This window comes from Lynx canadensis, chromosome D4 (genome assembly GCF_007474595.2).
Source record: "Lynx canadensis isolate LIC74 chromosome D4, mLynCan4.pri.v2, whole genome shotgun sequence".
In the NCBI taxonomy this organism is placed as follows: Eukaryota; Metazoa; Chordata; class Mammalia; order Carnivora; family Felidae; genus Lynx; species Lynx canadensis.
This window is the reverse complement of record NC_044315.2, coordinates 93,081,747-93,147,336: the sequence shown is the minus strand read 5'-3', so window position 1 is coordinate 93,147,336 and position 65,590 is coordinate 93,081,747. Positions and strand designations below refer to the sequence as shown.

The 65,590-nt window shown below is 63.1% G+C and overlaps 6 protein-coding genes and 1 long non-coding RNA gene across 11 annotated transcripts in view; 2 read left to right on the top strand and 5 right to left on the bottom strand.

The window, feature by feature from the left end:
• Window positions 1-978: 978 nt before the first annotated feature.
• LCN12 (lipocalin 12) lies at window positions 979-4,403 on the bottom strand. Its single transcript, XM_030294024.1, has 5 exons — window positions 3,873-4,403; window positions 3,186-3,322; window positions 1,487-1,566; window positions 1,297-1,413; window positions 979-1,170 (listed from the first exon to the last, which is right to left on the bottom strand). Exons 1-5 carry the CDS (start codon window positions 4,185-4,187, stop codon window positions 1,025-1,027), a joined length of 795 nt encoding a protein of 264 aa, XP_030149884.1. The 5' UTR covers window positions 4,188-4,403; the 3' UTR covers window positions 979-1,024.
• Window positions 4,404-9,228: 4,825 nt separating this feature from the next.
• C8G (complement C8 gamma chain) lies at window positions 9,229-11,538 on the bottom strand. The gene is made up of 8 exons (XM_030292731.1): window positions 10,998-11,538; window positions 10,633-10,858; window positions 10,414-10,550; window positions 10,210-10,280; window positions 10,029-10,136; window positions 9,646-9,747; window positions 9,516-9,554; window positions 9,229-9,426 (listed from the first exon to the last, which is right to left on the bottom strand). Exons 1-8 carry the CDS (start codon window positions 11,519-11,521, stop codon window positions 9,413-9,415), a joined length of 1,221 nt encoding a protein of 406 aa, XP_030148591.1. The 5' UTR covers window positions 11,522-11,538; the 3' UTR covers window positions 9,229-9,412.
• Window positions 11,306-15,813, top strand: FBXW5 (F-box and WD repeat domain containing 5). 3 transcript variants are annotated; one of them, XM_030292725.1, is made up of 8 exons: window positions 11,306-11,389; window positions 12,363-12,578; window positions 12,948-13,105; window positions 13,383-13,557; window positions 13,676-14,311; window positions 14,549-14,696; window positions 14,773-14,985; window positions 15,059-15,813. In XM_030292725.1, exons 2-8 carry the CDS (start codon window positions 12,386-12,388, stop codon window positions 15,300-15,302), a joined length of 1,767 nt encoding a protein of 588 aa, XP_030148585.1. In that variant the 5' UTR covers window positions 11,306-11,389; window positions 12,363-12,385; the 3' UTR covers window positions 15,303-15,813. The 3 variants fall into 3 exon arrangements, with proteins under 3 accessions (XP_030148585.1, XP_030148586.1, XP_030148587.1); XM_030292726.1 differs by lacking the exon at window positions 11,306-11,389 and having other exon boundaries at window positions 12,369-12,578; window positions 13,676-13,824; window positions 13,897-14,311; XM_030292727.1 differs by lacking the exons at window positions 11,306-11,389; window positions 12,363-12,578 and having other exon boundaries at window positions 13,015-13,105; window positions 13,421-13,557.
• Window positions 15,814-21,761: 5,948 nt separating this feature from the next.
• Window positions 21,762-23,850, bottom strand: LOC115499029. The gene is made up of 2 exons (XR_003964053.1): window positions 22,905-23,850; window positions 21,762-22,375 (listed from the first exon to the last, which is right to left on the bottom strand). It is a non-coding gene; the product is annotated as an uncharacterized LOC115499029 (long non-coding RNA).
• A 316-nt stretch (window positions 23,851-24,166) lies between these two features.
• TRAF2 (TNF receptor associated factor 2) lies at window positions 24,167-46,532 on the bottom strand. Of its 3 annotated transcripts, none has more exons than XM_030292729.1 (11): window positions 46,492-46,532; window positions 38,207-38,416; window positions 37,296-37,374; window positions 36,963-37,061; window positions 32,073-32,234; window positions 30,993-31,067; window positions 29,450-29,524; window positions 27,693-28,040; window positions 27,040-27,217; window positions 25,468-25,616; window positions 24,167-24,875 (listed from the first exon to the last, which is right to left on the bottom strand). In XM_030292729.1, the coding sequence occupies exons 2-11, from the start codon at window positions 38,392-38,394 to the stop codon at window positions 24,657-24,659; spliced, it is 1,572 nt and encodes a 523-aa protein (XP_030148589.1). In that variant the 5' UTR covers window positions 38,395-38,416; window positions 46,492-46,532; the 3' UTR covers window positions 24,167-24,656. The 3 variants fall into 3 exon arrangements, with proteins under 3 accessions (XP_030148589.1, XP_030148588.1, XP_032451428.1); XM_030292728.1 differs by lacking the exon at window positions 46,492-46,532 and adding an exon at window positions 45,322-46,341; XM_032595537.1 differs by having other exon boundaries at window positions 24,760-24,875; window positions 25,468-25,746.
• Window positions 46,533-57,505: 10,973 nt separating this feature from the next.
• EDF1 (endothelial differentiation related factor 1) lies at window positions 57,506-61,219 on the top strand. The gene is made up of 5 exons (XM_030293778.1): window positions 57,506-57,667; window positions 59,224-59,275; window positions 59,624-59,784; window positions 60,083-60,176; window positions 60,808-61,219. Exons 1-5 carry the CDS (start codon window positions 57,590-57,592, stop codon window positions 60,867-60,869), a joined length of 447 nt encoding a protein of 148 aa, XP_030149638.1. The 5' UTR covers window positions 57,506-57,589; the 3' UTR covers window positions 60,870-61,219.
• Window positions 61,220-62,663: 1,444 nt separating this feature from the next.
• The window catches only part of MAMDC4 (MAM domain containing 4), a gene marked incomplete at its 5' end in the record, with an annotated part of 4,439 nt that continues 1,512 nt past the window's right edge, over window positions 62,664-65,590 (bottom strand). Inside the window, 10 exons of the mRNA XM_032595532.1 lie at window positions 62,664-62,920; window positions 63,055-63,230; window positions 63,714-63,822; window positions 63,934-64,061; window positions 64,173-64,307; window positions 64,478-64,624; window positions 64,835-64,925; window positions 65,009-65,127; window positions 65,224-65,361; window positions 65,432-65,590. The exon at window positions 65,432-65,590 is cut by the window's right edge and continues 61 nt beyond it. Of these exons, the coding sequence (XP_032451423.1) occupies window positions 62,879-62,920; window positions 63,055-63,230; window positions 63,714-63,822; window positions 63,934-64,061; window positions 64,173-64,307; window positions 64,478-64,624; window positions 64,835-64,925; window positions 65,009-65,127; window positions 65,224-65,361; window positions 65,432-65,590 (1,244 nt within the window). The remainder of the gene's footprint in view (window positions 62,921-63,054; window positions 63,231-63,713; window positions 63,823-63,933; window positions 64,062-64,172; window positions 64,308-64,477; window positions 64,625-64,834; window positions 64,926-65,008; window positions 65,128-65,223; window positions 65,362-65,431) is intronic.

Genomic DNA, 65,590 nt, shown 5'->3' with positions numbered 1-65,590 from the left:
GTGGAGGTGGGGTCTGTGAATTGCCCAGTGGGGGGCTGAGTGGGGAAGATGTAGGGGCCTTGTCCCGGGACCAACTTGTGCAATCCACGAGGGCCTGCAAAGCCACACGCGCGTGCACACACACACACACACACACCCCAGGAAGCCTGGAGGGCAAGGACAGGCCTGGTGGGCTGGGGTGGGTGAGTGTGCTCAGAGGCCCCTACTTCGGGCTCCCCCTACCCACCCGAGGTCACAGTGGGTCGCACGCCTGGATCCCAACACGGGGCATTTATTTCATGCCGAGAGCAGAAGAGGGCAGTGCGGGGCAGTGACACAGGCCTTGGCCGAGGAGGAGCTGCGTCCACCTTCAACGGCTGCCCGGATGGGGGGACCAGTGTGATGGGGGAGACAGAGCCTCGGATGAAGGATGGGAGAGAGACTGGGGGCAGAGCTCGGAGGAGCAAGACGCACAAGAGAGAGCTGGCAGCTTCTGGGGAGGGGAGAGGAATTGGGGCTGAGGGAGAAACGGGCTGGGGTGGGGGAGGCCGGCCAGGGACCGAGGGACGTGCCCTCCAGGGCGCCACCCTGCCCCCGCCTGGGCCCCCAGACTCCCCAAAGACACGCAAGGGGGCGCTCAAGCGCTCATGCTTGTGAGCACGGTGTCCAGTGTGCGTGCACCTCTGTGCACACGTGTGCGTGCGTGGGTGTCTAAGTGGTTACATGTGCACGTGTGTGTGGAGGTCCGCGCGTGTTTTATGCACACGTCTGCCAGTACATGTTCACGTAGCCCCACACCTGTAAAGGGCCAGAGGTGGGAGGGGCGGGGGTGTGGCGAGAAATGTTCCCGGAAGGGGGAAGGGGTGGCCCAGGGTGGAGGGGTGGGGGTGGGACAGGGATCAAATATGGACCCCCCCCCCCCCCGCCGCACTCTGGGCTCAGGCTGAACCCTCTGGGGCCGCCAGGGCCCCACAGGTCGACCCTGAACACAGTCCACACTCACCCGCCGGGCTCCCCAGGGCTTTTGAGGCCCATGGGCAGCTACCTACGCTGGGTCCGGGCTCCCGCCCCAGCCTGAGAGCCCGGGACCGGCCAAGTCCGGGAAGACGACGTTGTTATCCGAGAGGCCCTGAGCTCTGACCAGGTGGACGAACCTCTCCAGCACCCGGGTCCGTATCACCCACGTCCTGCCTGGGGCCCGATGAGCGCAGCACGGCCCTCAGCGACCGGGGCGAGTGGGGGCGCCCTGCCCCCCCCCCCCCCCCCCCCCCCCCCCCGTCCCTCCGGCTCTACTGCGGCCGCCGGCCAGGCACTCACACAGCAGGCTGACCGTGAGGACGCTCTGACCGCCCGACCGTCTCCTGGACAGCATCAGAGCAAACACGCTGTAGTCAGTGTCGTGCACCTGGACCTCCTCGGGGCCTTTCCCGGGCGCTGAGGGGTGACGGCGCAGCGTCAGGGGCACGACCACCAGCGCCTCCCCGCCTCTCCCCTGTCGCCCCCTCACCCGCTGTGTTGTCCACTGAGAAGCCCCCAGGCTGGGCCGCTGCGATCAGCACATAAGACCAGGTGATACAGCGGTGGCCCCTGTGAGAGCAGGGATGGACAGAGGAGGAAGGTTCCAGAAGCTGGCCGGACCGCTGGTTTCCTTCTGCCTTTCTCAGGGGCGGGCCCCGAAGTGGGCCCCTGAGAGAATACAGCTGTCTGTCTGGAGGAGACTTCTGTGTGAAGCCACGGGCACGGCCCAGCACACTGCTCTCCCCAGGGAGGCCTGTGTCCACTCCGTGGGCCCCGGGGCTGCCCTGTGTCCCTCCTGGAGGAGCAGCCAGGTGTGGGCGGTGACCTTGAAGCCTCTGCCCAGCCCACCCGCGGACAGCTCCTCCTCAGCCTGGAACAGGACCTGAAACGTGCACGCGTGTGCCGTCGTGAGGGGTTTTCTAGGCCACGGCGGCCCCTCTGGGAATACGGAGTGGGCCCAGTGGGCACTGCCCGGCGCCCCCGGCCTCAGCCGTGGACTTCGCGGAGCCGGGCGGGGCGGGGAGGGGTGGGGGCTGCGGGCGGCTGTTGTTGTGCGGGGCCTGGCTCCCCCCCCCACCCCCCCACCCCCCCGCCCGGGCTCAGTCCTCGGGGAAACGGCCAGCAGTGCGGGGGCCAGCATGCGGGTGCATGCGCCTGTTTAAGCAGCAACCAGGTGCAGCCTGGCCTGCAGGCCGGGGAGAGGCCGCATCCGCACTGGGCTCTCTGTCCCCCACGGTCCCCCCAGTAATCGACCTCTGGCAGGAACCAGGCCAGGCAGATGCCCCCGAGAGTCTGAGCCGCTCCGGTGGGGGATTCTGGGGTGGCTGGTGGTGCAGGTGGCTTCAACGATGGTCGCCGGCAGGCGAGGGCGGGGGCCGAGTGGAGCCCCTCAGAGGCTCTCGGCTTCTAGCGTTAACCCTGGTCTACGTGACAACCCCCCCTCGTTTCGGGCTCCTCATTTATCTAACGTGGGGCCAAAGAGCCCTAGCCAGAGAGGTTTCTGGGCCCTCTGCTCCCCCATAGCCAGGCAGGTGGGCAAGGAGGGGGCAGGGGCAGGACTGCAGGAGATCTGGGGAGGGGAAGGAAGCCCTCGTGGCATCGGTGTCCCCCGAAGGGCGGGCTGCGCCCCCCTCCACCTCATTTCAGGCAGCTGTCTTGGAAGACACCCCACTTCTTCCCAGCCAGGGAGCAGGCACTTTACCCAGGCACACCGACCAGACCACCAGAGGAGCACCTGACTCCAGGAGAAGCAGTCAGAGGCCGTTGCCAGGCCGACCGGGATGATCTCTTTTCTGGAATTGAAACCCTGAAAAGCACATCAGCCTAGGCTGATGTTTTATCCCTGTGAGGTGAGAACTTCCCTGAACAACAGAAGTCCAGGGCAAGCAGAGCTGAGAGAGAGAGAGAGAGAGAGAGAGAGAGAGAGGAGGTGATGGGGACTGATCACACTGTGTGAGCTCCTGGATCCAGCTGTACCTGAAATCCATCAGCGCCCAAGGCCCTTCAGAGTCTGTGATCCGGTGAATGCCCCCCACTCTCGTGTGTGTCCCCACAGCTGGCTTAGGTCACTAGCAGCCTGGCTGAACTTTTGGAAGAGGGTCTTGGGAGAACATGGCACGGGGGCCCATGCTGGACCTGAGTCATGAAGCCGTGGCTTCTGGAGGTACAGGTCAGGGATCCTCACTCACCGGGTCATGACATATGACACTTTAAGGCTGCCGTTTTCATTCTTCTCGAACGTCGCAGTGAACGGGCTCAGCAAGGAACTGTCTGTCTTCCTGTGGGTGCTGCCCGCCAGGCCGACAACAAACCATTCCCCCTGGAACTGTGGGGACCCGGAGTCGGCAGAGCCCAGGGCAGCCCTGACACCCTCGCCAGGCAGCCTGTGCCTGCGCCAAGCCGGGGGCTGCCCTGGGTCTGGCAGGGACAGAGTGACCTGGCCCAGTGGCTGGTCTCGTCCAGCCTGTTTCCCCATCTGTGCGGAGGGACTGAGACGTCCCCACCTCACGGGGACTGGCAGGGGCTACAGGAGGGAGCAGCCGCCCAGAAGGTCTGTTCGGGGCCCTTTTCTGCTGGATGTCAGGAATCTCTGGGGAGGACACTGAGACCAGCCTGGCCACGCTGGGTTCCCCGGGTGGTGCCTTCCCCGGCCACCATGGCCCTCCTTTCTCCCTGCACTTGGACCCTGGCTTTCTCCCCCTCCAACCCGGCCCCCACACCTGGTCTTCCCGGAAACTCTGTAAGACGGAGATCATGCCTGGCTGGGTGTTTGAGGTCTGGCCTTTAAGCAGGATGAGCATCACCCACAGGGCAGGCCAAGGCCCCATGTCAGCGGGGACGGAGTACTCATTGTCGCTGTGGTCTCAGACACTCACCTCTTTATGGGCCCACCTGGCAGGTGCCCCTCCCCAGGGCTGTGCTCCCCGCACCTTCCTGCTCAGGACTGGCAGAAGAGGTGGGTGCGGAGGGCTTGGGGGTGGGCTGGGCAGGGGCGGGCCCTCTTCAGATCCCGCCCACCAAAGATGGAGGGCATCTGGGTCCCAGCCCAGGAAGGGAGGTGGACGGAAAATGGAGGTGCTGGGGGTGCTTGCTGGGCCCACTAGCTCCCAGGGATGTCCCTGGACCTTGCTTTCTGATTCCTGAGACCCCCCAGCTCCACACCTCCTTGGGACCCCTTCCCAGTGTCCCATGCCAGTGAGGGGGTCAGAGGCCCCAGGCGCCTCCCTAGCCTAGCCCTACCCTAGCGGCATTCCTGCTACCAGGTGGAGGGCAGAATGTTCCATCCCACACAAGGAGCTTGACCTTTTTAGTCCCAAAGGTCAGGGGCACAGTGTTCTGCTGCAGGAACACAGTGTAGAGTCTGGCCTGCCGCCCCCACACCGTTCCACAGTCCCTGAAATCACAGTGTGGGGCAAGAACAGGGCCAAGTGGCCCTACAGTCACGGGGGGCAGGGGTAGCGGCGGGTCAGAGTGAGGCCAGAGGTGGTGGGGTGGCGGGGCAGGCAGCCAGAATACCCAGATAAGAGGTGACTGAGGGGCGGATCACAGGGGCCCCTCTGCCAGAGGGAGGGCAGGGGGCAGGAAGCCCCCGCACACCGGGCCTGGGCGCAAGAGGGCCCAGGCTCTGGGCATGTAGCCCACCTGGCCACCCCTGGAGCAAGGGCCTGGGAAGCAAACAGACATTCCCACATAGGCAGTCAAGTGCGTCCCCTGTCCTGGGCCACCTCCCCCCCACCCCCCACCCCCCCCCCAGGGCCTCCAGCAGCCTGTCCTGAGGAGGAGGGCCCCAGCCAGGACACTTGGAAAGCACCCGTCCCCCGAGGCGAGGAGCCTCATGGCTCTGCTCTGTCCTGGCCCTCACTCTGCATGGAAGGGCATAGGCCGCCTGGTCCTTCCTCCTCCAGGAGCGACTCCCATTGCCAGGTGGAGGTCAAGACCTCTCTGGGCCAGCTGCAGGCCCCAGGACAAGGGGAGGGTCAGGGGTCGGGAGGGCTGCGGCCACCACCGGCATCTCCTCCAGAACCGAGCCTGCAGGGCAGCACCGCATTCCTTGGGCTCGCTCTGCCCGCTGCTCGGTGTGGCTCTACTACTTGGGGAGACGGCCCACAAGGAGACAAGGTGCAAGTGACCCGTTTTTGCCCGCAACTTCCCAAAGCGATCACCGTCCCACAGAAGCTGGCGTAGCAGCTCCTACGCCTGACTCCCTGAACGCCTCCCTCCTTGCAGGCGCCGACCTTGCCCTGGGGATCCCGACCCGAGTCTCAGCCCGCCCGACACCCGAAAGCAGCCCCCTTGGCGCCCGAGCTCCGGGGAGCCCGGGGGCGGGGCGGCGGCGGTCCGAACGGGGACCCCAGCCCGGCCTTCTCTGGCCACGACGTGCCGGCCGCAGCGGAGGCCGGGCGGGCCGCTCGGGCCAGCTCTCCCGGACCCCGCCCGCTCCTCCCGGCCTAGGGACCCACGCGGCGCCCCCGCCACCCGTGCGGCGCGTCCCAGGCTGCGCGGAGAACGCCGGGAGCCGCCCCGGCGAGGCTCCTCCCGCCCCCAATGCGATTGGTCGAGGGTGCGCACGTGACGCCGCCCGCCCACCCTTTGGGGGGCTGGGAGTGGCTGCTCGCCCCCGCATGGGACCCGAGGGCCGGGGAGCCGACCGCAGTCCCCGCAGCCGGCCCCGAGAGGCGGCAGGGTCCGCGGGTCCCCCTCGCGGCAGCCCCCCTCCCCGCCGGCCTCCCCAGGAGCCCTCCTGCCGCCCCCCGTCCCCGTCCCGTCCTCTCTTCCACAGCAGGAGCGCCCCCAGCTGCTCCCATCTTCTTTCCTCTCTCCCCGAAACCTCGGACGTGGTGCTCTGGGCTCGCTCTTCCCGAGGACGCGGTCCCGGGCGACAGGGACACCGGGGAGGGATGCTGGAATCCGGGGATCCCCGAGGTCCTCACCCCGGCCGCGGGCTGGGGTGGGAGCAGTGCTGGGCAGGAGCAGGACGCGCGGAACGACCCCGTGTGACGCCCCTGCCGTGAGCTGGAGGGAGGTGGACGGTCCCCTCCGCAGCGAGCCATGTCCAGCCGTGTCCCCACAGGCAGGGACCTGGCCCATCTGCGCCCCCCCCCCCCCCGGAGCTGCCTTGTGAGGCCCGGCGAGCGGAGCCCAGCACAGAGCGTCAACAGTCCCCTCCACAGGGCCAACGGTGTACCTGCCTGTGGGACCGCGGGCGCTGGGGGCCTGGGACACAGCACGCCCCAGTCCCGGCAAGGCCGGTGGGCTCCCAGGACAGTGCTCCTCCTCGAGGCCCCCAACCGCGGCTGCCAATTTAGTTTATATACGTCTTTTAAAGGTATTTTTTTTTCTTCTAAGTTATTAAAAATCCTCTTTTAGAATCAAAAGGCAAAATACAAATTATAATTAACGTTATTTTACATAAAAACAATTCACTCAGAACTACAATTATTTCCCGTGCTTTGTGACAATTAGGGTGCATTAAACTTTTTTTTTTTTTTTTGGAAATAAAATTCATGACAACTGAAACCACCGCTCCCCAAACCCCCGCTCCCGCCCCCGCAGACCTGCTGTCGGAGACCCGGAGGGACAGCCCGGGCTCTGTGGGACCTCAGCCCTGGGGTCACTCGGGAGGGTCTCTGGCGCCGCCCTCTGGACGTGCAGCCCTCCCAGAAACCCTGGAGGGAGATCTGTTTGAACCCTCCCACACCCCAGAGCAGAGCCCCTCATTTTCTGTCCGGGGGACGTGGGGTGAGGCATGCAGGGTACTCTCTGGGGTAACGCCAGCTCCGAGCTACGGCCCATGTGATACAGGTGCACTGTATCCAGCTCTTTGCTGTGGGTCTCTGGGATGTGGGGCATGTGGGGAGGCTACAGTTTCCTTTGCCCTTCTCCCTCAAAATCCTGGGGGCCAGGGCTCCCCGCTTCCCCCTCTTCTCCCAGCCCTATCTATCTGTCTTCCTGGGAGTCTGGCATCAAGACACATTGGGTGGGCAACCCCCAGTCTGCGGAGTCGGGCATGGTCCCCACCCACTGCAGACATGGAGCCCCCAGAGGGCTGCGGCTGGCTCCTCCCAGTAACTGCCCACCCTCCTGGTCTGGACTGGGCCAGTGGACCGAGTGGGCATGTAGAGATGGGACCAGACAGTGGTCCTCCTGCTCTGTGGCCTACAGCTCACCTGGGATGGCCTGGTCCCCAGCCCCAGTTCCCGGCAGCCCGGGGAAGGAGGCCACTGGGGGCGAAGGGAGGAAAGGGGGGCTAGGGTGGGGGGCCCAGCTCCCAGGTGCCCCCTCAGCCTCACCATCAGCCAGTGGCAAGCTCTAGACAGGGCGCCGCCCTGCCTCTGTGCCCGGGGCCGGGCGGGTACTTCAGAAGCACTCATCAGGTGGACGCCTCGAGGGTCCCAAGACGGGGGGCTTGGCACTGGTTCCAGGCCCAGCTTTGGCCAAGTTAATGCCCGTTTTCCTGACTTTCCAGCCCCAGCCTGGCTCCAGCCTGGGGCTGCCATTTGCCCTCAGACCCCCCCCCCCAAGTACTGGAGGGGTGCCCCCTCCCACGCTGTCCTTGTTCCCAGGGGACTGTGGGGGGCAGAGGGGTGAGGGGGGCACGTTTCTCCGGGATGGGAAATGTTCAGCCGGAAGCACCCCAGGGTGCTGACTCACAGACACGGGGGCCTGGATCTCGCCCAGTGAAGCTTAGGGAGGCCGCCCACCGAGGGGAGTAGAAGGAGAAAGCCGGCCTCCCACGGAGGAGGTGTCCTCAGAGCCCAGAGACACCATCCCGGAGCAGGACGCCCACAGACCCCTCAGGCACAGGGTAGGCATGTGTGAGGCCACAGCACCCTCCCCCAAGTCATTTGAGCTGCTGAAATTGGCCAGTGTCCTCCAGCAAAAGGAGAAGACGGTTTAGCAACATGGGGGGAGGGGGGTGCTGAATGCGGCTGTAATAATCCGGACACTGTTCTCACCAGCAGGGGCAGAGCAGAGTCTAGGCCCAGCCCCATAGGCCCCTGGCACCGGGTGGTATCCACAGCTCCCTCCCTTAGCCGCAGGGCACCTGTCCCCCAGCCCCGTGGGACCTACGCCCCCACCCCCGGGGTCCTGGCCTGGGGGGAGAGCTGCATGTGGGGTGACTCAACACTTCGTTTTCTTTCGAGTGCCCTGTGGCTTCCTGAACTGACCTCGAGGGTCAGTTTTCCCAGTCCCGATTCTTCTCTTTCAGGGATGTCCTCACTTCTGAGAACCCGCAGTGAGAGACGCCCCGGTGTGTGGAAAGGATGCGCAGTCTACCCTGGGGGGCAGTGAGGAGGCAGACCCTCCTCAGGGCTCGACGTCCCCCCTGACAGTCTGGCATCGCTCGGAAGGGCCCCTGCAGGCAGCCATTGTGTGGGGGACACATCGTTACCCCATTTTCAGCCCCTCCCTCCCCCTGCCTAAATCTCCCACTGGCCTTGGAGTTCCCACATTCCGGAAAGATCTTCCCTACAGAGCAAAGCCCACCCATCCTCCTGGTTCCTGGTGACCGTGCTCAGACCCTGGGTGTGGGCTCCCTCCCTTGTACGCCAAGCTCCCGGGCTCACCCCAATCCTAGCACACGAATCAGGCTGGCCTGCTTTCTCCGTTTCCCACTCCTCATTCTCCCTGCCCGGCCACCCTCGTGATCTCCGCCCCCCCCACCCCCACCCCGGGCGCCTAGCTGCCCGATGCCAGGACTCGGCCCCAGGTGGTCCGTGCTGTGCCCCATCTACGCTTGCCAGCCCTCAGGGGGCAGCCACGGGGACAGCCCCGCCTCCCGGCTAAGACGGATACCAGCTCATCCCAGACCCAGGCACCACATCCAGGAACCCGGAGGGGGTCTGCCTGCGCCTCTGCGGTGGCTGTCCTGTCCCAGGAGGGAGCTCCGGGTCAGCACGAGTAGGAGAACCTGTGGACAGAGCTCCTCAGCCCTCTAGAAAAGGCTCCCCAACATCTGAGCAGGGGGCAGGCTCAGGACCTGGGCCCACCCGGGGCAGCCCAGTAAGACCAGCAGGGCACGAGCGCTTAGACACAGGGACCAGGGAAGGGGAGCTGGGACGGCGATGCAGGGGGCCCAACGAAGCAGAGGAGACCAGGGCACAGGGACAGCAGGGCACGGCGCTCTCCTCTCCAGCCCACCCCGGGGGAGCAGTGCCACTTGCCCACGAGATGACGGGCAGAGGGAGGCCCGGGTCCAGGTCCGACACGGAAAGGAAGGAAAGGAAGGAATCAGGGGCCAGGACAGACAGCGTTTAATGAAAGCAGCGCCCCTGCGCTCCCGTGGGCGGTGCGCAGCTCCAGTCCCCCCTGGGTGGCCCTGCCCCGCGGGGTGCCGGGGCTCAGTGAACGGGGCAGCGGGGGCCGTCACCTTCAGGGTCTTCACTCCCTTCGAGTTCAGGGCTGCCCCCTGGACTCACCTCCTCCCTTCTGGGGCACAGAGACGAGACTCAGCCAGAGAGGGAGGGGCGGGTGCCCTCGTGCCCTCCCCTCACCACCCGCCAGCACTGCCCACTCACCATCCAGGACGTGGAACTGGTCTGCGGCCTCGCAGAAACCTGAGGGCCCAGGCAGGGGTCAGGAGCGGCTGGGGCAGGGCACAGGGCGGGAGGGCGAGGCAGGCCACTGGGGGCCCGGAGGGAGGCTTACCATACTTGGGAAAGAACAAGATCTGGTCCTCGGTCAGGTTGACCCTCTGGATCCGCTGCTCGAATGCACTCAGGGCCGCGTCACTCGGGGGGAGTGAGCGGGCTGTGGGGCACACGGGGCTCCTGGGCACGTGGTGAGGGAGCAGGCAGGGCACGCCGGGCCGAGGGTCTGTGTGCTTGGGGCGGGGCGCACCCACCCACCCCTCCTCCCGGTCCCCTCTGTCCCCACACGCGGGCCTATGTGCGGGGGCTCCTCCCTCGACCCCTGCTCAGCTGGAGGGAATCAGAATACAGGGAGGCAGGGAGGGTCCGTGTGTCCATCTGGGCCGCCCCACACGGACGGCCCCGAGCGTGCGCAAAGCTCGGGCTCCCGCGTGGACGCACCGTACAGCTTCACCGACAGCTGCCGCGCCCGCTCCAGGTACAGGATGGCGAAGCCTCGGTAGTCTGTCTCCCCGACGACCACGTCTGCCGGCCCACGGGCACCTCGGGCTGGGCAACGCTGAGTCAGCTGAGGCAGCTTCCGACGCCCAGCCCTGCACCCCCTCCCGTGCCCTCCCCTCACCTTGGAGCAGGAAATGCCCCGCGACTCCTGTGTCTCTGTAGAGCTGCCGTACCTGCCAGCACATCCCATCCCTGGGGGGGGGGGGGAGGGGGGCCGTTAGCAGGGCAGGATTAAGGACCCCAACCCGGGCAGCGCCTCACAGGACTCTGGTCCAGGCCAGAGAAAAGCTGGGATCAGGGTCAGCGGTCTGTCCCGGGGACTCACAGCTTCCGGAAGGTGCTGACGGCCATGGCTGCGCCCTGGGGAGCCACACGCAGTGCGGTGGCCTCAGCCCGGTGGCCCTGCTCCTGCAGGAAGCGGCACGAGGAGGCCACCGCCACAAGGAGCCACGTCCCTGCGAACTAGGGGCAGGTCACGTGAGAACACCAGGCGATGACCCCTGAAAAGCGAGGGGAGTTCCCGCCCACCCACCTGTCCCTCTACCTGCTGAACATCAAAGTTGGCCTCCGGCTGGATAGTACCGATGGGAGACGCGGGTCGAGGGGGTCTCCGAGCCCTCCTGCTCAGGGAGCCCCCAGCCAGGAGCAGAGTCAAGAGGAGAGCAGTCCTGGGGGTCAGCATGGCAGTGGCAGTGACCAGAGTGGGGGAGGCCCAGGGCAGGACGGCCAAGCCCTGGGTCAGAGTCCACTGACCAGTGTCGCCCGGAAGCCTGGCACAGGAAGTCCGCGTCGGCCCACCTCCAGCCGTACCAAGCACCCTGCCCTCCCCCTGGCCCCCAGCAAGAGTCCACCCCTAGCCTCCTCGACTCTGCACTTGCTGGGAGGGCCCTGGCTCCACGTCCTGCTTACAGAGTCCTAGTTGGCCTCTGGTTCTTCGTCCGTGACCCCCCTAACCCAGGGCCCCAGCCGCTGCCAGCGGCAGCGCCAGGTCTCGAACCCGCCGTTCTACAGCGAGCGTAGGTCTCGGCCCCGCCCACTGGCTGCCGTGCAAGGCCGCCGCCCCTCCCGGCCGCCTGGGGCGCTGTTTCGAGCGAGCTCGGTGCGCGCAGGCGCAGCAACTGCCGATGCAGGCTGCCGCGTGCTCGGCGTTCGGCGGCTATCGATGCCTCAGGGCTCGAGGCGTCAGCCTGGCGGGCTCCATCATAGAGACGCGGCGGCAGGAGCGGCGGGGCGGAAGCGGGTCCGCCGGCCGAGGCCGGGCGCCGGGCCGGGGGCTGCACAGCCGGGCAGAGGCGGCCGCGGTGAGTGCGCCCGGCCCCGGGGAGCGTCAGCATCCGGCCCCGGCCCCCGAACCCCGTCTCCCCGGCCCCGAGGAGCGTCGCAAACCGGCCGCGTCCGGTCTCCGGCTCCTTGCCCTCCCCCGCCCCCCCCATCCCCCAGTCTCCGGCCCCTCGGCCTCGGCCGCGCCCTCTGCCGATGAATGTGTCGCAGAAGCTGCCGCGCCGGGACCGGGGGCCGAGCCGAGGCCCCGCCCCCGGCAGCCCCTCGGAAGGAGGGTGGGAGGGGACGTTGGCAGCCCCCGCCCCGCCCACAGCTCTCCGGGCAGTGGCCGCGCTGGCCCGCTGACCGCCTGGCAGGGCTCCCTTAGACCACAGGGCACAGGCCAAGGGCCGGCTGGTGCCCCTGGCGGCGTCTGGGGCGGGCTGTCTGGTCCTCGTCCCACCGGCCCCAGCTGCTTCTCGGAAGGATCTCTGTCCCAAGCTGACAGCTCTGAAGCCTTGGGTCTACAAGGTCAGAGTGACTGGAGTGCGTGCGGGTCACCGGTTCTTCGTTTCTTGGCCTCTGAACAGTCACCGGCCTAGGCGTCCACATGTCTCTTCTGGGCCCATGAGCGGGAGGTCGTCAGAAGGCCCCACCCAGAAGGCCAGTGCCCCAGACCAGGACCCTTCTGGGGTTGAGATCAGATCTGGGGCCCAGAGGGGCCGCCCCATACTCCCACTTCAGGCTGGACCAGGCCAGGAGGTGCTGGGAGGGGTGTGCTGCCCTCCCAGAAGCCGCCTGTTCCAGAGGATCACTAGGACTTGCGGGGGGCCCGTCACGAGTGTGGGGTCAGGGGGCTTGGGGAAGCTGTCGGATCCTTAGCCAGGTGGGCAGTGTCAGCTGGCCCCCTGGCACACTGTCAGTGCCGTGGGATTCCCAGCAGGGCAGTCGCCCCAGCCCGGGTCCCTTCCCACAGTGCGACTGGCAACTAAGGGGACCGCGTGTGGGTTTCAGGGCTGCCCGGGCAGAATGTCACAATGGACGAGGGGGGTGCGCCCCTGCTCCCTGACAGCCTCGTCTACCAGATCTTCCTGAGCTTGGGTCCGGCCGACGTGCTTGCTGCTGGGCTGGTGTGCCGCCAGTGGCATGCCGTGTCCCGGGATGAGTTCCTGTGGAGGGAGCAGTTCTACCGCTACTACCAGGTGGCCCGCGACGTGCCCCGGCACCCAGGTCAGGGCCTGCACGTGGCCCCATGGTCCACCAGGCTGGCTGGGCGGGAGACAGGGCCATTCACATGCTGCCATCTGGACCACATGCTGCCATGTGGACCATCTGAAGCCACCACGCTGGCCCCCCACCGCCCAGATCTGCACAGCGGTCACCAAGGCACCGTGTGGCCCGCACGCGGACGGGGGACAGCCAGTCCATGCCTGAGCACAGGGCCTGGTGGGGGGCGGTGCGGGGGGGACAGCCCTGCAGCTGAGGTGACTAGCGTCCTCCAGGAGCAGGGCTGGCCCCCATGCTGTCTGGGTGGCTGGCCTCTGTGGGAAAGGAGGCTCAGGGCCCCAGCAGTGACTGCCCCCTCCCCCCCGCCCCCAGCGGCCACATCCTGGTATGAAGAGTTTCGGCGGCTCTACGACACGGTGCCCTGCGTGGAAGTGCAGACGCTCAAGGAGCACACGGACCAGGTCCTGCACCTCAGCTTCTCGCACTCGGGCTACCAGTTTGCTTCCTGCTCCAAGGACTGCACGGTGAAGGTGAGCCCAGCCCGCCAGGGAGCAGCATCTCCGCTAGGACCTGGGGCTCACAGGACCGAGGCCGGGTGGGGGGCCCTCACTGCTAATGGAGAGCGAGGAGCCCGACCCTGTGGACCCACACACCTCGGGTCTGCTGGCAGCCTGGGGCAAGGAGCAACACATCCCAGTGGTGGTTTCTGGGCACGAGCTCAGCTGGGAGAGGGGCCTGCAGCATGGGCCCCCGTGTCACGTGCAGGGTGGGCACAAGAGGCCCCTAGATGACTGAGCCCCCACGCAGATCTGGAACAACGACCTGACCGTCTCGCTGCTGCACAGCGCGGACATGCGGCCCTATAACTGGAGCTACACCCAGTTCTCCCAGTTCAACCAGGACGACTCGCTGCTGCTGGCGTCCGGGGTGTTCCTGGGGCCCCACAACTCCTCGTCTGGTGAGATCGCAGTCATCAGCCTAGGTGAGAGCCGGCCTGCGGTGGGCGGGCTGTCTCGGCCAACCCCGCCCCGCCCCCACGAGGCCCCGCCCCCGCGAGGCCCCGCGCCTCACAGCCCCGTCCCCGCTTCCGCCCCTCCCAGACAACTTCGCCCTGCTGTCCCGAGTGCGCAACAAGCCATACGACGTGTTTGGCTGCTGGCTCACGGAGACCAGCCTGATCTCGGGGAACCTGCACCGCATCGGAGACATTACCTCCTGCTCAGTGCTCTGGCTCAACAACGCCTTCCAGGTGCGGGCGCGTGTGCCCCCTGCGGCTGTCGCCTCCTCGGCCTGCTGCCCACCTGCTGTCTCCCACCCCCAGGACGTGGAGTCCGAGAACGTCAACGTGGTAAAGCGGCTCTTCAAGATCCAGAACCTTAACGCCAGCACCATCCGCACAGTGATGGTGGCCGACTGCAGCCGCTTCGACAGCCCGGACCTCCTGCTGGATGACGGTGCCACCCCCGGCCGCGTCTTCGACCTGGGCGGCGACAGTGAGGACGAGGCGGTGGGCCCGGGGCCGGCTCCGGCCCGCACCAAGGAGGGCTTGCGGCGCTTCCTGGACGGGCTCCTGGACGGGCGGGCGCAGCCCCAGCTGTCAGAGCACGCGCTGGAGACACAGGTGGCCGAGCTGCTGGCCCAGGGCCGCACCAAGCCCCCCGAGCACAGCACAGCCGCTGCCCGCAAGCTCCTCGTCTTCACCACGGGCTGCCTCACCTACTCGCCGCACCAGATCGGTAGTGGGGGCAGGCCCTCCCCAGTCGCTGGAGCCGGGGCGGGGGGAGGGACGGCGAGGCTTCCCTGCAGACTGGGGGGGAGGGGGGAGGCCGGGGTCCCGTGGCCACGCAGGGAGCGAGACTGGGGGGCCCAGCCGCGCTTCAGCCTCCCGGACGGTGTGTTCCGTGGGGGCCTCTGATTCAGATGTGCTCCCGGTGCCGAGGTGACGCTGCTCCCCTCACCCGGCGCCCCCGCAGGCATTAAGCAGATCCTGCCACACCAGATGACCACAGCCGGGCCTGTGCTGGGTGAGGGGCGGGGCTCAGATGCCTTCTTTGATGCCCTGGACCACGTCATCGACGTGCACGGACACATCATCGGCATGGGCTTGTCCCCGGACAACAGGTGGGCCCCCGAGAGTGTCCTGGGGCGAGGGGTGCTCTGCAGGCCCCTGGTACCAAGCAGGGTGCCCCTTGCCCAGGTATCTGTACGTGAACAGCCGAGCCTGGCCGAGCGGTTCTGTGGTGGCCGACCCCATGCAGCCACCGCCCATCGCAGAGGAGATCGACCTGCTGGTGTTTGACCTCAAGACCATGCGGGAGGTGAAGCGGGCTCTGCGGGCCCACCGCGCCTACACACCCAACGACCAGTGCTTCTTCATCTTCCTGGATGTCAGCAGGGACTTCGTGGCCAGGTAGTGGCGCGGGCCGGGGCCGGGGCCGAGCCGGGTGTGGCGGGCAGGGGGCTCACGCCAGGCTCTCCCGCAGCGGGGCCGAAGACCGGCACGGCTACATCTGGGACCGGCACTACAACATCTGCCTGGCAAAGCTGCGGCACCAGGACGTGGTCAACTCTGTGGTCTTCAGCCCCCAGGAGCAGGAGCTGCTGCTGACGGCCAGCGACGACGCCACCATCAAAGCCTGGCGTTCGCCGCGCACCGTGCGCATCCACCAGGCCCCGCGTCCTCGTCCCCACCCGTTTTTCTCCTGGTTTGCCAGCCAGAGGCGCTGAGGGGGGCGCTGGCCGACCGGAGCGTCCCGGGTGTCCTTGGGCCGCCGGGACCCGCCGAAGACGCCAGAGGCCTACAGCCCCTTCCCAAGGGTCCGGACGCCGCCCAGACCGTGTGGTGGGCAGAGAAGCCGGGAACAGAACTGCCTCAGGGAGGGGGTTCGGCGGGGCTGCAGACCGGGCAGCCTGACCCCCGCCCGCCACGCTCACGCCCCACGCCACCTCCCACGGCCATGACCTCCAGCACCGGGGCAGCCTCCTGGCTGGCGTGGCATGCACCGGACGCTGGGGGCCCCACCCTTCACCCACTCTTTTTCCCCAGGGCCTGGGTCCTGGGGCCGTCAGCACCACACATGACCCGTGGCTCGCCCCATGCGCCCGGAGCGGTGTTTCCTCAGGGAGTCGGTCTGTGCGGCAGCGGGGCCGACAGCACGGGTCAGTCCGCCGTGGGCCCAGGCAAACTGCATGTCACCGATCACCCGTTTGGGGCCCAAATAAACAGCTGGCAACAGCACACCGCCGTCCGACCTCTGTGTGCAGGGAGGGGCCCGGTGGTGTCTACGTGACTCTCGTGCCTGCCTGACGGCCAGCAGGACACTCGAGGCTTTGGTGGAGGCAGTGTGGCTCAAGGCTGCCTCCTCGGCGGCCGTGCCCCACAACCTCTGAGCAGACGAGGTCACCGGCGTGCAGAAAACGCCAGAGCGCGCCCACCACGTGCGCGTGCCCCCCGCAGGGAGACGTACAGGGGGCGCCCGCCCTGTAGGCTGGGAGAAGCGCTGGGGAAGCCCAGGCAGGGCAGGGATGGGGGCGAGTTCTGCGGGCACAGCACGCGGGATGGGGACATGGGGCAGAGCTGGCCCGACCTGGGGGTTCACCAGCGGATGTCCTGGGTGACGGGTGGCAGACGGGTGGGGGCGCCGATGCGGCAGGGGCCTGATTTCTGCGCCTGGCTGCACCTGGAGCTCGTGTGGAGCTGTCGGCCGCTCGGCGCACGGCCACCTCTGCCACCGTTGAGAAGACAAAGCCGGCAGATGTGGACAGGCCCTTGGGAACTGATGTCCCTCCGGGCCAGAGGTGGTGCCGGCCAGAGGTTGCCGGGGCTGGAGCCACACCGGCCACAGGGAGAGAGCTGGGCAGCGCCCGTGAGGGGCTCGGCCAGGGAGGCGGAGGGCCCAGCGTCCGCCGGCGCGGGCCGCACAGCCAAAGTGGGCGCTCCGGCCCGTGGAAACAACAGGGACCCGTCTCAGAACCACCGGACACAGTACAGGGAGGGAGGCCGGAGGCAAGGGCGGAAGAACAGAACCCGGAACTGCCCACGCGCGCGTGCCCGAGACCGAGCAGCCAGAGCCACGAGGCTTCTGCCACGAAGAGTCGCCAGTGAGCCCCACAAGTGCACGGGTGCTCCCGATAAGCCATACACGCGGGCGGTTTTCTGAAGAGGACTTAAGATACATCCAAGTTAAACTCCTCACGGAAACAGTAAAATCTGTACAACAAAAACACAGGGGTAAGAAAAGCACACGGACCGTAAAGGAGCCGGACGGAGAAAAGTGGGCGTGAGCCTGAAACGAGGCTCAGTCCGCGGGCGGGTGCAGAAGGCTGGGCAGGCAGCAGGGTCGTGGGGCGGGCGCGCAGGGAGACAGAAGGTGGCCTGAGAGCGTCCTCGCGCACGTCCTCGGGACACGCGTGCCGAAGTCTGGCCGGAGGCAGCAGCGGACACACGGGATGCGGGCCGGCGAGGGTCCTGAGACCCTACAGCTCTGTGGGGGAGGTCGTGGGTCCCGGTGAGAGGGTACAGGCACGCAGACCCCGGCCCTCCTGTGGCACGGCGACAGCAGCGGCGGGCAAGGGGAAGTGAGAGCAGAACACGCGCTCAGTGTCCGTGCCGGCCCGGACTCCTAGTGGCCTCAGCCCCTGGTGCTCACGGAGCGGAAATGCCCGGGCCTCTTCTCTTCTCTTCACGCCCCGGGTGACCCCCGGTGGCACCAAGCAGTGGCACCAAGCCTGGCAGCTGCGGGAGCCCCCAGTGTTGAGCGCGGAGCACAGCCGTGGCTCTGAGAGAACCCCCGTTGCTGTGCCCTTTCTGGCTGCCGCTGGGGGGACCCCGACGTGGACTGACCCAGGAGGGGCGCGACAGAGCGGGGTAGCAAGAGCCCCGAGTCTCTGGCTGGAGCAGTGGGCGGTGCTGGCACCCAGGCGAGAGGGAGGTCACGGCCGCCGAGTGGAGGCGGAGGTGGCCGTGACCGCTAAGGCTGACCACCCAGCCGCACACCCACACACAAGAGCTTGCGGGCCCGCCCAATCCCGGCCGAAGGGCAGGTCCAGAGAGCCGGGGCCTGGAAGCTGGGCCGACACCGGCCGGGCCACAGACCGCTGTGGGTGAGGGCCCAAACCTGACGAGAGCCAGTGCCCGTGGAGCAGACGCCCCAGCCGCCCAGGATCCAGACGACACCCAGACCCGCTCAAGCGACGTTCGAAATGCCCACGACGTAGCCCACAATTACTTGGTCTGCGAGGAGCCATCGAGATGCCAAGTCAGAGGAAAAGACCGTCAGCGGGCGCCAAGGGTGAAAAAACATAGGTGTTGAAATTCTCTAAAGTAAAGGTCAGAAAAACACTCGAAGAAGCAACCGCAGACATTTTGCAATAAATGTAAAGATATTCACAGTCTCAGCAAAGAAACAAGACACAAGAGGAGTCGTCTGGAAATGTCAGGCCTGAAAGTCAAAATCACCAAACCGTTAAAACTCACTAGACAGACTAGCAGAATGGAGACGACAGAAGAGTCTGCGAACTTGACTGACGACAGGTCAACAGAAGTTAGGCAACCTGAACAAAGAAAGAAAATCCGTCAGGAGGAGATTCAGGCCCCAGGGACCTGGGGGACAGAACTAAAGGTCTTGCACTCGTACCGCTGGGGGCCCAAAAGGAAAAGAGCACGGGGGTCCGAAGAAGTAAGGGCTGCAAACTTGTCCCATGTGGCGGAAGGCCCACACCCACAGATTTGAGAAGCTGAGTGAGCCCAAAACAGGATAAAGCCAAAGACGTCCCCGCCAGGCACATCTCACCGAGCTTCTGAAAACCGAGGACAGACTAACCCTGACCGGTGGGGAAGGACCGTGCTTGCCCTACAGGCCCCTCACCGGCAGCCCCGGAGGCCTCGAGGAGCCGCGACACAGTTAAAGACGGAAAGGCTGGCAGCCCAGAGTGCCGTGTCCGGTGAAACATCCTTCACGAACACAGGCGAAAAAAGTTCTCAAATGAAAGAAGATGGAGAGACTCCACAGCCAGCGACGGAAGCTTCTCCGACAAGAGGTAAGTGCCATCAGAACGAGGCTGGGCCGCCAGCAATGAGGGCACAGACACAGACTGACCCCTGTCCTCCTGGGTTCTTCAAGACACGTCTGACAGCTGAAAGGAAGGCGGTAGTGTTGCCTGATGGGGGTTTTCAGTCTAGACAGGTGCCCCGTGGGGGATGATAAAGGACCTCTGGGGGTAAGGTGCCTACACCCCAGTCACAGTACAAACTATCGAGTCCGTGAGTAAACCGTTAGGAGTTGAGCGTGTTGCGGGGCGCCTGGGGGGCTCAGCTGGTTGAGCGTCTGACTCTTGTGTCTCGGCTCAGGTCACGGTCTCACGGTTTGTGGGACAGAGCCCCACATCGGGCCGTGCGCCGACAGCACGGCACGGAGCCTGCTTGGGATTCTCTCTGCTCCTCCCCTGAGCTCGCTCGCTCCCTCTCTCAAAAATAAACATGGAAAAAAAAAGAGTGGTGTGCTCCTTAGAACCACCACTAAAACAGCACTAAAAAATGTTCAAATCCTGTCCTTCCAGGCAGGAGAGAGGAAACGGAGGGACAGACGGAGGACCGACGTAAAGGACCCCCCCCCCCCCACCTCGCTCAGCACCGGGGAAACCCACACACACGAGCCCCCGGCCCCACCCGCCGCTCACCAAGCACGTCAAACACGCTGTCAGGGGGTGGGACGCAAGAGGACGGGGGAGACAAGCCATAAAACCCTCCGCGAAGGAAACCCGACCGGCTGCACTGGCCTCCACGGAGAGGGAGCCTCCCGGGGAAGCCGGACGCCGCCCATGGATGAAAGACATTCCCCCAACGTGTGCGTGGCTCGCAAAAGAGCCTCAGCACAGCCGGAGCGACGCGGCGGGACAGAGAGCAGAGGCCGCCGGCAGCGGGAGCCGGCGTCCTGCCTCGGGGCCGAACCGAACGGCCACCGTACGCACCTGCGGGGCTGCTGTGACCGGGAACCCCGCGCCGGGGGGGGTGAGGGGGGGGGGACAGCCTGTTGGTTCTGGAGGCCACGAGTCCGCGTGCTCACTGCAGGGAGACCCCCCTCACCTCTTCCAGCTGCCGGGGGGCCGGCCGTCCTCGGGTGTCCTCGTCTGTTGACTCTGCGGTCCGACCTTCCGTCCTCACTTGGCCTCCCCCTGGGTCCCTTCCCACCACCGTCCCTCTGTGTGTGCCTGTGTCCAAATCTCCCCACCCCTTTTTTTATTAAAGAACTTTTTTTTAACGTGTGAGAGACAGAGAGAGGGTGGGGGAGGGCAGAGAGGGGGAGAGAGAATCCCAAGCAGGTTCCGCGCTGACAGCAGAGAGCCCAACGTGGGGCCGGGACCCACAAACCGTGAGATCACGATCTGAGCCGAAGCTGGGCGCCTGCCCGACTGAGCCACCCAGGTGCCCCTGGGCCTCCCCTTTATATACGGCTACCCAATCACACTGCACTGGGCCCACCCTATGCCTCCTTTTAAGCTGTTTATCACTATAAAGACCCTGTTTCCAATTAAGATCACATTCTGTTACTGGGGATTCAACGTGTCTTTTTGGGGGAGATGGAAGTGGGCCTGTAAGAACCACCAACTAACTCGATTTACCCGAGCTGCGGAGAACCTTCCACTCAGCAAGAGCAGGACACACATTCTTGGTGGACACGGACGACCCACCAAGACAGACCACAGCCCGAGTCACGAAACAAACCTCAACGTCAATGCTTCCAGACGCCTTCTCCCTAAGACCACCGTCGCCCCGACATGGAAACCACAGACTACAAGCAAGACAATTATAGCTCAACATCCTTGGCGAGTGGCCTTGCAAAATCAAGAGATTATGAAACCAAATCCAGAAACATAAAACGAAGAGTATGCCACAACCCAGTGGGATTTAATCCCGAAACGCAAGGCTGCTTCCACACTCAGACCAGTCAACGTCGGCTCCTACAGCAGCAAAACAGAGGAAAACACTTGGGCGGAACACCTGCCATAGAGCATTTCACAAAGCACCCAAGTCATGACAAAGTTCTCTGCGAAGCAGGAACAGCGGACGGGAGCTGCGGCAGCCTGACGGAGGCATCGCTCCAGGCCGCAGGTCACATCGTACCTGGTGGTGAAAGAGGGAACCTTCCCGAGAGCGGGAACGAGGCCCAGGCAGCCCCTTCTGGTACCCAGGCTCCGTCTCCCAGCGGGGGACTCTGCAGGTGGGCCACGGTGGGCAAGAGGCGTGAAGGACATACCGACTGGAGGACAACACAACTGTCCTTGTTCACAGGTGCCACGACCGTTTATGTGAAAAATCCCCCAAAGCTACAAAAACACACACTTGAACAACCTCCTGGACCAGTAAGTGCGTTTATCGAGCTTATGGGACGTAAAGACAACACCCGAAAATCGACTGTGTCTAAACGCTGGGGACATACGATCGGGAACTTCCCAAGTATCTTTTACGAACAGCCAGGCCGGCCCTCTGGGAAAACGGAAGCGGGCTCCCCGGCAGCCTGTGTGCGAACGTGCGCAGCTCTACGCAGGACCACAGAATCTGGAAACCACTCGCACTCCTCTCAACACGTGTATGCTCAGACAGACGGGTCGTCTGAGCACTGGAACGCTCCTCAGCAAACAGACAAGACAGATCTCTGATCCACACGACATCTGAAGCTCCGAGGCATCCATCCTGCTGAGCGGCACCAGCCTCAGAAGGTTCTATGCTGTCGGGCCGCACTGACGGCACCCTCGGACAAGCCACGGTGACGAGAGCAGGGCACTGGCTGGGGAGTCACAGGCGGGGGGGCCGCAGCACAGCGGCGTCTACAGGGACGACGGCGCTATCCCGTATTCTGGCCATCGATCCGTACATGTGGCAAGATGGACAGAACTGCACCCAAAACACACGGTAGATCAACCTTACGTGACAGGTGTAAAAAGCCGTGAGAGAGAGAGTGTGCTTTACCTGAACCGACCCGCAGCAGACTTCACCTGTGCAGGCCCAGGCCGCGCGCAAGGCTGGCTTCCAGGTGACGGGAACAAGAACCGTCAACCCAATGCTAAACCCAGTCAGCATCAAAATACACCCGGACACGGGAAGCCACAGGCCCTCAGGACGGGACACGGGAGGACACAAGGCACCGGTGAGCCAAAACCACACACGCGGCACAGTGGCCGCTACTGTTTTTAAATACATACTTTTTGTATTAAAGACTAGTAAGGGTCCGAAATTCTAGAGACCGTGGGAGGAGCAGGAGGCGAAACGAAGGCGTTACGTGGAAAGTATGCCACGAGGAGTATCGGGCCACCGGGCAGTTCAACACGCAGCCCTCCATTTCCGCCGGCGGGCCGCGTCCACACGCAAACCGCCCACGACGCCCACGGCAGCGCGGCTCAAGACGGCCGACGTGGGGACAGCCTGAGGTCCGTCAACGGACACGTCAATGAAACGTGGTCTGTCCGTACGTGGAGTCTCTTTCGGCCTCAGAAGAAAAGAAGTCCCGATGCCTGCCGCGGAACCTGGCCAACTTCACACGCAAGCAAGCCCAACGCGAGGGCCGAAGGCCGTGTGCACAGCCGCGAGCGGGTGCGCGTCCAGAACGGGCGGTCCGCAGAGACAGAAAACCGCCTGCCTGCCAGCGGCAGGGCAGGGGAGGGGGCTGCCCCAACGGCAGGCGTGGAAGCTGCTGCGGGACAAGGGGTGGGGCCAGGCCTCTCACGGTGTCTCTCTAGAGCACGTGCTGTCTCCGGGGGACCCCGGTCTCCCCGCAGGAGCGTGTCCCCACAGCAGCAGCACCCTGCAAGGGAGAGGGGATGGCGCCCTCGGTCCGGCAAAGACTCGTACCTGCTCCTCCCGGAGCCCCACCCTGCGCCCCGCTCCTGGTCCGGAGCTTGTCCAGCAAGCTCTCCAGACCCACAGCCCGGGGCCCCCGGTGGGTGGGTGGCTGAGGTCTGGGCGAGGTCGCAGGGGCCGAGCTGCCCTGGAGGGAAGGGAGGACCAGCAGGCGGCCGTGGGGCCGGCACCCTGGCAGGGCCCTCGTCTGCTCGCTGGCCACCCCCCAACCCGCCCTCCCCCTTCCAAAACAAGGTCACACCTTCCTTCTGCCGTTCACTTCTCCCTCACCCTGTCCCTGTGGGCAAAAACCTTTCCAATCCTCTCGCCTTACAGTTCTGGTTTGAGGAAAAGGAAGGAAACTCACTAATGCACTTGATCGAACCCAGCCGGCCTAACAGAAAATGAAACGTGTGTACACACCCCATAAACAAATTCCCGAGTAAAGCCCAACGTGTTGAAGACGAAGCTTTAAAAACCATCAGAAAAAATACCCGAACGTTTCCTTGGGAAGACAGGACTTCTTGAATAAGCTGGTCAGAAGCACGGTTCACCAAGGAAATTCTACACCTTAGGTTCCCGTCGCAAACACGCTCCTGACACGGTTAACGACCGGCCTCCGGGAGCATCGGGCACTCTCGCCAACCGGCAGGAAAACGAGACCGACAGCCCAGTAGACAAGTGGACAAGGGCAGGCGATGCTCTGCGTTCTGCAGGAGCAGCGTAGACGCGGCCCGCGGCCCACAGGCCTCTCGCCCACGACAGCCTGCGCACCTCGGGGAGCCTGGCACCGGGGGGGGGGGGGGTCGGGCCGTGGACGTGGGTGGCCTGCCGGGGAGCTTGGGGGCGGCGGGGGCAAGCAGGGGGCTCACACGGCGAAGACGGCGCTGAGGTCTCGGCTGTGAGAAAACAAAGACACAAACTCGTGAGGACGCCGCTCGCCGCTCAGCGGGAAGGGCCTCGGAGGACGTCAGCTTCTCCGCCACGTTCCGACACCACCGCGCTCGACGCGGGACGTGTGCACTTGTGTCCTCGGAGGTGGCCGCAGGGGCCGGTTTCTTTCCTCTTGGCGCTTGTGTCTCGTCACTTCTCAGGGACGTCAGGGGGAGTCCGACACGTCACATGTTCTCTACAGAGGCCCCCGGGGCAGCCCCCAGCCTGGCCCTCTGGAACCACCCGGGTGCACACAGCCGGCGGCCAGGACCCCGAGTCCGCCCCAGCGCTGCACCCCGTGGGGCCGAGGCCCCCGCTCGAACTGAGATTCGGGTCTGCGGTTGGGGGCTGGCACCACTGGCTGCCGACTGGAGGAAACACCTGGTTCTGGAGGAGACCTGGTTCCGGGGAGGCAACACAGCTTGTCGGATCCCCAAATGCAAAAGCTACTGGCCATTCTTCCACGGCCAGAGGTCCCTGCGGGGAGGGGAGGGGAGGGGAGGGGAGGGGAGGGGAGGGGAGGGGAGGGGAGGGGAGGGGTGGAGCCACACGTGGACCTGCTCTCAAGGCAGCCCCTGGGGAGGCCTGAGGGAGAGGAGCCGGCCAGCAAAGAAGATTCCAGAAAGGAGAACGGCTGGCTTCTGCAAGGCCTGCAGGAACAAGCATGGAGTGTCAGGGAACCCACGTAACTGCTCAGGGACTTGGTGACGCAGGAAGGGACAGGGCACTTGTAGGGAAGGGACCGAGGGACGGCAGAGAGCCAGGAGGCCCCTGTGAGGGTCAATGCCACCGAGGCCAGAGGCAAACGGATACCACTCACCACAGAGATTTAACAGTTTAATAACGACTCCTCCACAGCCCGACGGGGCAGCTACCGCACCACGTCTCACAGCAGGGCCCAACGTGCACCCCACGCTTGCCCCGGGGGCGGCTGACGGGAGGCCCTGAGGACACAGAGCGTCCTCCCTGCCCGCTGGCCTGCACAGCAGGACCTCTCCTCAGAGCAGCGGCCAGGCCTGAGCGCGTCCCTTCTCTCCGGGGGCCAAAGGGCAGGACAAGGTGCCGGCCCACCTTGCCCGCTCTGCTCACTCCGCCCCGAGCACCTACACGGACAGCCCTCGGAGGGACCGACGGGCCTGCAGCCCACCCCACGCAGCCCGGGCCGAGCGGCCTCTCCCAGGAGGCGGCCCCGTCCCGGTGGGCCACGAAGGCGGCAGGCGTCCACCCGCAGCGAGGCTCAGGCCCAGCGTGGTGGCTCCTCACCGAGCCGCCGGGCCCAGCTGCTCCTGACCCCTGACCCTGGGGGGAGGCGGCTAGAGCCCCGTCAGGTCCACAATGGCCTTGATGAAGATGGCGTCATCGCGCACGTAGGAATTCTTGGCCTCCATCTTGGAAACGGGGCAGAAGAGGGGGCAGCCGCTCGCGATGTTCATGTCACTGACTGGCCTCTGGAAGGAGGACGAGGTCACGTCGGGTCTAAAGGCGTCGATCACATGCTCCCGGTTGTTCTGGTCAAGCAGCATTAAGGTCACCTGGGGGAGAGCGCCCCGCGGAGGGACAACGCTGAGTCACGGCCCCCCCGCTCCACGGCTACCGGGTGTCAACCCCATCTGGGTGATCTGCGCTCCGGCACTTTCTGGGACCAACCCCTGGGACCCAAGGCTACAGTTTGGGCTACGTGGAGCTGCATCGTTGGTGCCTTTTCTTATGTTCACGTGGCAAACATTTCCTTACCAGAGGGCTCACAGAATACCTGCCGCCCTCCCCGAGGAACAGCACTTTTCAGATGCGCTGCCTCCACCAGGAAGACCACGGGGCTGGCCCGGCCCGGCGAAGGGGAAGGACAATGGCACCGGCACCTCCAATCCCTTAGCCCAACTATGACACAAGAGCCTCAGGTGCGGCCTCCAGCCGTGGCCCTTCCTCTGAAACCAGCCCCGAGGTGGCATCTGCAACCGCTGGCCCTAAGTGGCCGGAAGCCCCGGGGCCGACTGGGTGGCGCCCCAGCTCCACTGCAGCGACAGAGCCACGTGGAGGCCCTGGGCCCAGGAGCCTGAGGGCCCATCCTGACAGCCTGCTGCCCACTGGGGTCCCCAGAGCAGCCGCTGGGACAGCCTCGCGTACCTTTTGGTTGAAGGGCCATCGCAGGAGGGCGTCGTTGGGGCCCTTCATCACCACAAAGAAGAGAGACAGGTGTGTCCCGCGCCCGGTGCCATCTCCGTTCAGGTAGATGCGCAGACACATCTTGTAGCCGTACCTGCTCGTGTAGAAGGCTGCAGGGGGGACGGGAGGGAGCGTCAGTGAAGCCAGGCCGAGGGCTCGTGCTCCCCGCAAGGAACAGAAACGCAGGGACAACACCCAGGTTGGGGGCACGTACTTCTCCTCTAAGGACGCAGTTAGTTCCTAGCGAGAACAAACGCCCAAAAGAAAAATAGGTTATTAGAAGAAGTGTTTTTAGGGGCGCCTGGGTGGCTCAGCTGGTCGAGCGTCCAAGTCTTAATTTCAGCTCAGGTCATGATCTCACGGTTCGTGCACAGATCTGAGCCCCGCGTCAGACTCGCTGCTCTCAGCACAGAGCCCGCTTCAGAGCCTCTGTCCGCCCTCCCGACTCTGTCTCTCCCCCACTCACACCTGCTCTCAAAAGTAAACATTAAAAAACAGCATTTCTAAAAACCCTAAATGTAACCCCAAAACAGAACCAGCCATGAAGTTCGGGGTGGGGGGGGCTTGGCTCTGGTCAAAAGGCCATGGTCAGACCTGAGCCGGGGCCTGGAAAGGGCACAGTGGGGGAGACCCTGGGACAAGCCAGAGGCGACATTCCCAATATCCAGCATGGCGCCCAGAGACACGCAGGAGCCCAGACACGGCACGAGGCCGGGCACCCCCAGGAGCGGCCCTCACGGCCTTCCTGCCCGTGGCCCCGGAAACCACCCTCCCTCGGCTCCCCGGACACCAGCCCGCTCCGGCTGTGCAGCTCTGCCTGAGCACAGACGAGCGTCTCCCGGGGGCGTGTCACGGGGCCACCCCAGCTGGAGCTCACGCTCAGTTCTCTATCAGGTTCCGCCAGAGCTGGACCCGGAGGAAAGCTGATCGGCAGGCACGCTCCCACTCCCACTCCCGAGGAAACGCGTTAGCAAAAGGAGCTGCCTGCTCGCATCCAGTGCAGAGGGGCCGGCCTCCCGAACACGCCGCTCCCCACGCGGCAGTCGCCTGTCCCAGCCAGGAAGACAGAGCGTGAGCGTCCGGTTCCGCACAGGGGACGGCGCGGTCGCGGGCGGGCCTGCCTGCGGCCCTGTACCCGCCAGCAGGAGAGGCGCCCCGCCCCTGCCCCCGCTCGCCCGGGCTCCGAACACATAACCACGGCAGCAACTTCACCGAAGTAAACGGTAAAGGGCGCCCGTGGGGTGGGGGGCCGGGCTCGGCAGGAAGGGCCGTGGGCCGCATGTGGCCCTGGCAGAGCAAGGGAGCCCGCCGCGTGGACGAGCGCCCCCTTCTCCCCAGCGGTGCCTTCCAGGGAACACCCCTGCGAGTACCCGCCCGAAGTTCCGTGCGTGAGGGGAGTCCCGGCCCAGGCGGCCACCCGCCCACCCCGCGGCCTCCCGCAGAGGCGCTGCCGGCACAGCAAGGGCCTCCAGCCCGAGGGTGCGCGAGTAGCTCGGACACCAGCAGCTCTGAGGACAGGTTCCAGAACGGCACCTGGAGAGAAGATGGCGGGCGTGCGGCCAGCCACAGCTTCCTGGCGCTTCCTGGCGAAATCCGAGATCTTCCAGATAAACACGCCGTCGAAGGTGGACGCCTCCATCTCGTGGACCTTCTGCTCCAGCTCGGCCATGGCCAGGTCCTTCAGGCCGATGCTCCTCTCCAGCTGCTGCACCTGGGGGCGCAGGGGGCCCCGTGAGGGTGCCGGCGGGAGGGGCTGCGGGCCTCAGAGGCCACCTTGCATTTCGCAGGACGGCGCTTAGGGAAGTGCCCCCACGCCCACCTTTCCACCGACTTCGAGCAGGACGGCTTCTCCCAGTGCCCGGGGCTTGACTGGGCTCAGCTGGTAGGGGAGCTCCGTCCTCACAACACCCCCGACCCCACCTGCGCCCGAGACTCGAGAGCTCAGTGTCAGGAAACGCACTTGTGGAACCCACAGGCCCGAGAGAAGGGGCCACCTCCCAGAGGCCTCCAGCACCCCCACGTCAGGCCCATCGGTGCACACGGCTCAGAGAGGGACTCCGGCTCAGACACAGAAGCGGAGAAGCGTCACGCTGGAACTCAAGGTGCCATCCCTGAAATCCCAGCTCCGAGGCCCCGTGATGCCCTGGGGCCCGCCCACACTAGCCCTGGAGGCCCCGGGCCCAGACCTTGTTACTCAGGGCCTCGATCCTGTCCTGGTCCAATCGGTGCTGCCGGCCACAGGCCTCGGCGGTCATGGCCACCCTCTCCACCTCCCGGTTCAGGACGCAGACGATGTTCTCGAAGGTGGCCGTCTTCCTCTCCAGGGCCTCACACCGCTGCCGGAGCTCCGCGGCCTTGGGGAGCTCGGCCTCGGGGTGCAGCGTGCCGGCTTCCCAGCCCCCGACCTCGCCTTGGCCCAGGAAGCGGCCATCGGCCCCCGACGGGTGCCTGGCCTCCAGGAGGCCGCCCAGCAGCATGGCCAGGTGCTCCCGGAGCCACTGGGCCTCGTGCTGCTGCTGCTTCTCACTCTCTACCTGCAGAGGGAAGACGGGGAGGCTCACGGCGCCGCACCGGCACTCGGCTCGGAGCCAGAGCCCCACGGACGTGCCGCAAGGTGCGGCGACGCCTCCGCGTCATTCACTTGCCGGCACGTCACCTGTCGCTGGTATCACTGTCTCTCCAAAATCCAAACCTTCCTGGTGACTCGTCTGCTTTTATGTGAAGTAACAGGAAAGAAGACACGGTTTAAAACTGCCCGGGGTGGAGGGTGGGGGGGACCAGTAAAGCGAAGCTTCTTCAAATCCTCTTTATCGTACGGTTCTAACCCGGCAGCCAATTTCTCCTGAGACTTCACGACAAATTTAAAAAAGTTAAACGCTCCCGAAACACCAAACGAAGGAAAGAACAGAGGCCCCGTGAGGCACAGCGCCCAGGGCGCAGCTCCCCAGCGGGGCTCTGACGGGACGCCCCTGCCAATCCGGAGGGGCGTGTGTGAGGCCTCAGGTCAGGATGAGCTCAACAGGCTCAAGACGACACGCGCCCTCAGCGGCAATCGCACTCAGGCCGCGGTGGGCTCTGGCCGCTGGAAGGATGGTGGCTGCGGCACCCGGGGCCAGGCCTGGCCTCGGGCGGCGCCCAGGGTGGGGGGCCCAGGGCCTGCGTGGGGACGGACCGCCACCACGTCACCAGACAATGAGCAACGGTGGGAGGGGACACCAGACACCGGGTGTCAAGGCACCAGGTGACAGCACAGCCGGGGCTACCACCCCTGGAAGTTTCTGAGGAACAGAGCACCGGCCGTTCCCCAGGCCCTCAGAGAGCCCCTTGGGGGACAGACGGTCAGGGAAAACAGTAGAGGCCAAGTGGACGGAGAACCGCCCAGGCCTGAGGGAGCTGCACGGAAGCTGACAGGTCAAGGTCCTGAGGCGGGAACGGGTCAGTGTGCCCAAGGACGGCCAAGCCAGTGACTGGTGCAGAGACGACGTCAGAGGCGGCCAGGGCCACACAGGCACGGAAGGAGGGGAGGCAGGTGGGTCCAGGACCTGTGTGCAGGCAGCACGGATCTCTGGCTGCCCTGGATGTGAGGCCGGTGACACGAGGTGCTCTTTTTGGGAAGGTAGAAAAACAGGGTGGGGGGGTGGGCACGTTTCACAGTGTGCGGCCGAGGCCAGAAACGCCCACCAGACACCAGGGAGGTACAAGGCCCTGGGCATTTTCAGCAGAGGGACGCGAGCCCTGACTGAGGCTGGGACACCTGACGGCCGAGCAGGTGGACAAGGCAGCAGAAACGGGAGGGAAACCAGGAGGCCAGTCTGAAGGCTCGGCAGATCCGGCATTCGGGGAGAGGGCACGCGGCACACTTCTGCAGGCTCCGCCCACTCACGAGGATCGACGGGCACCCGCCCAGCCCCCAGCGGACGGACCCAGGGCCCACGGGACTCACCATCTCGGGGCAGCCGACAGCACGGAACCTGCACGGGACTCGGCATCTGCCACATGCCCGGACGTGGTCCTGGAACTGGGAGGACGGACGCCGTCGGTGCCCTGACTCTCTCCTCCCTGCCACCGCCCCCTCCCCGGACCCCACCCCCACCGGCCCGGCCCCTGCGGTCTCAGGCTGAACACGGCCCACAACCCACCACAGGCGTGCACGTACACGCGCACGCACACGTGGCCATGTGGCCTGTGCGTGTCAACGAAGGGAGGTGGGTGCAGGCCAAGGGCTTCAGAACACGCGCAGACGCCCAGTCCCGTGCTCGGGCCTCTGCACCCCAGTCTCTCCACCACAGCTCGTAGGACATGTTGTGTCGAGGGCCCCCGGGCCCTTGGGAGCGAGGAGGGGCCGGCCTGACCGGGGGTCAGACGCCCACGACGGACCAGCGCGGTGCTGGCACACGACAACGCCGACGCCGACAGGCGCGGAGCTCAGAGAGCCCGGCCGTGCACACGCCGGGCACTGACATGGGCGGCACGTTCCGCCAGCAAAGACCAGGGCAGAGGGGGGCACTCGTAAGTGGGCAAGGGCGAGCGGTCCCTCTGCCTCCATCTGCCAGGACCGTGGAAGAGAGAGACCGTCAGAGCTACGAATGCCAGATAAAAATAAATGAAACGTTAAACTAAGAAAAAGGACAGGGGACCGTGGCCCAAACCACCGCTGACACTTAGGGCGTCAAACACAGAGAAAAGGAGCACGGAGTCTCCCCCCGTTGCAAGAGGCGGGCGGGAGTCCCGATGTTCCCGGTCAGGGATGCGGGCCAGCCCGGAGCGAACAGCTCCCAGCCTGGCTCACGCCGGGAGAGAGGGGAACTGGGAGTCCCGAGAGCCCCTATCTGCCGCCACCGCGGGGGTCTGTCACGGTGCCTGTGGGCGGGGCCTGCGCTCGGCCAGTCAGCACACTTTCCCCGGTTTCCACTAGGCACCCGCACGACCGGTTTACAAAACTCGAACCCCACTCCGTCTGTAAAGGGCGATCTCAGACTAGAAAGCCGAGGCGGACGGCAGCTCAGCACCGAGACAGCCTCCTGGGGCCGCCAGAGCAGAGGCGTGCGCGTGAGTCCGAGAAACGAGGCCGCCAGCGTGGTCCACGACCGACGCTGTGAAAGCAGCCGTAGGCCGGGGCGGCACACGTAAGCCACCAGGCCGAGGGGATCCGGCACCGAGATGCTCCGCGGCAAGAGGGCCGAGATCACGTGGAATCAGGCAAAAATCCGAACTGGAAGCGTCAGTATGAACCCGCAGTACGTTGTGTCTTTACAGGGAGCTCGGAGCCCGCCCCCAGCCCTGCAGGGTTCTGGATGCAGGTGAGCGTGTGCGCAGGGGTGAGACTGAGCGGCGGCCAGGATCTCAGGCGTGTGCGACTTCTCCCGGGCCGGGTCGCTTCCATCGCGGGAAGCGTAACAGAACAGCGGCCCACGGGCCACCACTGAGCACGGGGCACAACGCGCACGCCCCCGCCCCGTCGTCACAGGCGCCAGGAAACCACTTACTTTCTCACGGGAGATCTTCTTCTTGCCACAGCCATCACAGGTCAGGGGGAACTTGGGGCAGACTTCGTGGTGTGCCTGAAAGACAGCGGTCAGGAGCCGGGGCGTGCGTGAGGTCACCCTTGCCACCTCGTGGCCTCGTTCCGGGGTCGTGGCTCCCGAGACCCCTGACGGGGCAGCTCCCACAGGCACTCGCAAGTGTCACTTGGGAGGGTCAGAGCAGAACCCCCTCTTCTCCATCTGGCAGCTCGGGGCCACATGAGGACAAGCAATCCACGGCGACCAGGGCAGAGCACCGCTGCTGGTCACCCGAACTGAAACCAGGCCACTGAGGAGCAAGGCCGTGGGACGCTGAGACCCTGGCCCTGTGAGCGGCCAGATGCCCCGCGAGTGGACGCACTCGGGCCTCTGGACCGAATGGTCTACAGAACGAGGGTCTGAGGGGCACAGCAAGGACAGACGTGCAGCCCAGCTTCTTCAAGGAACAGCGGCAAAAAAAAAAAACCAAAAAAAAACCCAAGCAGCCCCGCAGAGCACAATTCAAGAGACCTTGCAGACACATCATCAAGATGCAGCGTGGGGACCGTCTGGACCCCGATCCCGACAAATCAGATGTCGGGAGACACGGGCACCAAGTGAGCCGGGGATGGCGGGGAGTCGCCGCTGAGACCCGGAAGGGACGGTGGCATGTGCAGTGGTCTAAGAGCAAACGTGCTCAGAAACACATTCTCAAAGTTTCCAGAAGACACGACACAAAGCCTGGGACCCCCCCCCCCCCCAGCAAGCAGGGGGAGCCACGTGGCGCCAGGCGCGTGGGGACACGGGCACGCTCCAGGGAGGGTGGCCCAGGCCTGGCGCTGCGGCTCCCTCCGTGTGAGTTTTTCTAAAATAAAACGGGTTTTTAAAACCACTCGGCTCTGCCTTCAGATCCGCCCGAGTTCCTGCCAGGCACCTTCCACCCAGCTGGCTGCGAGCGACGGACTGGTGGGACGCGGCGAAAACGCCACAGCGGCTGCGACAGTGGGCCGGCAGGCTCAGCGTTGGGGCTCGAGGAGCGAGGGGAGCCCTGCCGGACGCCCTCACCTTCAGGTCGGCCCAGCAGCAGGGCGCCCGGCAGTGCCTGCAGCTGAGGCTCCTCTCCGGGCACTCCTGTTCCGAGTGCCGCTCCTTCTCCCCGAGGCGAACCAGGCCTCTGCACGCCGGGCACTCGGTCAGCATGAACGGGCAGTGTCCTTCGTGGCAGCTCTGGCAACAAAGGGAGCACGGCATCAGCAGGGCACGCGGCGGACACGGTGCCCACACAGCCGGCCGTCCCGGCTGAGGCTCCGCTCAGGCTCCGACGCCAGGCGCCGGGCCCCGTCCCGAAGCTGCGAGCACCGGGCACTCATCCGCTCCGACGCCCGTGCTCCAGGTGAGACCGGATAGGGGAGGGCGGGGGACTCCACGCTAGCTGGCTGCACCCCACCCACGTGACACCCCAGGGACATCCCACCCCGTCGAGGCTCCAGACTGACATTCAGGGACAACAGGATCACTGGCCAGAGAGCGAGAAGGGCCACGGAGCCCAGGCCGAGGCGGAGGGCCGGGAGGGCGGAGGGACGAAGCCGGCTTGCTGGGTGCAGGGCGGCCAGGCCCGGAGTGGGGCAGGTTCTCGGTGGACAGGAGGCACAGGAGCGACGAGGGCTGATGTGCTGGGAGGACGGACCACAGCGGCCAGACCGAGCAGAAGAGGACGGGGAGCCCACCCGCTCATCCCACGCCCACGCTGACAGCCCACAGGCAGTGGGCCCGGGGAGGGCACGTGCCGACCCAGGGAGGCAGGGCCCGGCCCGGGGTCCCCCAGCACGTAGGAGGAAGGTGCAGTGAGGAGGGCGGGATGTGCTGTCTCCAGGCTGGAGCCACAGAGCCACGAGCAGGGGGCAGGGGAGAGTCGAACCCGGTTGGAACCCGGCTGAACCTCCCGGCTGAACCTCCCGGCTGAACCTCCCGGCTGAACCTCCCGGCTGAACGACGCTGTGGGAGGGGCTTGGGGCAGAGAAGCCGTGGGTGGGGGGAAGGTGGGAGAGGCAGGAGTGCCCCCAGGGCGCCGGTCCCTGACCAGCCTGGCACTCCCTGCGGGTGTGGCGCGAGGTTCCCAGCAAGGGGAACAGCAGAGGGGTGCCGGGTGGAGAGACCTCTAGGTTTGTCTGCCGTCCTTTTTATCGTGTCAAAACACGCACGACACAAATTTATTATCTTAACTGCTTTTAAGGGCATCGAGCACATTCACATTGTTGTGCGTCCGTCCCCAGAACGTATTCATCTTCCCAGACTGGACTCTGTCCTGTGACACACGGCCCCTCCCCTCCCCCGCCCCCGCGGATCCGCCGCCTCCAGGGCCTCCGGTAAGCGTCCACTCCTACAGAACGTGTCCCCTGCGATGGGCTACTCTCAGCACGGTGCTAAGTTGTAGGTAGGACACACGAGGCCACATCAGGGACAACGTGGGGCCTGCTGGGCAGGGAGGCAGAGGTGGCTGCGAGAGGAAAGTTCTGGACCAGCTAGAGCAGAAGCAGGCTCAGCCACTCCAGCGAGGTTCAGGCTGGGCAGCTCTGGGCTGCGATGCCCGAGGGGTGTGGTCTTTGGGGTTTCCCTGCAGAATCCCGGTTGTGGGGTACCTGAGGGGAGCAGGGGAGCCTCCGACCTGCTCTTCCCGACTGGGGAACAGGGTGGTCGTGTCTCCATCCCGTGCCAGGGGCCTGGCTGTTGGCGCCAAAGCCCAGCGTGTACAGGGCAGAGGCCACGGGTGAGCCCCGGGGAGGCGGAACGCGTGCGGTGTCCTCCCCGCACGGCGTGGAAACTTTGGATGTCACGTCCGGTGGCGCCCACGCCTCCTCGCGGACCCCACGTCACCAGTCTCCCGGGGCAGGCACCCCTGCCCTCTGACTTCCCACGGGGACACATACAGACCAGATGCTACATTCCCAGCAAGCCTCCCTGGTGACCCCGCGGCAGCGCAACAGAGCACCCCATATGCTGCCAGGTGAGGTCCCAGCCTGCCCAAAGAACACGTCGTGGACTGCCTGGCTGCACAAAGCCCGGGTCCTCACAGCCTGCGCCCGGCCTCCCTGAAGCGCCCCCACAGCCCCTGGGCTCCTCCGCTGCCTGCCCACAGCTGCTCGAAGGCTCCCGGCTGGGCACACGGCCCGGTCCCCCGCCATCCATCCGCACTTGCCGCAGGGTCCCTGGGGCGCTGGCAGGTGGATGTCACATACCCCACCACGATCCAACAACAGGCAGCGCCCGGAGCCACACCAGGTACACCATAAACACTCGAAATGAACCAAGGACGAGTCTCAGAAATGATCACGGCTCAGAGCGGAAAAGATACAGCGGCCACAGCTGAGGTGCTTGGATTTCATTAAAGGAGTGTTAACACATAACGTGGGAGTCCCCAAGGGAAGCACAGAGCAAGCGGGCACCCCCGGGAGGGCTGAGGGCATGCAGCCCCCTGCTGACGGCCGCCCCTGGGCCCGGCTGACGGTGGAGGCCTGAGTTCATCATCCCAGGGCCTCTGTGGAGCGGGCACTCGGCACCACCACCCTCGAGGGATCAGAGGGACCACCTTCACGTCCACTCAGGGAGAAGCACACGCCTTGGAGAAATCAGCCTTTATTCAGCCAGAATTCAAACTAAGTGTCTCGGTGAAAAGAGCTGTGCTGACTCTGAATTCACAGGGACGTGCGGGACATCAAGCAGGCTCGACTCGGTCTCACCTTTCAACTGTGACCACTAGTCACCCCTGTCCCCCATCCCGCCTTCAGCGGAGAGCTTCCCCCCTGCCGGCCGGCCCCTCCTCTGCCTCTAGCCGCAGGCTCCTGCACGCGCCCCCAGAGAAGCGGCCCTGGGGCTGTGCACACGGGCACCTCTGGCACCTGGCAGGCGCCCCACTAACATCTTTGAACTGGAGTTTTAAATTATTGGATTCTTAGAAAATACCAGGCGTTATTGCAAAGGAAAAACACATTCAGAGGCTAACCGGGACTCTCCGAACAGCTCAGCCACAGCGCCAGCATTTCACAACACCACCGGTCCCAGCCCCGCAAAGGGCAGCGAGCTGGCTCAGAGAGGAGGGCGGTGTGCACAGAGGCCTTGATCTCACCCAGGCCCGTGACGTTCACAGCCAGGGACAGGGTTTACCAAAGGCCAGGCCCAGTGTCCCAGAGCAGCGCCCGCCCTCCCACATGACCAAACCCACCCTCTCAGGGACTTTCCGGGGCTCTCCGGGCCAGCCAGGGACTTTCCAGCCTGCATGCCTGCAGGGCCGTGGCCGAGCCCACAGGCTGGCTGCGGTCCCTGGCCCTCAGCCGGAGGCCCACGAAGCCACCGCCCACCCACACCGCGGGCCTGGAGGCAGCAGAAACTGGCCTTCCAGACCGGGAGGTGGGGGGGGGGGGGGGGTATTCCACCTGTCCCCAGGGGGTCTCTGGGTCCCTGCAGAAGGCAGCACAGCCCACTGTGCCTACTTCCTGGGCCCACCAGCCCCCAGAGCCTGCTCGGGCTTCCCACCCTCCCGGGAGAGACCCCAAACCCCAAGGCCTGCTTTCGGGACAGCCCCGGGCAGTAACGGCTGCAGGCCTGTGGTGCTGAGCAGGGCCGCCCCGCTGTGCGGGTACAGCCGGGAGCCTCTGGGTCTCACTCCCAGGAAGGCAGCAGTGAGGGTGCAGGGAGCCGAGAGCTGCTCCACTCGAGGCCCCAGGCGCCTGCTGGATGGACAGCACGTCTCACCTTCCCCACCAGAGGCTCCTCCCTGGGCACGGCCAAGCCGCTCCCCTGGAAACACGCGGCTGAGAGCACGAAGACCAAAAAGGCTAGTGGGTCAAGAGAACGAGGGAAGGACGGCACACAGGCCGGGAGCCCGGGTCCCAGTTTCAGACCCGATGGGCCCTCCCTCACCGTCACGACTCAGTGCCCAGGGCCCACCCCACGATGGGGCTGTCCCGGGGCCCGGGGCAGGCCTAGCTCCTGAGCCTGAGCCTAGGAGAGCCAGGCTTCCGTACCCACAGCCTCTCCAGCCTCACCTACGGGGCTGCCCATCTGAGAGCCCCACCTGCCGCTCCATGCCAGTCCCAACCTCTTGTCCTGGCGGCGGCCTGGCCGCCTCTTGCCTCTCTGGGTTGCGCTGTTTCAGGGAGTGGATGGCCACAGGACCGGTCCCCTAAGTTGGGCTCCTCTCACTGAACGGAGTACCCTCAAGGTCTGTTCATACGTGTCACCATTTTGTTCCCTCCCTTTTACGGCTGAATCCTACTCCGTGGTGTGGACTGACCATGTCTTGTCTGTCCCACCGTCAGCTGGCGGACGCTCGGCTGCCATGACATTTGTGCACGAGTAAGTGGGCTGCGCCAGTTAAGAGGACGGCCGAGCTAGCGAGCGAGCTGTGGACGCTGCACGAGGGCGGGCAGGTCCGGTCACACAGAGGCCCCGCTGTACCAACGCAGGGACGCACACTAGCCTTGCCTGGCTGGGACAGGCCACGGAAAGATGGGAACAGCAGCCACCGCCCTGCCACTGGCCAGATGCCTTTCTGTGACCGCAGATCGAACGTGCCTACTCCTGCAATGTCCAACGTCTAGACAATTCGAGAAAAGAAAGCCCTAGTCTGAAGACTCACGGAAAAATCCCACCGAGCAAGAAAGCTACTTTCCTGCACGTTCAGCCCCGCAGAGCCAGCACAAGGTCCTAGCGCACCCGGCCGCCTCGCTGCCACCCGCCACAGCCCTCCACAGCTGAGGACACCGGGCCCGGTCATGTGCAAGCCCCACCCGAGGCCACAGTCCCCAGGCCCCTGGGTCCACACGCGGGTCGTCAGCAGCCGCCGCCTCCTCTGCAGACGTCAGCCAGGCTTGCAGCCGGCAGGCTCACCGAGGGCTCTGCGGGCTGCTTTGGGGACGGGGTCCAGGCTCGAGGCCGAGCCGGTGCGGGGGACCCTACCTCATACTCTTTAAGGGTCCCCTTCCAGGTGCAGCCGTCGCTGGGACACACGGCCGGCAGGCTCTCCACCTCCCTGCGCGCAGCGTTGTCCGGGAACGCCTGAGGAGAGCGTTCCTAGGTTAGGCCTCCACCCGCTGCCCCCTGCCTGCCCCGCCGCCAGCCTTCCAGAACGAGGCCCAGCGGCAGACGCAGCAGCTCCAAGCTCTAGCGGCCATCGGGGCAGCGAGGGCGGGTCCTAGCTGCCAGAACGCCATGAGGCCACTGGTGTCACTAAAAGAAACATCAAAACGTTTTCTGTGTTTTGACGTTTTTTGCTTAAAGACTTTCACTTACCGAACCGCTTTCCAAAATAGAAATGCCCTCTTCGTATATGCCTTCGTGAACACAGGCGGCACAGTTCTGAGGCCCGGAGCTGGGGGGAGAAGCGAGGGGCCGGCCATCAAACCCGCCGCAAAGAGCAGAGAGCACTAGGCCGCCCGCCCAGCGCCACTCCTCGCCCCCATTCTGCACTTTCTAGACTGAGACGGAATCAGGGAGGAGCACGCGTCGACGTCCAATGTTTCAGACATTTAGGGGTGCCTGGGTGGCTCAGTGGGTTGTGTCCGACTTTGGCTCAGGTCACAATCTCACAGTTTGTGGGTTCGAGCCCCGCATCAGGCTCTGCGCTGACAGCTCGGAGCCTGGAGCCCGCTTCGGATTCTGGGTCTCCCTCTCTCTCTCTGCCCCTCCCCTGCTCATGCTGTCTCTCAAAAACAAACCTTAAGAAGGAAACAAATAAATAAAAACAAAATACTTAAAACAAGGGAGAGGATTCCAATCCTCTAACGGTGACCCTCCCGCTGTGAACAAAGGTGCTCTCTGGTGGCTCAGCCGGGCGCCCAGGCGTGAGGTGCTGGCTCCCTGGGCCCACCCACCGGCCCTCGACATGCCAGTGGCCCTCAGACCAGACTTCACAAGCTCCTGGGGACATGTGCCTCCAAGGCACACGCAACATGAACCCCAAGTGTGATTTTCAGCTGTCTTGTGCCCACATGACACGCACGAACACCCACGGAGCAGGGGCAGCAGACGGGCTCTCGTGGTGTTCGTTTCACTCCCTGTGTCCACGCTGCCCCGGCAACCCGCGACTCCTCCTCTTCGGTCGCTAACTTCACTTTCCTATCTGCAGTGCGCCTCTGCCTTCGGGGGGTGTCGCCGGGAGCACGGCCCGACCCGAGGCCAAACCCGCCACCCGCCACCAGTACCTCAGGATGCTGGTCAGGCAGTAGGAGCAGTAGCGGTGGCCGCACTGTGCCTGGAAGGGCCTGCGCAGGACGTTCCTGCAGGCCGAGCACAGGTACTTGTCCTCTGGCTTGGTCCCCAGCAGGGTCTTTGAGAAGCCGGGCTGCAACACGTCTAGGGAGCCGGGAGGGGTCACGCTGGCCGCAGCCATGGGAGCCGCGAACCGCCACGTCCTAAGGAAGAGCACAGAGCAGGAGAGGGTCACGCAGGGGCCTAAGAGCCGCCTCGACTGCAGAATAACCCCCCCGCGGAAAATGGCCCTCGCCCGGCGGTGAGGGGTCGGGGTCGCCAAGCCGAACAGTGGTCTAGAATCGGAGAACCAGGATTTCAGCACCACGGGGAGCCCTGCAGACAATCTAGTCCCATCTCCCACCACAAACACGGAAATCGAGGCTCGGCCAAGGTGGCGCTCTGCCCACGCCGCACAGCTGCGCCAGCACACCCACTCCAAAGCCCCCAGGCCAACAGGCCGTCCTCAAGGTCACCTGGCCCGGCTCGCTGACCCGCGGACAGAGCGAGTGCCGGCATCCGGGGAGGCCACCTTCTGGCTGCACAGCCATCGGCAGCCCTTATCCTCGTGCCTTCCTGTCTCCCCCAGACCTCCTACAGATCAGCCTGGCGGGCAGGAAATTCTGACCTGCCTGTGCTCGGGCCCTAGGCAGCCCCCAGGACGCGGCCACCCACGCGTCGGCCTCTCCAACGTCACCCCTGACAGCAGGCACGCAGCCTGCCGGGCACCACCGCTCGGCTCCCTGGCCACCATCACCAGGGTGCCCCCTCTAGAGAGCTGCCCGCTGCTGTGCACCAGGCCTTGCCAAGGCCCCCAGGACACACGAGCTGGACAGGGGAGAGGCTCCCACAGTGTTCTGACCCCTTGCGTGGGACGCACAGATCAACAACCAGCATCTCAAAAAGCCAGAGGGAACCGTACCTGCTAACCCTCCAAGCTGGACAAGTACCCAGGTGCCACCTGAACACACAGCACTTTGACCTCAGAGCCACCCTGGCCCGTTTGCAGTCGCTCCAAAGAGCTTTCTTCCCCAAACGCCCCTGGAAACACACCCCCGTGTCTTCTCATGGATGTGCGTGGGGAACACGCCAATTTTCGAACCAGGATGGTCTGAAATGACACCTCTTTCCACTGTTCGTGGGGCTGTCTTCCCTGTCCTAAGCTGGTGTGACACCACAGGAAGCAGCAACAGACGGTGTGCCCCTGCCTCCCATCTGCCGGGCACAGCCACTTTCAACCAAGGCTTCTGGACTCGTAGTCGGCGAGGCCTCGCTTGGGCCGCGTGCCAGAGCACACAGGCATTTGCTCCTCCAACCACAGGACATATGAGGTGTCGTGCCCGAGGCCACTTGGCAGGAGGCCACGGCGCCCTCTCACTGGTCCACACACTCTCAGCACGTGTGGGCGTGTCTGGGCCCCTGCCCCATCCATCTGTCCCTTTGACAAGCGGGGGAGTTCACTCTCTCGAGTCCGACGGCACACAGAAGCGCTACGAGGCGCCACTTACTAAAGCCTTTCGGTAGACACCGACAGTGCAGGCCAGGGCAGCCGAGGAGGGAGGACCCCTCAGCCCACGCCTCTCAAGGCCACGTCCAGATGTGCTACACAGAAGCACTACCAAGAGCGAAGGGCTCGTGAAAGTCCACTTACTCTTACGAGGTGATTTCACGAGCCATCAACGACGAACAAATCAATGCTCTAAACTACGTTAGCGGGGGCGCGCCTGGGTGGCTCAGTCGGTTAAGCGTCTGACTTCCGCTCAGGTCATGATCTCGCGGTTCGTGGGTTCGAGCCCCGCATCGGGCTCTGTGCCGATGGCTCAGAGCCTGGAGCCTGCTTCGGATTCTAGGTCTCCCTCTCTATCTGCCCCTCCCCCGCACATACACACACACACACACACACACACACACACACACACACACACGCACTCACTCTCTCTCAAAAATAAACACTAAAAAAATTTTAAAAATCACTGGTAAAAAAAAAAAGCCACACTTTAGATCTCTACTATGTATTTATTACCTTAAATGAAATCCAACATCAAAAGTAAAGGAGTGTAAGCACACGACCGTGTTACACGGGGGCAGAGGAGACTAAAGTAAGAAACCAACAGCCCCGTGACAGTATGAGGATTACGGTGATGCTTTCTTTTGAAAACCTCACTGAGCAGCCTCCCCTACAGTCTGTGAGACAGAGCTTTATTCTGGCACCGACATTCTGTCTTCTCGAAACCAGACCCGGCTTCTTGGCCGACTGATCGGCCAAGGTCCCACTGCCCTAGCCCATCAGCTTATGCTCCCATTAGACGTACAAGACCCACACGGGTGGTCTCTTTCTGGCCTTGACCTCTGTCAGCTCTGGCCAGGCCTCAATGACCTCGCGAACACAGCCTGGTCAGCGGTCACTACTACCCGACACAGCTGGACGGCGGGGATCGGTATTTCTGTCCTAAATGCGGAGACAGGCCCTGGAGGACCCACAGATTCCACCCAGCGCCACGGCACCAGCCCCCGGGTCCCGCCGCAGCCCATGCCACGCCTGGGGAGTTCTCGGTGCTCACGACCTTAAACGTTGTGTTCAAATCTCGTTTATAATGCATTTTAACTTTTACAAACCACAACAAAAGACATCACAGAGACTCAAAAGCACTGCCCCAAAATGTAACGCTTTGAAGGCCATCAATACATCAAGTCCCGCCGCTGTGGCGGGCTGCCTGCCCCGACCACAGAAGAAAACTTCCCCATCCCCGCGCCTGGACTTCTGACTCCCTGGTGGCCTGCACACGTCCACCCATCTGGGCCTCCCCAGATGACCAGCGCAGTCAGCAGCCCCGACACAGGCACGAAGGATGGTGGGCGGGGCGGCCACCGGAGAACAGGACTCGGGGCTCGTGGGCACCCCAACCCGGAACCTCAACATCCTGCTGGCCCTTTCAAGCTTCCCGCCTATTTCCCAAATACTGACTCTCTCGGGTAAGTTGCTCATAACCAGAGCCACTCCACTGGCAATGAACGTGTGAACGAGGACTCCCATGCAGTCTGCCCCGGATCTCACACTAACTGATTCCCCAAAAACAAGCTCCAGTTAACGTCCGTACGACAGATTCACATTTTGTTAAAAGGGCATCTCTATCAGAGACGAGACAGTATTTACAGAATAGTTCCAGTTATGTGATGTTTGAGAACAGGCAAACCAGCCCACGACAACACAAGCTGGGAAGTGATGACGTCTGGCTGCACGAGCCTGTGGCACACGAGACGTCTGCTCTCCTTCCCGGTTCCTGGCACAGAGCTCCTAAAACCCCTGGGATTTCCAGAGCAACGAGGCCAAGGGAGCATCTTCTGTGACTCATAAGCCCCTTTCACGCCCGCCCCCTGTGAGGGAGGAGAGGGGCCGGAGACTGACCTAACCACCCATGACCAATAAGGCAATCGATCGTACTTTCATGAAGGAGCCCCCGTAACACCCGGACCAGGGAGGTTCAGAGCGCTCCCGGACTGGTGACCCGTCACCGTGCCGAGAGGCTGGCGCGCCGGAGGGAGTGGGGGCCTGGCAGCCCTGCCCCACACCTGCCCTGTGCATCTTCCCACCTGGCTCTGCACGGAATCAGTGTCTCCCTGAGTTCTGTGAGCCACTCTAGACTCAGTGAACCCAAGGAGAGGTCACAGGAATGCCACGTTTGGCGTCAGAAGCGCTGAGTACAGAAACGCAGACGTGCCGGAGAGGCCCGGGTACGCAGACGACCGCGCGCCGAGCTGTACCCTCAGGATCTGTATATTTTGCTGTACGTGCGCCTCAACTTCCAAAGAAAAAGATGGAGTTTCGGGAAGCCTGGCTGGCTCAGTCGAGGAGGTGCAACTCAATCTCGAGGTCGTGAGTTCGAGCCCCACACCGGGTGTAGAGACTACTTAAATAAATTCTAAAGATTAAGAAAAAGATGTAAATCTCTAATTACGTATACCCATACACGTTTATCCAAAATAACTCTGTCTCACGATACTAAAAACGGTAGAGCAGGGCGCCTGGGTGGCTCAGTCCGCGAAGCACCCGACTTTGGCTCGGCTCATGATCTCGCGGTCCGTGAGTTCGAGCCCCACACTGGGCTCTACGTCGTCAGCGTGGATCCCGCTTCGGACCCTCTGGCCCCTCTCTGCCCCTCCCGGGCTCGCGCGCACTCGCACGCTATTTCAAAAATAAATAAATAGTAAAAAAATAGTTTTTAATTGCAGAGAACCCGAAAGTCAGGTTCTGACAGGAAGAAGCCCCGAAAGAGCGGTGCATCTGGCACCGTGTGCTGCCCTGCCGTTTCCTCTGCTGCAGGTGGAGCTGGCGGCAGCCCGTTCACAAGCCCGGGGCCCGGCCTGGGTGCAGAGCACGGGGACACCTTCACGTGCGCCGACGCTCTAAACTAAGGCATTACGAGCAGACGTTGCGGGTGGGTGAGTGTGTGTTTAATATTTACTTTTGAGAGAGAGAGAGAGACAGAGTGCGAGCAGGGGAGGGGCAGAGGGAGAGGGAGACACAGAATCCGAAGCCGGCTCCAGGCTCCCGGGTGTCAGGACAGAGCCCGACACGGGGCTCAAACTCATGAACAGTGAGTTTGTGACCTGAGCCACCCAGGCGCTCCTACGTGTTTCTGGTCCTAGGTGCTGGCGCGCGCGAGCCTTCGTACCACCTAAATGTTGATCTTGAGTCTCTCTGACTAAAAACCAGGGCCCTCGGCAGGGACAAGGTGATCAGTCATGATGCAGCGACTGTCCCTTCGTTCCACCTGACCCAGCTGACCACCCCGCTCCCCTCCCCTCTCCCTGACCTCTGAGTGTGAGTGCCTGCACATCCGCAGCCCCCTGGAGAGCTGGGCCCCCCTTCGGTCGCTCCAGTGGAATCCTCAGAGACCACTCTCTCTCCCTCTCATCCACCGTCTCCAATGCATCAGTAGATCCACTGGCTCTGCCCTCCACAGACCCCTGGAATCTGACCACGTTGCTGCAGTCAGGCCTTGGCCACCACCCACCGTGTCCTGAGCCTCCACCCTTCCTCCACCCTGCCCGTCCGAGCATCTCTTTCTCAGCAAGGCCTTCCCTGTCACCTGTCACCGACACTGCACCGTGCTGGCCTCCTTGTGTGGGCCTGTCCCTCTGGAATGAAAGCTAAGCGCCAGGAGGCAGGGACTGGGAGGGCAGGAGGAGGGACCCGGGCCTGGGCACAGGGTGCAGGAGCGCCCTCCGGGCTTTCCAGGCTTCTGCTCATCCACGGACTCCGGTACCGGTGAAGCCAGCCCTTCCTCCACACCATTCCAAAGTGGGGCACGCCGAGCCCGGAACCGGGATGAAGTGTCCCTTCAGAGTCATGCCCCTATTCTCCTCCTACCCCTCGCCCGCTGAGTCCTCACCTCCCTAAACCACAACCAGGTCACCTGCTCCGCTGCCCACTGGGCCCTGCAGGGGACGCGGCCTCGATGCTGTTCCCACTCAGAGCTCGCACATCGCAGCTCAGACCCCGGACGGCTGCCGCTGAGCCTGCCTCCTGCACCCTCCTCCCAGGCTCAGCACCCTCTGTGCAGGGGTGAGGCCCTGTGGCGGGACAGGGACATGTCCTCCCTGTGGACACAAGAACCAGGCCTTGAGAGTGGTCCTCACGCATCCCCATGAAGGAGCGGGCCCAGTGAAAGGAGAATGGCACACCGCCCACGGGCCTGGACTCCAGAACACGACGAAGATGTGCTCCCCGTTCTGGGCGTCGTCTGCGGGGTGTGTGGGTAATTTCTTCCGGGTTTTCTTCTCTGGACCTTCCCGCCCTGGCCTCTGGGCACGTTCGTGATGTCCCGCCGTGGAAACCCACCTGGCAACTGCCCACCGCCAGAGAGGGACCCAGATGCGGCCCTCAAAACACAAAGTGAAAAGGCCTTTATCCTCCCGGAGAAAATGCGTTCTCCAGCGACCAGCGAGTACGGCACATCCTGTGCTCTAGCACCCAGAGCATGACCAATACTGCAGGACGAACATGGTCCCCGAGTGACATTCGCATTTATTTCCCTGGGAAGTTTAGAAACCCCTCGAGAGAGAGAACCCCTAGCTGAAAGCCCCCTCCCCTGGGAGCCCCCTCCGAGGGAGCCAGCAAGGCTCTCTCCATCACATGGCACGGGTGTTTACAGCCTGCCGTCCCCCCTCCCAGGACACTGAGGCAGGTAACAGGACAGGACCACAGGATGCAGAGATCTGTGACACAACACAGCAGGGCACCGGAGGCACAGGACCAGCACAGAGGCCCGAGGTCACAGTGCATGCGTTTGGGGACTGCGGCCACGGGGATTGGGCTCTATTCTGAGAACCAGGTGTCCGGGGAGAGGGGAGAGATCTGCGTCTGCTCAGATGCGTGGAGACGCCACTTCTAGAAGCACTGAGGGGCTCTGTGGCTTCCAAAGGGTTTAAACAAATCAACTCTTAGCATTTTTGTTTTTTTAAGATTTTTGAGAGAGAGAGAGAGAGACAGTGTGTGAGCAGGGGAGAGACAGAGACAGAGACAGAGGAGACACAGAATCCGAAGCAGGCTCCAGGCTCTGAGCTGTCAGCACAGAGCCTGACGCGGGGCTCGAACCCACGAACCGCGAGATCATGACCTGGACCGAAGTCGGACGCTCAACTGACTGAGCCACCCAGGCGCCCCTTGTTTCTTGATTCAAGCACTGGCGAATACCGTGGTGCGTAAATCACACTGCAATTAAGCTATTCAACAAAAATAAAACTCGAGCAACAATTTCGGGTTGACTGAGACCTGCACCTAAAACCAGCAACTGAGTCGACAGACGCCACTGCCCTCCAGATGCCCCCTCTGCTGAGAGCTGCTGCGCTGGCCCAGCATGCCCCCCCCTGTGCTCTGCCCCACACTCGCTGGCTTGCTCACTCGCTCGCTGGCGTGCACTCTCTCTCTCTCACACACACCCTCTTTGTCCCAGGCTCCTCCACGGACAGTTCCGAGCGGCCCCACTCCAGGATCTGGGCCTCACCTTCATCACGGGGACGCTCACCGGGCTCCTGCCCACACACGGGACACCCCACCTCTACTCACAGGCTGCAGGACGCGACAGTGCTGTCTGTGACTGGCACCCTAGTGTGACAGCTGATCTTTGAACGTGGGTCTGAACCGCTCGGATCCGCTTCTGCACAGACTGTTTACAGCCCGTTACAGTAAACGTGCTTTCTCCTCCCTACGAGTTTACCATTTTCCTCTAACGCACGCACGGTCAGGATCCGGCACACCACACACAAGAGGTCTGGGGCAGCCGGCTCTTCGCACGATCGCCAGGGCTTCTGCCCAACCGCAGACTGCTAGCTAAGTGAAGGCGGGAGTCACAGGCGTGCTCACTCCGCAGCACACGTCCGAAAACTGGAACGAGACAGCATTTAGTGTGGCCTCTGCACGATGACCCGAAAATTTGGGAAGCGTTCCCATTTCAAAAAAAAGAAAGGAAGAAAAAAACGTTACACGCAGATTTTCAACTGCGCAGGGAGGGGGTTGGCGCCCCAACCCCCTGTATGTTCAAGGGTCAAGTGTGAAGGCTCCGGAGCCACAGGAGGTGGGGGGGCTGAGGGCAGGGAACGAGAGAGCAGGTGAGGAAGACAGGCGGCAGGAGACACTGATACCTCCGGGACAAGCCGCAGGGGCGAGGGCGCAACAGGGTGAGAAAAGGTGACCCCAGAGGTCCACCCACCACCCTGAAGTTCAGGGAGCTCGTCCAGATCTGAAACAGGTGAGAACTCGCCTCTCGGAGGAAGAAGGGAGCACCAGGTAGGCGCAGGGGAGCCCACAGCTGGGGTCAAGGCAAGGGGTACGCGGCGCACAGGCCAGCAACCAAAGTTCAAGGCAGCCAGGCTGGTGGGGGGAACGCTGTGACCCCGGGTCGTGGCCCCCCGGCCGTGACCTCGCACAGTGGGCCGGGGCGTTGCGGACCGCATGTCACCGCGTGGGGACCCCGCGCCACGGCCCCCGGCCGGAGCCGCCGTGGACGCCCGCGGGCGTTCGCGAACTTTCCTGCGCCGGCCCCGCTCCGACTTTCAGTTTCCGGCTGCCCGGCTCCGAAAAATCCCCTCAGGCCCGCGGGGCGGCGACCCTGCCGCCGGGGCCCTGACTCCCCGGAGCCGCCCGCCGCCGCCCTGGCTACCGCCGCCGCCCCCCGACCCCAACCCCCACCGCGACCCCCACCGCGACCCGGACCCCGACCCCACCAGCTGGACTCACCAACGGTCGCCGCGCGCCCGGAACTGCACGCCCGCCCAGCCGCCGCCGCCGCCGCCGCCGCCGCCGCCGCCGCCGCCGCCGCCACAGCCGCTGCGGGCCCGCCCCCGAGCCCGCCTGACTGACTGACGCGGGGCCCTACCAGGAGCGCTCAGCCAGCCGCAGCTGGCTCCGATTGGCCAGTTATCTCCCCCCGCCCTCCGCGTTGGCCCGCCCCCCTGACAGACTGACACGGGACCCAACCAGGAGCGCGCCGGAGCCGCAGCGGGCGCCGATTGGTCAGAGCCGCCGCTGCGTGGGTACTTAAGTTGAGCCCAGCCCAGGCTCTGTCCGAGCAGAGCAGGTGGGTGCCGGGCGTTGTGTCCTCGTCGCGCGGTGCGGGGCCGGCCTGCGTGAAGGTCTTCCGTGCTTCTAACCTCCTGAGAGCCTGGCCGATGCCCGCGAAGGGTCAGCCCGGGCCGCGGGCACGGCGGCGGCACCTCCCCCCTCCCCGGAGTCCTGCTCACAGCTGGGCCCCGGTTTGGGTCACAACTCTGAAAAAAAAAAAAAAAAATACAAAAACGCCCTGCTCACTTAAAGAGTATGAAGCACATAAGGTCGGCTGTCGGGGTTGTGAAATGTTCTACAACCACATGGCGGCGATGGTTGCCCAACATTATGAATGTACAAATGCCACTGAATCGTACCCTTTAAAATGATTTCAATGGTGAATTTTATGTTGTGGGAATTTCACCAGCAAACAAAGCCAAAAACGGAGGGCTTCCTGACACATGGAAATGTGGAACACGCAGCATCTAGAAACAAGGCAGTGGCCTTAGCAGAAAAGGGGGGCAGCGCCGGGGGGAGGGGGGATACGAATGTTGACCCCATCACTTCCTCCACGTGTGTGACCTGAGGCCAGTCTGTTTCTTGATCTGCCAAAGGACAGTTGGGATAAAGCGGATTATCTCTCACCAAACACAGCTTTTGCCAAATATGTGACAAACATCTCGTTTTGTCTCATGCCAGTGTTCAGAGGTGGCAACTGCTCACTCCATTTTGCAGAAAAAGAAATAGAGACTCAGAGAGGTGAGATTCCTTCCCCCAAGTCACACAGCACATTCAGCACCCCCACTCTGAGGGGGTCATCTGAGCAATGGGAACAGTCCAAACCAAAAAACAGGCTGGCTTTGAAGTTACTCGATTTAAGTGCTCTACGCTCTGTGCGGTCTGGAGTCCCCTTTCTAAAATGCCACATCCTCGGGTACGGCAGCAAGGCTGTCCTGCCTCTGATAGAGCTCGGATAGCGGCCGGGTTCCGTGAATTTCCGGGCTGAGTTTGCCACAGGCAACTCCCCGTCCAAACTACAGGTTCAGTGGAGGTTTCATTCAAGCCCCATCACCGTCACCTAGTGAGCTCCTCCTGGCGTCTGGGAGGCCAAGGCCGAGCTGTGTACCCACCAGCTGCCCGGCAGGAAATGGCTCTTGTTGTAAAGAGGAGGTTCGCCTGCAGCGGTATACCCCCACCCCCTTCCTTAAGGGTAAGATCAGGAAGCTGTCCTAATTGGCTACTTTCTGCAGCAGGTTCCGGAGACTGTCAGACCTCACTCTTGCAGGATCGGGGACAGCGCAGAAGCCTGAGAGAGGCCCCAGAGTCCAGGAGAGACGTTCCCGGCCAAGCTCTTGCCTCCTGGGCAGGCAACCCCTTGCAGACCTTGGTGCCCAAAGAGCTGAGCAATCTTAAAGTACCTGCCGGTGGTTTTAGCCTGAAGGTGCTTTTAGACTTGGCTGTTTCCAAGGATTTTCACACACACGTTTTTAAAACCTTGGATTCTGATGAAAGCAGGCCTTTGGGGCTTGCAGCGCTAAGAACAGGGGGAGGAAGCCCTGGCCCAGCCCCGACTGGGAAGTGGCCGACCCGCCCCCACCGGCCTGCTCGGTCTGGGGACACCTCAGTCCCGGCTTGCTGGAAAGGGGTGAGTCACTTTGGTCGTCGGGCGGCTCAGGGGATTCCCACTCAGGTTCCTTCCTGCCGAAAGGAAAGCAAAACTCCACCCGAGGCAGCCACGGTGGGAGGGCCCAGGGAGGGCCCGGGACAGCCCCAAGCAGCCCCAGGAAGGCCCGCACCGTGCTCACCCTGCTCCCTGAAGGCTGGGGTCTGGGAGGCCGCAGAAGGCCACCGTCATGGACCTCAGCGCCCCCCAGAGAGAGGCATGGGCCGGCTGCAGATTGGGGTTCGTGCTGCGGCGTGAACACTGGCTGCTCCGGGGCAGGAGGGTCCATCGGCTGCCAGTGAGTCTCTGGACTCCCGCGCTCACTCCACTCGATGGCCCGAGCTCCAGAGGGCAGGCAGCCCCTCCGTTCTCCTTTCCCACGGGGTCATCTGTGCCCAGGGACACCTCTGAATGCGGCACCTCCTCTCCCAACAGGCTGCCCCTTTCAGAGGCCTCATGTCCTTTACTCGGGCTTGTGCGCTGGAGCCTGAGGCAGGAGGGCTGACCCAGGCCCCCGCTCGGGATCCGGACACGGGAGGTCCCTCCTGTGCCCAGCACTGTCCCCAGAGGAAAGGCCCCCCACTAAGGACGGGCTCCCTTACCAAACACAACCCAGTTTCTGTCCTGTCTCGTTTCTCAGACATGAGAAGGCTCCCCCTGGGCAGCAGCTTCCGAAAGACACCGGGTTTGCTCTCACTGTACCGTCATCTGACAGAACCTTTCTAGAAAGGCCGGCCGGGAGGGGCGCCCCCCGCCCCCCCCCAACAAAGTGCACACCTGCCGCAGTCCCTCTCCCAGGGCAACCCCCTCAGAAAGGAGAAACGCACGGGTGGTGAGGCTCGTGCTAACTTAGCAGCAGGGCGGGGGCGTCCCAGAGCTGCAGAGAGGAGGAGGAGAAGCCGGCATCCTGAAGGGTCAGCCCAGGGCTGGCCCCCAGCAGTGACCCCGTGCCGAAGTCACTCGTGGTGACCCACATGTGCAGAACACAGCGTCCTCTGGGAGCAGAGGCGGGCGACAGCTTCCATGCCCACCTCAATTCCCTGTAGACTCGGAAAGAGACGCAGAAAGTCGTAAGAGTGGTGAGGGGGGAAGAGGAGGGGACACGTTCACTCTACACCACCCCACGTTTTAAAACCCACCCGATGATATTACCAGTTGAAAACCGTGTGTGTTTTAAGCAACAGAAGGTCACTTCAGAAGCTCTGGAAAACACAGAAAAGTACCACGGAGAAAACAAAGATCACCCCCGATTCTCCCACCCGGAAGCACACTCCGCAGAGGTTCCCTACTCCGTTTAGCACCCACCTCCCTCCAGCCAACCTCAGAACAGAAATGCCACACCATACCCTGGAGCCAAAGGCCCAGGCCACAACCTCACGGGCAGAATTTAAAATGCCCAGTCTGGGCGCACCTGGCTGGTTCATCCAGGAGAGCATGCAACTCTTGATCTCAGGGTTGTGAGTTTGAGCATAGAGATTACCTTAAAACAAAAACCAAAAAACAAAAAACAGCCCAGGCTGCCCGGGGCATCTCTAGCCTCCGCTCACTGGGCAGGTCTAGCCCCAGGGCATTTGCACCAGCCAGGCCCTTACCGGGACCAGCTCCCTTCCTCTCCCAGGCACTTGGCAGCCCCCTGAGCCCTCTGCAGGCCTTAGAAGGTCTCCAGATAGAGGAGTCTCTCTCCTGGTGGCCTTGAGTTAAGAGGGATCCTCCTCCCCACATCCCATGTAACTCAAATCAGGTCGTATGTCTCTTCCCCAGATATGGGTCCCTGTTTGGCAGTGGTCCCTTTGGCCACATTCGGGGCTCAGTTCCTGGCTCGTTTTTGTTGGATAGATGAAGGCACGATCCGGTAACTAATGGCTGGACAGAGTTCCAGAGTTCGGGTCCCCAGGGCCGTCTTTGGAGCCTGATGCCACCACCCTCCTCCTGGCCCACCTCGCCCCTCCCCAACGGGCACAGCAGCAGGTCCGCAGCCGCCCTCTGCCGGGCCCAGCCGGAACTGCAGCCCGGGCCCTGAGGGCGCCGCGAGCACCTGCTCTCTCCAGGGACCTTGCTCTGATTGCCTCATTTCAAACGTGCAGACCGTGAGGTGGCTTTGCTCACACTCGCACCCACCAAGTTGATCACCCGGCCAAGGTCCGCAGCCCCGTCTCTGGGAGGCTCCAAGTGGCCCTCCCAGGGTCTCTCCACCCTGCCACAGCGAGCTCTCCTTGGCCCACCGCCGCTGCCCTCTGCAGTGGGGCTCCCCCTGTTCAGCTGTAACCCTGAACCCCAGCATTCTTCAGCCCAAATGGGACCTCCAACCCTGGTCCTCCCACCTGTCCACCGTCCTTCCTTGCTTCCCCAGACCCCAGGCCACACCTGTCAGCCCCCACCCTCTCCAGCCAGCTGGCATCTCTCTCTCCCAGTGACCATCTGCCGATGCCCTGTCCCCGCTTGGTCTAGGTGGTCCTACCCTCTGACGCTGACCGGGGCTGAAGGGAGTCGCTCCCCGGTGCCCGTGCTCCCTCACAGGGTGACCTCCCTGCCTTGTCCTCCTGCACACGGGGCCTTTCCAGTCCTCCCGGCCTGCTGGGGAACCGGACACTGGTGGGATCCTTTTTAATCTCCCTCCTGCACAGAACCGAAGAATATTCAGTGATGGCAAGCAGTACAAATGTTCCTTGGCTGAACCTCACGTAAACAATCATGCTGGTAAGAAAGGGAAATGCGTTCGACAGAAAATACGAACAAGGATAGGGGCGCCTGGGTGGCTCAGTCGGCTAAGCGTCCGACTTTGGCTCAGGTCATGATCTCATGGTTCGTCCTCCGTCGGGCTCTGTGCTGACAGCTCGGAGCCTGGAGCCTGCTTTGGATTCTGCGTCTCCCTGCTCTTTGCCCCTCCCCCACTCACGCTCTGTCTCACAAATAAATAAACATTAAAAACATACAAACAAGGAAAAAATGATGGATTAGAAGTTTCTCTCCATTGTTGTATTTTTTCATGAGCAAGGGAATACTTACACCAACGTACAAGTCTTTTGCTGTAGTGATTGATGTTATAATCCAGTCCGTTTTTCCGCCTCAATATCTGCAAATTTGATGATAAACTTGTCAGGACCGATCTCCTTTTTCTTCTCACGTTCAAGAGACAGCCCGGCCGTATTTGTCTATTTTTGCTCACAGATGGTCCAACTTTTTACTAACCTTAATTTGGGTAATTTTCTTTCGCTCGAAGCCACAGATTAGGGGGAACTTGAAACAGGATACATTTGGCAAAGAGTCATAAAAATCCCACTTTACGTCACCTTCTGGAAATTGTGACTCGACCGCAAGCAATCCTAGTGGCTTTTGGACATCTCTGCTGCTGAAAAACTGTGAATTCAAATGAAAACTCCAAGTGGCCACCCGGAATGACAGGACTCAAATAACTCAAGCGCATTAGTGGCTGCACCGATGTGCTCTGGTTTTCTATTTAAACACAGGACAACAAAATCCCATCGGGGCTGGAAACACGGTGCACCCAACGTTTAGGAGCTCCCCCTAGAAACAAAGTTGTAGCTGATTTGCACGCATGCAGCGCGTGTCCAAAGATAGGTCTCCATCAGTGTGCTGATGCGAAGTCTACCCACTTGTGCTGAAGTCAAGAGGTATCTGGAGCGGTATTTTATCACTGACGTTATCCGGAATTGGTAGCACGCAGCAGAACTTTTAGCTAGTGTTGTTACGATCTAGCCTTTGGGCCGCAGGACGAGGTGGTGTCAGCGGAGGCGGGCCTGCGGGCAGGGGCTGCACGCTGCAGGACTGGCCGGAAATCCGTGCAAGGACAGCCGGACCCCCGATCTCCTCCCCAGCCAGCACATCCGGGTGACTTTCCCTTCCTCACTGGCGGGCAGTGGGCGGTGAATCCGGTGGTTCTCCGGCCTCAGGGCCGCCGGGCTCCCTTGAAGCTGGCAGTAAGGCTAAGCAGGAGACAGTGGGTCAGCGAGATACTGCTCTTTGGGACCCTCGGAAGAAAGCGCTGCATCCCAGCCCGATCACCCTGAACGAGAGCCCACCCTGGAAGACCCCGGCACGCCACAAGGCTCCCAGCTCCTCCTCTGCAGTGTGACAGACAGCGGAGGGTTGTCGCACACTTGAGTGAGACACAGACACCAGACCTGACGGGAGGAGAGCAGGGGCGCTGCGGGTGCCACAGGAAAACGTGAACAGAGCTGAAATCAGCACCCGCACAGGAGAAGAGCGAAAGCCCTGTGAGACGGGGGGCCCCGCCGGGGCACACGGAACAAAACAGGGAGCACTTAGAAATGCAAGATGTGCCATCGGGTTAGAGAAAAATGTCTGTAGAACAATTATAACTTTCGAAACTCTCCCAAAAGTAGAACAGAAAGAAAAGGAATTTAAATGTTTTTTAACATTGATTTAGTTTTGAGAGACAGAGTGAGACAGAGAGTGAGGGGAGGAGGGGCAGACACAGAATCTGGAGCAGGGTCCGGGCTCTGAGCTGTCGCACAGGGCCCGATGCGGGGCTCCAACCCATGAACCGTGAGATCATGACCTGAGCCCAAGTCAGACGCTCAACCGACTGAGCCCCCCAGGCGCCCCGAGCGTTAGACTCTTAATGCCAGACTCTAACATCTTAGTAACAGTGGTTTCAGAGAGTGGAAACAGACAATAGAGAGGAAGAAGTTATGAAAGGAATAGCACAAGAGGGCACCTGGGGGGCTCAGTCGGTTAAGCCCCCGACTTCCGCTCAGGTCATGATCTTTTGTGATTCCTGAGTTCAAGCCCCACATCGGGCTCTGCACTGACAACTCAGAGCCTGGAGCCTGCTTCGGATTCTGTGTTTCCCTCTCTCTCTACCTCTTCCCTGCTTGTGCTGTGTGTGTGTGTGTGTGTGTGTGTGTGTGTGTCTCAAAAATAAACATTGAAAAAAATGGAAGAAAAAAAAAAAGAAAGAAAGCCACATCATGAAATTGCAGGAAAAAGGAGGGAGGATAAAAGATTCTGAAAACTTTCAGAGAGTGAGAGCGAGAGCGAGAGAGGATACACCCACACAAAGCAGATCATTCAGGAAGGACTGACAGCCAGGAAAGCATGGGACATCTCAACAGAAAGGTGGACACTAGAAGACAAGGGAACACGCTTTTGAAATCCAAGACAAAACGTGTTCCAATCTATAATTCATGTAATAAAGACACTTTCAAACGTGCTGTGTCTCAAAACATGTGCCTCCCACGTACTCCTGGTCTGAAAGCTACTGGAGCTTTCCTGGGAAAGGAAATACAATCATAGTGTATTACGGGGATCTGCTATTAACAATATCCATCGAAATGCTGACAAAGGAAATAACCAGTAACTTTTAAGTCAACAATCAGCAAGAGGCACGTCGGTGTGTGGATCCAACCTGACATCATCGGCTTCCATAGGGTGTTCCGCCCCTTCCAGGCACCTGTCCACTCCTTAGGCCCTGGCCAGTCCAAAGCACTGTCCCCTGGACACCGCCCCAGCCCCACGTACAGGCCCCCGCTCTCCACACTGTGGGCACAGTGCTCTTTGCCAAAGGCAAACTCAGTGGGTCGTTCGTGTTCAAATCTCGAAGAGGCCTCTTCTTTGCAGGCGTCTGTCTGGAACCGTCAGACCCACGACACCTTGTGCACTGGGGGTGAAGCCCAGATGTCACCTCCTGTGACGCCTACAGTGGAGACAGCCTGGATATAGCAGCTGGAGGGAAAATTTCTCTGGGCTAAATACCGTATCAGAGAAGCAGAAAATAGGCTGAGGGCCCCTGAAAATAGCCGGAGATATTATCCAATCTGAAGAGCAGAGCAAATAAAGGTTGAAAAAAGAACGGTGGGACGGACAGAACTACCAGGATCACATCCCAGAGAAAGACAAGACAAAGAGTGGGACAGAAAAATTAAGATATCTAAACACTAGTAAAAATCGTCCCCTTTTTTTTTTAATACTTATTCATTTTTGAGAGACAGAGACGGAGTGCAAGTGGGGGAGGGGCAGAGAGAGAGGGAGACGCAGAATCCGAAGCAGCTCCGGGCTCTCAGAGCCCGATGTGGGGCTCGAACCCACAAACCGTGAGATCATGACTTGAGCTGAAGTCTGGCGCTTAACCTACTGAGCCACCCAGGCGCCCCCAAATCATCCCAACGTGACGAACAACATTAACGTATGTATCCAAGAAGCTCAGGAAACCCGAGTAGGATAAATAAAAACAAAAGTGAGCACCTGGGGGGCTAAGCCTCCGACTTTGGCTCAGGTCATGATCTCTCAGTTCACAAGTTCGAGCCCCGGGTCAAGCTTGAAGCTGTCGGCGCAGAGCCTGCTTAGGATCCTGTCTCCCTCCTCTCCTTCTGCCCCTCCTCCACTGCCTCCACACTCTTGTCTCTCCCCCAAATAAAAAACCAAATGTGTACCTGGGCACTTGAAAGGAAAATCCAAAAATCAAGAGAAAATCTTGAAAGTGGAGAACATGTCACATGACTTGCAGAGGACGATGTTACCAACGACGGTACCCACCCCTGACTTCTCATTTGGAAGCAAGGGAAGTCCGAAGATGGTGGGACTCGAAAACAGAAATACCATACGACCCAACAATTCCACTTCCTTATGTCTAAAGGATTGAAAGCAGGGTGGCGAAAAGCTACGTGTACATCTGTGTTCATAGCAGGATTACCCATGACATCATTCATAACGGCTAATGGCGAAAGCAACCCACGTCCGCAGCTGGCTGGCTGGCTGGGTGAATGGCCAGTTTTGGTAGGGGCACACGACGGAATAGTATTCAACCTTAAAAAGGAAGGAACTTCGGACACACGCTGTGCGATGAGGGAGCCTTGAGGGCACTGCTGAGAGCCAGTCACTGCTTACGCACTGCTTACCAGGCCTCCTAAAGCTGGTTGTGTGACACCCGCTCCGGCTCCGTCCCCAACGCTACTCTTCCCTGGACCCTGAGTCAACTGGAAGCACCCAGAGCCCGGAGGGGCTGTGCGCCGGTGAGCGGGAGGAGGCGCAGACACCTGCACCACCCGCGTCCTTGTAGGAGGGCACGCCACAAGGACAGGGGCACCGGAAATCTTTGTGGCTTCGGGCCTGGACTCCTGACCAAAGGCTGGATGGGGCTGTGCGGATACCGGCAGATGCCCGCGCGGACAGAGGACACCTAGGTCTGGACGGCCGTCCTCTGGGCCTGAGCCACCAGGGCAGTTGCCACGCCGCGGAGCCGATGCAACTTCTCTTGCCGGGATCCCAGCCACGACTCCCGAGGGCCCTGTAGTGGGTTCACGTGGTCAAATGTTGGCGAAATCCACGGACCTCATGTTAACGATCGGTTAAGGCCGCTGCCTCTTTCCGGGTAGGCTGTTCCTTCATCACACTCTTTCTGGGGCCCACTGGGGAGACCACGGCATTTTTGGGACCCCACTATGGCGATCTCGAGTTGGGATGCATTTAGTTGGGTTTATGGGAGATTTTTATGATGTTGTTTTGCTTGCCTTCCCCGGGTGGGTACGTCCTCTATGGCTGCGAATTGCCCACCCCCACAGTCTAGGCACGGGGAAGTGAGGAAGAAAACAAGATTTGTGCTCTGAACCAGAAGTGAGTCTGCAAATTGGGAGCAGAGGACCTGGTTCTCCCCAACATCTGGATAAAGGGCGTGAGTGGGGAAGGTGCCGGGGCGCGCACCCGATACGTTTATCTTCTCCGATAAATGTATTCCATAACACAGTAGACACAATTTTACGTACCGTATATCTTTTTTCTTTTAGACGGGGACTGCATTTGTCAGAATTCCCGTCTGTGGAGCAGGGAGCCATAGCAATGCCACCAAGGGTGAGCGCATCTATGCAAAGCCCCAAGTGTTACCCAAACCAACGTCAATACCAAAGATGAGGTACAAATTCTGTCAAACGGCCTAGGGAAATGTCTGAGGAGTCTTTCTGCTGTTTTCATAAGACCATTCTGCAAAGTCATGAGGTGGCCAAGAGAATACGGCCAAAAATGTAAGCAAAAGCATTAAAGAGATGCATTTGATACTTCGTACAAATGTTATTTTTCCAAACTTTGTGATGCTTGAGGAGTTTGTCGGCTTTTGAAAACGTACTGACTTCTCATTATGTAAGTTATCTGTAAACTAGTAATTACTGTAAAATAAAGCATCCATTTTTAACATTATACAAAATATACACGTTATACAAGAATATTAACTTTTGTAACTAAGCTTATTTTATCATTTTACTTTTTTTTTTTTTGAGAGACCCTCCCCAAATTGCATATGCTTTAGGCCCCACCAAACCCGGATCCACCCTCGTCCCCAACATCTTCGCAACACGTGACCGCAACTCCAGGGAAACTGAACTTCAAACTGCGTGCAGGGTGACGAAATAAAAAGCACGAAACAGAAACTGAGCTCAAATACAGAAAAGCTCAGGAGGCAACGTGTCCCTTGGCATCCAGTTTTCCGCATCCCCACCGCGCACGTGACCGGGAAGGGGGTGGTCCCTCCCCGTGCCCAAAGGTGGACCAGAGAGCTAGGTGTGGGCCCACCGAGCGCCTGCGGGGCCGCCAGTCCCCCACTGGGGTCGGGGCTCCGCGGTCCTGTCCTCTCGGCGGGCCCCGGCACCCTCCCCACTCACGCCATCCCTCCTATTGGCGCCCTCTCCCCCACCGCACCCCTGCTCTTCCTGCGCATCGCCCCACCGCACCCCTCCGCCTCCTAGGGGCCCTGGTCTCCCCCGCACACCGGTGCCCCCTCTCCTCTCCGAGTCGCCCCTCCCCACTTTCCCCCCAGCGGGGATCCGCTGTCCCCACCGCGCGTCCCCTCGCCCTGCCGCCAGCGTCCCCGGGCCTAGCCCAGGGCGCCGTCAGAGCACCCTCCGCGCCCGGGCCGCGCACGGCCCCGACGCCTCCCTCCCCACGTCGCGCGCCGCCCGCCGATCCCCCGGACGAGCCGGGCGCGGATTGGCCTTGAGAAGAGGGAAGTGCCCGCCCCCCGAGCCGCCGGCCAATGGGGAGGCGGGGGCGGGTCGGCGGCGGGCGCCGGAAGCGGCCGAGCGACGAGGGGACGTCGCGTCGCCGGGTCTCGAGCAGCTGCCGCGGAGCCGCCGGACGGACCGCCGGACCTGCCTGCCCGCCATGGCCGAGAGCGACTGGGACACGGTGACGGTGCTGCGCAAGAAGGGCCCCACGGCCGCCCAGGCCAAGTCCAAGCAGGTGCGGCGCCGTGTGGGCCTCGGGACTCAGGGGCGGCCGCGCGGGCGGGGCGGCCGCGGGGCGGGGAGCCCGGGGATGGGGGACCCGGTGGGGACGGGGACTAGGGGCAGGGTGGGGACCGGGGCTGGGTGGGCCAGGGGGCGGCGGATCAGCAAGGGGCCTGCGTGAGGGGATGGCGCCGGGGCTAGGAGACAGGAGACCGGCGTGAGGAAAATGGCCGGGCTCGGACAGTTACGACAGAGGCGGGGTGCGGGCAAGGGCCAGGGCCCGGCCGCAGGGTATGGGACGACAGGTCGGCGTGGTGGGAGGACGGAGGGGTGAGGGAGATGGTGGGGGCGTGGACCGGCTGCGCTGGGGTGGGTGCGGAAGGGCCCAGCAGTCTTTGGAGCCAGGGACACAGGTCCGGGGGTGAGGCTGTAAATAGGGACGGGGACAGGGTGGACTTGCGGCCTCTGACAGCCGGGATGGGGGGGATGGGGGACCAGGTGAGGTTGAAGAGGTGGACCTGGGGGCGGGGACTGGGGGCCGCGGTGCAGATAGGGGGCGGAGGCGGTACGGACGCCCCCAGGGTCTCTCCCGCAGATGCCTGGGCAGCCTGACGCTGCCTGTGGAGCATCGCGGAGGCGCGTTTCAGGCCATCGGGGGTCCCTGTGACTGGGCTGAGGTGGCCTAGAGACCCAGTGCTTCTGGGTCTTTCAAGTGTAGATGACACGCCCTGGGAGGTACTTGGTAACCGGTCTCTAGCTTGGTTAATCTATGCGGAATTCACCTGTGAGCTTCAGTGACCACCTCTGCCGGGCCTGGGGCCTGCGCCCTGGTGCCCGGTCTGGGCCGGGACTGGGTGCAGCCCTAGCACCTGGCAGTCGCTGACCTGCCCTGACCTTATCATTTGCATGGTCAACACCAAATCCGCTGTTCCTTTTTTTTTTTCCCCAGAGGAAATTTCATAGCCGTAAGCTAGGAGTCACCCGAACATGTCTAGAAAGCATCTCTGAACGTATCACACTCAGAAGGGCCCCGGTCACTTCTCCGAGGCGTCAGAATTGTCAAGAAATACGTTGCGTTAACTTTTGGCAAACGTAGACGGAAGGGTATTGCTCTCGTTGGTGATGTCTGGGGGCTGGGCTCTCCTCTCAGGAGTCAGGTCCACGGAGGAAGGTTGCACCAGGCCAGCGCTTGACCTTCCTTCCTGGTTTTGCAGGAGAGCCTAGTGGAGGAGTAGGTCCGCCGTGAGCACGGATTTCTCAGAGGAACCCGTCAGCCTGTGCTTGTCCGCAGTGAGGAAGCGAGGGGTGGGGGTGGCGGGCGCGGGGGTACCTCGTACCTGATAGCAGAGGGAGGGTTTTGCGAGGTGAGCTTGGGTTTCGCACCAGCCGAGCTTGTCAGTCTGGAAGTGCAGCAGTGCCTGGGGCCGTGAGCTCCGAGCCGGGCTTCCCCGGGCTCCAGAGGCACCTGCTGTGCGCACGCGTGCTGTCCGGCTAACAGCGGCCTCAGCTGGTGTTTGCCAGACCCTGCCAAAGCCGATTTTGACCAGAACCCTTTTCTGGACGTTCTAGGCTATCCTAGCAGCTCAGAGACGGGGAGAAGATGTGGAGACTTCCAAGAAGTGTGAGTACTTGTGCTACCTCACAAAACGAGGGTGCGCTGTCCGGGCATCTCTGTGACAGGTGCCCGCCTCGCCTGTGCTGCCCCCAGGGGTGTCGGGGCGGCTTCCGGCAGCTGGGGCCGCTGCGGGGCTGGGGGACGCCTGGGGTCTTAGCTGAGCAGCTGTGCTCACTTCCTGTAGTGAGGACAGAATTCTGGACTCCATGCCTGTGACTTCCCCGTGTTTGGATACCTGGCTTCCCGTGTCTCCCTGGCACAGGTCGCTTGTCATGCCTGGTTCCCGTCTTGAAACGGCTTTGTTTTGGGTTTGTTGCAAACCCTGTCCTCTGTTTTTGTCGCATGCTGGTCCAGGGGCCGCCGGCCAGAACAAACAGCATTCGATCACCAAGAACACGGCCAAGCTGGACCGGGAGACTGAGGAGCTGCACCACGACCGGGTGACCCTGGAGGTGGGCAAGGTGATCCAGCAAGGCCGGCAGAGCAAGGGGCTGACTCAGAAGGACTTGGCCACGGTGAGCGCGGCAGGGTCGTCCTCCCAGGCTTGGCGGGGGGAGGGGGTGGGGGGAGGGGGCCGGGACTCAAGGCCTTGTTTGCCCTTGGCCCTGGGATTCTCTCTGGAAGCCGGGTCAGGGCGGATGTAAGTTCCTTTCCAGCACGAGGTGGCTTCCAGCGCGTGTAGCCCCAGCTGCTCAGTAAGGCCCTCGGCCGCGTGCTGCCTGGAAGGTGGTGCTTGTGGCGACTCCCTTGGCTGTGTGCTAGCTTCGTGGCCTCTTCTTACCGAACCGCTATGCGTGTGATACGTTTCTTTAGAAAATCAACGAAAAGCCACAGGTCATCGCGGACTATGAAAGCGGACGGGCCATTCCTAATAACCAGGTTCTGGGCAAGATCGAGAGAGCTATTGGTGAGTGTCTTTAGGTCCCTTATTGGGTCTCCGCTGCTGCCCTCTGACCAGGTGCCCTCACTGAGCACAGGATGGCCCCTGAGGCCGTGGAATTCTCCAGACCCCTAAGAAGCTCATGAGGGCACCGTCTTGGGCGCCTTCCCCTGCTTTCACCTTTCACATCCTGTCTACTCCTCCCTCTCCTGCTGGCCAGCACCCTCTGGGCCTGTGGACAGAGGGCTCAGTGGCCCTCCTGTTCAGGCACTTGTGTCCCCCCCTCCCCTGCCGCCATGGGCATTGACTTCCTCTCTGGTGTCAGCATGGCCCCCAGCACGGGGAGCTCCCAGAACGCTGGAGTCCCGGTTCTGGTTCTGGGAGGGGCGTCGGCCCTGTCCGCTGGGGGGCTGGCAGGTGCACGTGGGGAGCTAAGCCCAGCCAGGACTGCTGGTGATCCTCCGCCTCCCTGCTCTCTCCCGCCTCCTTCCCTCCTTCCCTCCTTCCCTCCTTCCCTCCTTCCCCCCTTCCCATGGAGAAGGTCGTGCGGGCAATGCTGCCGTGTCAGGGCGGATGGGTGGGGACGCTGTGGCGCCGCCCCGCCTCTTGGGTCCCAGACGGGGCGCCGTGGCGGTGAGCGGGCCAATGGCTCTTTCAGGCCTGAAGCTCCGGGGGAAGGATATCGGGAAGCCGATTGAGAAGGGGCCCAGGGCGAAATGAACACAAAGCCTCGAAATCAGTGCGTTCCGGCTGATCTCGCCTGGCTGGTTCCCCTTGACCACCGGTGCCAGCGTGGTCTCTTCACGTGGCCGAGCGGAACGCGGGGCGTCAGCCCTGCCCGGGAACCCCCTCTACCCTGCTGTCAAACAAAACCTTGCAAAGTATTGCTTCTCCTGATTTTTTTTCCTTCCCATCCCTGGTGTCTGCCCAGCCTCGGGGCGGCTCCCCGGGGAGCTCTGAGCGGGACCACCTCACGCTGGCGGGGCTGTGGGGTGGGGTGGCCTGACCCAGAAGAGAAGATGTCTTCTCCAGTTGGCTTTTAGAGAAGCTAATAAACGTGTTGCCCTTCCTGCTGGTGTCCGGTCTGATCTGCCGGGTCCCCGCGTGTGTCTCTCTCTGGCCCACGATGTAGGGAAGAAAGGGTTCTCCTGACCCATGCCCTGGGGAGTACTTGAGGGACCCTGAAGGTCACCCTCTGCGGTGCCGCTTCCTCGTCACCGTCTGCTGGGACGGGCCACAGGCTTTAGTCAGCCCCTTGATCCCGGACCCGTGCCCTCCCCTGGCGTGGAGTCTCCAGTGGGCTGGATGGCAACGTGGTCTCACCCCAGGCAGGAGGGGGCACTTGGCTGTGCAGGTGTGGCTGTCTCCCCTTCCCCAGGACGGCCGTGCCCAGTGGGACCTTCCAGGCCCAGGCAGGGCCGTGTCAAAACTTCCTGTGGGGGTGCCTGGCTGGCTCGGTCAGTGGAGCGTGTGATTTTTTTTTAAAGTTTATTTATTAATTTTGAGAGAGAATGAAGGGGGGAGGGAGGATCCCAAGGAGGCTCCACGCTGTCAGCACAGAGCCTGACCCAGAGCTCGAACTCATGAGGCCATGGCAGATCGTGACCCGAGCAGAAACCAAGAGTTGGATGCTTAACTGACTGAGCCACCCAGGTGCCCCAGAGCGTGAGGCTCTTGGTCTCAGGGGTCGTGGGTTCAGGCCCCACGTTGGGTTTGGTTGGAGCTTACTTAATGAATAAGTAATTTTAAAAAAAAATTTCCCTTGTGGAAGAGCAGAGCCGGGGACCCTCCCTGGGTTAGGAAGATTCGACTCCGTTTTACTAGGCAAGGAGGGAACGTAGGCACACCACGGGCCTTGACACCTCCGAGAGAGGGGGGTTGCCTTCATCCTTGGACCCCGTGAGGTCAGGAGGGCGGGAGCCTTAGGTTTGCCTTCCATTGACCTCAGCAGCATCCCCAGGGCACCGAGTGACCTCTGAGACACATCATTCTGGGGACCACTCGGATTTGCCCACGGGATGGTGAGCTCGGGGACACTTATGGCACGGACCCTTTACCATGGGACAGTGGACGTGGGACCTTTATGTGGAATCACGGACAAAGCAGGGCGTTTCCTCACCAGACCAGCTTTATGTCCCTGACAGCCGCTTCAGCGTTTGCTAGTCAGTCCGTGTCCGGGGTTTCTCCCTGTCCTGAATTAGAATCACCCAGCAAGGCAGGGGCTGGACGGGGCCTGGGTCAGATTCCCACAGGCTGGGCTGGACGGCCTGAGTGCTGGGATGCCCGCCCGGCCCGGGGCAGGGGCTTCTCAGGGTCCCGCTGTATCTGCCTCTGGTGCCTCTAGCCCTCTGCCCCGTCCCGTGTGGCCTGCCTGTTACCTGTCAGCTGAGTCACTGAGACCTGTGGGAGGTGCCCCCAAGCACATCCTTTCAGGCAGGTTGGGTCAGTTCTGGGGATCCCCAAGAGCCCACCTTCCCGCTGACAGAGCAGGGTGCACAGACCTCAGCCAATAAGTCGGGGCTGCCCTCGGGGGCCAGGGCGTTTATTGTCGGGGTGAGGACCGTACCCAGGTACGTGGGTGACAGTCTCGGTGCTGGGTGACCGCGTGGGGGCTCAGTGCGTCCTGGGGGAGGGGCAGGGGTTGTTCCTTGGGCTCTGTCTGCCAGGGATTGGGGGAAGGGGGCAGGGGGCGACCCTCTTGTGAGGAGCCAGAGTCTTCTCTGTGTCATCTATTGGCTGTCGGTGAGCGAGGCCGGCAGGGTGACACCGTCCTAGGAGGAAGGAGAGGGGCCTCTTGACTGCCGGGTGGCCGCTGCGCGTGTGGACGGCCCTGGCCAGGGAGAGCGGACCAGGGGGCTTCTCCCCAGTCAGCCCTGCCCACCTGTCCCTACCCCGGGGCTCCTACCGCATTGAAGACGATGTTGTCAAAGCCGGGGGCCACAGCCGCTGTCTCGCCCCGCGACGGGCAGCCCCCCTTCTGCAGCCAGCGTCGTCCTGCCAGTCCTAGCAGGACGAGGAGGACAAGGACGACGAGGGCACCGCCGACCGCAGCCGGCACCGATGTGGCCACTACCGTGTCCCCTGTGGTCCGAGGGCTGTGTGAGCCCGAGGATTCAACCCTGCCTGTCGGCCCTGTCCCCTGAGGCGGCACTTGGGACGGCCCATCCTTGAAACCCCGGCGGGTCGTGCCAGCACGAGGCTCCAGACCTGGCGGGGGTCACAGCCTCAAGCTAGAGCCGCCCTCCATCACAAAGAGACAGTGGGCCGCGTGGGCTCCACGGGCAGGCTGGCCACGGCCGCCGGCCCGCCGGGCACCTCCTCCAGGGTCTGGGAGTGAGGGCGCGGAGCGCAGAGGACGGCTGAGAGCCGACTCAGCTCCTGAGGGACCGAGGGCAGGGGTGGCCCGGCCCAGAAAGGGAGGGGACAGTGGGCAGGGGGAGGGGCAGGGCAGGTCCCGCCTCGGTGGCTCTCCTGGCTCCTTGGGCAGCCGTGCAGGCCACAGGCTGCCAAGCCTGACGGAGTCGCGGATCTGGGGCGGGGCTGGGTGACCTGGGCAGCGCTTACCCCGGCCGGGTGCAGGCAGCTGGCAGTGCCGTCCGTCCAGATACTCGACGTCGTCCAGGGCGATGGGCCCCACGGCTGGCTGGCCGCTCAGAGTGGCTTCAAACACGATCTGACCAGAGGGAGAGGGGGCTGGCTGGATGGAGGAGCCTGCGCCGGCTGGAGGAGGAGGGTGGGGCCTGGGGCCTCCGCAACCGCCAGGCTCCGGGCAGCCCGGCCTCACCTGGAACTCCTCTGCGCTGGCCACCTCCACCTGGCCCAGCAGCCACCGGTGCCGCAGGCGCCCGCCCATGCTCCACACGGCCAGCTGGCCCCGGGCGCTGTTCAGGAGCACCCGCAGCTGGCCCTTGTCTGCAAGAAGGGGGCCGGGGCGGCTCAGGTCCCCAGCCCGGTGGGGCAGGGCCGCCCCCACCCGCCCCCGCTGCTTCCGGCACCCGTCGCTACCGGCCCGGCCCCACTCACAGAAGTGCTCCGGGAAGCCCATGTGGTACCAGAAGCGGAGGCAGGAGGCCTCGGTGGCGGGCAGAGGCTGGCTGTGCAGCCAGGCCGCCTGGCCCCCCGGGCCCAGCATGTGGGTTTCAAAGAGCACGAAGTGTCCTGGAGGTGAGAGGGACAGGGTGCCTGGCTCACCGGCCGTGGCCCTTGATTCTGATGGGAGCCCCCACGGGCTGGGCCGGTCGGCCTGCGGCGGGGTGGGGTGCGTGCGCCCCCGGGGTGTGTGTGTGTGTATGTGTGGCCCCGGGGCCCCTTGCCCACCTCGGACCCACCTGTCTCTGTGCCCAGAGTGTGATCCGCCAGGGGCTGGGGGTAGCGGGAAGGTGCGGCCCCACTGCTCCAGTCCCAGCTGTACCCTCCCAGGCCAGGCCAGGCCAGATGACTCCAGCCACACAGGCCAGCCTCAAAGTCACAGGAAGCTGCGGGAGACCTGGGCAGTGAGCAGGGGTGCCCCCACGCCCCCGGGGAGCCCGGCCAGTGAGCGCCGCTGCCTCCCCTCTGTGTCCTGCTGGGGCCGGGGGGCCGGGGGGCCAGGGGGCCAGGCCAGGCATCTGCCGGTCCGCACGGGAGCTGGTACCAGCCGCGGGTCAGTCACAAGGGGGCCCGGGGCCCGGCCGCGGGGCTCCCACCTGGCCGAGGGCAGGGCCCGTCCTGGAGGAGCAGGTCGTCCAGCGCGATATAGGAGTGCTCCACGCCGGCGGCTACCGCCTCGAACACCACCTGGGCAGGGACAGGGCAGGGCAGCCTCGTGCGTGGTCCGGGCGGGCCCCGGAAGCGAAAGGTCACCTGCCCCCAGCACTCACCCTCCAGGCCCTCTCGGCCTGCACGTCCACACTCCCCAGGCGCCAGGCGGACCCTCCGTGGGCACTGATGCTGAGCACCTGCTGCCTCTCGGCCTCCCCCACGTGGACCTGCAGGGCGCCTGCCACGCCGAGTGACCAGCCCAGGTCAGCAGCAGCGGGGGCGGGAGGGGGGGGTGATGGCCGCTCGGGGGGCCCCCGGGCTGCAGACCCCTCACCTGGGTTTCTGAGGCTCAGGTGGTACCAGAAGGTCAGGCAGGCAGGCCGGGCCAGAGGCTGGTGCTCCTCTGAGGTCAGGGAGGCCACGTGGCCAGGGGGCAGGGCCTGGGGGCTCGTGTCCACCACCATGTAGTGCCCTGGGAGGCGCCAGCGTCAGCCCCCCACGTGGCCCCCTCTGCCCACCCCTCCGTCACCCCCGATGCGAACCTTGAGCCGTCCCCGTGGTGTGGTCAGCGCGGGGGCCCCAGGCGGCGTGGCCCGTGGCATTGGGCTGGCGCGTCCAGAGGCCTTGGCCCCCGCTGGAGAAGCCACAGGCTGAGTCCTCGAAGGAGCACCGCCTGGGGGCCCAGCAGGGCCCGGGCCGCA

Excerpts from the sequence above, each read along its gene's own strand:
- LCN12 (XM_030294024.1), bottom strand. The coding sequence starts at position 4,187 with ATGGGACACTGGGAAGGGGTCCCAAGGAGGTGTGGAGCTGGGGGGTCT. Across the intron at positions 1,567-3,185 it reads GTGTCATATGTCATGACCCG|GGGCCACCGCTGTATCACCT; the intron begins GTGAGTGAGGAT and ends CTGCTCTCACAG. Across the intron at positions 1,414-1,486 it reads CTCAGTGGACAACACAGCGG|CGCCCGGGAAAGGCCCCGAG; the intron begins GTGAGGGGGCGA and ends GTCACCCCTCAG.
- C8G (XM_030292731.1), bottom strand. The coding sequence starts at position 11,521 with ATGGGGGGGGCGGGGGAGGGCAAGGAGCCGGAGACCGGACGCGGCCGG. Across the intron at positions 9,748-10,028 it reads GCTGTCGGTGAAGCTGTACG|CCCGCTCACTCCCCCCGAGT; the intron begins GTGCGTCCACGC and ends TGTGCCCCACAG. Across the intron at positions 9,555-9,645 it reads CTTGTTCTTTCCCAAGTATG|GTTTCTGCGAGGCCGCAGAC; the intron begins GTAAGCCTCCCT and ends CTGGGCCCTCAG.
- FBXW5 (XM_030292725.1), top strand. The coding sequence starts at position 12,386 with ATGGACGAGGGGGGTGCGCCCCTGCTCCCTGACAGCCTCGTCTACCAG. Across the intron at positions 12,579-12,947 it reads CGACGTGCCCCGGCACCCAG|CGGCCACATCCTGGTATGAA; the intron begins GTCAGGGCCTGC and ends CCCCGCCCCCAG. Across the intron at positions 13,106-13,382 it reads CCAAGGACTGCACGGTGAAG|ATCTGGAACAACGACCTGAC; the intron begins GTGAGCCCAGCC and ends GCCCCCACGCAG.
- TRAF2 (XM_030292729.1), bottom strand. The coding sequence starts at position 38,394 with ATGGCTGCGGCCAGCGTGACCCCTCCCGGCTCCCTAGACGTGTTGCAG. Across the intron at positions 32,235-36,962 it reads GGACCCTTAAAGAGTATGAG|AGCTGCCACGAAGGACACTG; the intron begins GTAGGGTCCCCC and ends CTTTGTTGCCAG. Across the intron at positions 31,068-32,072 it reads GCTGCTGGGCCGACCTGAAG|GCACACCACGAAGTCTGCCC; the intron begins GTGAGGGCGTCC and ends GCTGTCTTTCAG.
- EDF1 (XM_030293778.1), top strand. The coding sequence starts at position 57,590 with ATGGCCGAGAGCGACTGGGACACGGTGACGGTGCTGCGCAAGAAGGGC. Across the intron at positions 59,276-59,623 it reads TGTGGAGACTTCCAAGAAGT|GGGCCGCCGGCCAGAACAAA; the intron begins GTGAGTACTTGT and ends ATGCTGGTCCAG. Across the intron at positions 59,785-60,082 it reads CTCAGAAGGACTTGGCCACG|AAAATCAACGAAAAGCCACA; the intron begins GTGAGCGCGGCA and ends ACGTTTCTTTAG.